This window comes from Gossypium hirsutum, chromosome A10, assembly GCF_007990345.1.
Source record: "Gossypium hirsutum isolate 1008001.06 chromosome A10, Gossypium_hirsutum_v2.1, whole genome shotgun sequence".
Taxonomy (NCBI): domain Eukaryota; kingdom Viridiplantae; phylum Streptophyta; class Magnoliopsida; order Malvales; family Malvaceae; genus Gossypium; species Gossypium hirsutum.
The window spans coordinates 91,741,497-91,813,585 of record NC_053433.1 but is presented as its reverse complement, the minus strand read 5'-3'; the positions used below and the strand labels follow the sequence as shown (position 1 = coordinate 91,813,585).

Genomic DNA, 72,089 nt, shown 5'->3' with positions numbered 1-72,089 from the left:
AGTTGCCAGGAAATGCAAAGTTAGGAGAAGGAAAACCTGAAAATCAGAATCATGCTTTAATATTTACTCGTGGAGAAGCTCTTCAAACCATTGATATGAATCAGGTAAGGCCATAAAGGCTTGTGATCATCCAAGTAGTAACGGTTTTTTGCAGTAGATCGAATGACATTTAGCGCCAATATTTTTCAGGACAATTACTTGGAAGAAGCATTCAAAATGCGTAATCTTTTGGAAGAATTTAATGAGGATCATGGAGTAAGACCACCTACAATTTTAGGAGTTCGAGAGCATATCTTTACGGGGAGGTCTGACTGAACATTAATATTTGCTTATTTGGTTATTTGCTTGGTCTTGTTTGTCATATCTGCTAACTACTTATGTGAACATCTGGGGGTTTAACTTTTATGCTTTGGTATCGCTATTATGCAGCGTCTCTTCTTTAGCTTGGTTCATGTCAAATCAAGAAACAAGCTTTGTCACCATTGGTCAAAGAGTTCTTGCAAGACCACTAAAGTATGTTTTCATCTTACTTTCTTCTTCCTATAATCGAATCAAGGCTATTATGTCATGACAAAAGCGCTATCAACAATTATTTATTTATTTTTTAAACTATATTGCCGAGAGAATACTTTATGATACGAATGGGAGTGCATTTTCATTTATAACAGGTAATAATTATACTCGATATATTGTTAGCATATAAGTGGTAGATACGACAACTTTAAAAATAAATTAAGCACCCTATCCCAACCTTCATCCCTTTGTCTGTAGTTTTACTTTATAGGACAGCAAGCCACGCCGAAACCACCGATATGAGCTATATTGAGTTTCTTACGGATTGTTTAATGCAAGTGATCTCGAAGTTGGTTCCAGTGTATGATTTGATATACTTAGAAAAAAAAATTATTGGTGGGTTTTAGGGTTCGTTTCCATTATGGTCATCCAGATGTGTTCGATAGAATCTTCCATATAACCCGTGGAGGCATCAGCAAGGGTTCTCGTGGCATCAACTTGAGTGAGGACATCTTTGCTGGTAATGATCTTAAATCAGTTAAACTACTGTGTCTTCAGTGAGTTTATATTTATATATGAATATACTATCTTTTCTTTTTATCTAATATTTATTGTACTTTTAACAGGTTTTAACTCAACTCTGAGACGAGGGAACATTACTCATCATGAATATATTCAGGTTGGGAAAGGTAGGGATGTTGGGTTAAACCAAATTTCACTTTTTGAAGCGAAAGTGGCTTGTGGTAACGGGGAGCAGACACTCAGCAGAGACATCTACAGATTAGGCCATCGATTTGACTTTTTTCGCATGCTGTCCTGCTACTTTACTACTGTTGGATTTTATTTCAGCTCAATGGTAATTCTTTATCCTTGCAAGATTCAACTCGTGATTAATCTAATTAAATAAAAGTAGAGTAGATTGTCTAGTCATTTAAATCATCATAACTTTGGAAGTGCCAGTCCATGAAAACATTAAACATATGGAGAGTCCCTGCAATGAGAGCTTAAGATTAATTAGAAAGTTAGTAATTGTTAGGTTTTTTTTTTTTTTGACTCTTTTATGTTACCTTTTCAGAGCTAATGTGAATCCCTTCCTGTTATTGTGCAGTTGGTTGTCTTTACAGTCTACTTTTTCTTGTATGGAAGACTTTATTTGTCATTAAGTGGTTTAGAGCAGGCAATACTTAAGTATGCTTCAGCTAAGGGAAATGATTCTCTTAAGGCAGCCATGGCTTCGCAGTCTATAGTTCAATTAGGCGTTTTAACAGTACTACCCATGGTCATGGAGATTGGATTGGAGAGAGGATTTAGAACTGCATTAGGTGACATCATAATCATGCAGCTTCAGTTGGCATCTGTGTTCTTCACTTTCTCCCTTGGAACAAGAGTCCATTACTTTGGGCGCACTATTTTGCATGGTGGGGCTAAATACAGAGCAACGGGGCGTGGTTTTGTGGTGCGGCATGAGAAATTCGCAGAGAACTACCGCTTGTACTCAAGAAGCCACTTTGTAAAAGGGCTGGAGCTAATGGTATTGCTTATATGTTACAAGATTTATGGTTCTGCAGCAAGTGGAGCCGTCTCTTATGCACTCCTCTCATTTTCAATGTGGTTCTTAGTTTTATCCTGGCTGTTTGCTCCTTTCCTTCTGAATCCATCGGGATTTGAATGGCAAAAGATAGTAGAAGATTGGGAAGATTGGTCAAAGTGGATTAGTTGCAGAGGTGGTATTGGAGTTCCCTCAGTTAAGAGCTGGGAATCTTGGTGGGAGGAAGAACAGGAGCACCTGCGCCACACCGGGTTTATGGGATGTCTTGTTGATATTATTCTTTCTATACGCTTCTTCATTTACCAGTATGGAATTGTGTATCATCTAAACATGACCACCAGTATCAGACAAGGTATTCGGCAGAGCATTGTGGTGAGTATTAGTATCAGTCCATCAGCTTCTAATCTAATATCTTAACTTTCTTTTAAGGTTAAAAGCCATTTTCAAATTTTAGTCTTGTACTAAATTCTCTTTGATTAATCTAACATACAATCATTTAGGAGAAAAAAGACCTCAAGATTTTTTACATCCTATTGCTTCCCTTAGGATGCATGCGTGACGGTAATGCTTATTAAGGATGAATCCCATGGTAGATAGCAAACAGAGTAGACTAATTGTCGTGTCATTTGGAAAAGATGAAAATATTTCTACAAGTTGAATTCTGTAACATTGTTACATAATTGAAAGATCTTGTGTTTAAGGGTTGCTAATCTGTAAATACCAAGAATGTTCATAAAGTTGCTTTTTTGTTCTTGGTTTTAGGTTTATTGTCTTTCCTGGCTGGTCATTGTTGCCGTGTTGATTATTTTAAAGGTGAGACTCGAAACCCCATAAAATCATTCCAAAACGAGAATCATCCCTTGGTTGGCTTTCTAAAAGAAACTGACGCCACTTTTTAAATTTGCAGATAGTGTCCATGGGTAGGATGAAGTTCAGTGCGGATTTCCAGCTAATGTTCAGACTTGTTAAGCTAGTCATGTTTGTGGGGAGTATAGTCACTATTGCAATGCTGTTTTATTTCCTTGATCTCACAATTGGAGATATCTTTCAGAGCATACTGGCCTTTGTGCCGACAGGGTGGGCTCTTCTGCAGGTACATGTTGGCGCTAATTATTTGTCATTTCTATACTCTTATCAATGGATGAACATTGGGTTTAATTTAGTTGTGTAAATGTTGATGAATGATCAGATATCACAAGCATGCCGGACAGTGGTGAAGGGAATAGGAATGTGGGGGTCAGTGAAGGCACTAGCAAGAGGGTACGAATACATGATGGGGGTGTTGCTGTTTGCACCAATAACTATATTAGCATGGTTCCCCTTCGTCTCAGAATTCCAGACCAGGCTGCTATTCAACCAAGCTTTCAGCCGAGGCCTTCAAATCCAACGAATTCTGGCTGGTAGCAAGATGCAAGCCTAAAAAAATACGATTGTTGTTTTATGAACTTCGGCTTTTACACGAATTTGATTTTGGAAAGAAGTAAGATTAGCTTTCAACAATATGATTCCTCTAACAAGATTACTTAACACCTCACTTGTAATATTAAATGCTTAAGTTTGGTTCAGAAAGTCAGAATGTTCGATTCTTGTGTTTAGTGCATGAATGTAAGATTGTTTACCAAATTGGTCTTTGAGCAGAAAGATAATATTCTTTTTCAAGCAATACAATACCAAACGAATGAGTACAGTTCTTTAAATCAAGTTATTCCCAATATAATTTTTTGATCAGGAAAAGCTATACCGTTGGCCACTTAAGCATTTGTTAAGGTGGAGTTTACATGTAGATGGATTATGGACTCAGATGCATCTGATTAATCTAGTTTCTTTGTTTATTGCTTTTATGGGGGTATAACATATTTACTATAAACATTTTGTTTGGTTGGGTGTAATAGGAATAAACATTTTGTTTGGTTGGGTGTAATAGGAATAGATTACAACCCAATTCAATGGGCCCACCACCAAACCAATGTTTTGTTGACTGTAATGCCTGTTACAGCCTCGTTCAATCCCTCCTCTATTCCCACTAAACACGCTGAATAGCATTCGGCACCCTACCCACAGAATAGCCATTCCTCACGTTTCAGTTTCAACTTTACCCTTCTCCCTTCCTCACGTCTGAAACCTCTTCTTTTGTTTTTTCGTTCTTTTTCCCATTTCCTTCCAGCCTCTTCACTAACTTTACCCTTCCTCACGTCTGAAGCTCCATCAACGCTTCACCCTTGACGCCTTCGCCCTCTCAGGTTAGGCCCATATTCCATTTTTTTTAATTATTATTTTGATCATCTTCCAACAGATCGGCTTCAGATGGGTGAGGTAGTCTCTACAATTCCAAGTAGGTTTGCCTTTGCTGGCTACTCTCTCAATTCTTCTTTATCATTCTTGTTTTGGGTCTTCATTTTTTTTTCTAAATGACTGACAGCTTCGATGCGCCATTTTTTTTTTGAACTCTTTTTTTGCAGCGATTGGGTAATATAGAGATTGTACAATACAACAACATCAAGTTTCAAGTATGGGATTTAGGTAAGTTAACGTTAATAAATCTGAAATAGCAGCTAATGTAGTTTATACAAATGGAGTTCAATTTAATTTATCGAATCATTGAATTTCATTTTTGATCCTATAGTTATCTGGTTGGCCTGCTTGCTTTGGCATAGTTACAGTTTGAATTGTATAAGATTATATCAGCAGAAACTTTTGTGGCTTGAATTTACAGAGAAATTGTTTCAGTTGTTGAGTTTAAACATGTAGCTCCGTTTTGCTTATCAGCTGTTAGATTCTATAAAGTTGTAACATTCATTTAACTCTTTGTTCCAGTTTAAATCAAATGTAGTTTTGTTTTTTGCAGGTGGTCAGACAAGCATCAGGTACTTGTTTTTAAGCTATGTGTTCTCAAGGAAACATCCCAATACTTTTGGTACAGATGAGATTTTCAATTGATTTGTTAAAGTAGCTTTAACTGTTTTGGTGTGTCTTCTAACTAATGGAGATCCAACCTCTAAGTTACTTTGCTTCCTCTATTTATTTAATTCTGATATGGGGATATCTTGTGGGTTTTTCTGGCTGCTCTTTAGCTGGACAATAAGGTGAGGTGAAAGAAGATTCATCATTTTTCATTTATTACTCAGGAAGGAGTTTTATTTTTCGTAATTTTTAATCGCCAATTTGCTTTCTTTGTGATGATTTTAGTCCTTTCATAGGGCAATTTGCTGCTTGTTGAACACGCCGATTGACTTCACCACCCTCCAACACTCGTCTTCCACTTTTCTTTTTAATCTGCATCTTTTACAGGCCATATTGGAGATGTTATTTCCCAAATACGCAAGCAATAATTTATGTTGTTGATTCAAGTGACACTGATAGAATTGGAATAGCCAAGGAAGAATTTCATGCCATTTTAGAGGTATTCTTATGTCTATACTGGCTAGTCGTGTTTGCATACAGAGATTGAGCAGGGGGTGACACAAGCAATTATTCGCTCTGCTATTGGCTTTAAGAGGGACCCATGGCCTAAGGTTTCGGACAATGCAAAGGACCTTGTAAAGAAAATGCTTAATCCTGATCCAGAGCAGCATCTTACAGTACAGAAAGTGCTTGGTAACCTTCTGTACATGTTGCATGCTTTATTTATGTTGATATATATTTTCTATGCATGAAAAATCATCCCAACTATTGTATGCAGAACATCCATGGCTACAAAATGCCAAGAAAGCACCCAACGTTTTGTTGGGTGAGACTGTGAAAGCTAGGCTCAAACAATTTTCTATAATGAACAAGCTGAAGAAGAGAGCTCTAAGGGTAATAATCCAATTTGCACCACCTTTGACTAGTTTTTATTGATTATATGTTGCATTATTAAATGTTTTCCAGGGCCCTGGTGCTGGAACTAGCTCTAACTTACCTCCTGTAGGTGCAATTGCTGATAGTCAGTCAGGCATGTTCTATTTTTCTTGCTCCTGATTTTGTCTGGTCATTTATTGCAATAGTTTATTTTTTTACTTGATTATTTCTTTTATTTATGTATATTCAGTCACATAGTATTTTTAGATAATGCCCCATGGTCTATCTGGAGCAACATGATGATATGGTAGATTTTCCACAGGTGAAGAGACCAGACCTTCTGGTTGGTCTTCAGCAGATCCTACACGCAGGAGGCATTCTGGCCTGATTGCAAATTCTAGAAGTTTAGCTAAACAAAAAGGTCCAGTAGTTAATGATCTTTCTGCTGCTAAAGATTCTATGGTGATAATTAGTATTATTTTGTATTTTGTATTTGGGCTATGACTATTTGACCAAAACTGTCATTATATTTTGTATTTGATCAGTAGCTAATGATCTTTCTACATGCATGTGAATTTGTTCATTATATTTTGTATTTGGGCTATGACTATTTGACCAAAACTGTCATGGCCTCCATGTTGCTGAATTTCAATTTCAGTTATTTTGGTTGGGATTTATCAGCAATAAATTATGTGAATATATCTTATGGAATTATTCATAATCTTTTTTCACTATTAAATACAAAGATAAACACACTCTATGCAATTCACGTTCTCCTACAATCTAGACAATTCACATTCTCTTACTCTTGCAACAATATGAATGCTAATCAAATGACACATAATTAAGGGAGGGCAGGAAAAATAATTGAAATATAAACGACACAAAAAACGGATAAAAACATAATAATAATTATGATTTTTTAATTTATATAATAATAAATGTATTAAAAATTTTATTAAATTATATATTATTTTATTAAGTTTTATTTAATAATAATTATGTTAAAAAATGGTTAAATTATTTATTATTTTTATTAAATTATTTTTAATAATAATTTTATTAAAATTTAATAACAATAACAATAATGATCTACCTAAACAATTCTACTAAGGGTATTCTGATCATTTTAGTTTTTTTCCTTATGTTATTACATCATTTTATTCAACCAAACATAAAAATACTATTACAGTTCTATTCTATTCCATTCAATCAAACAGTTGGATTGTTGATTACAGCTCTATTCTATTACAGCTCTATTCAATTGCATCCTTATTCCATTACAGTGAACCAAATGTATTGTAAAATTTTTGTAAAATTTTTTAAAGAAGTCCAAAAGAGGAGGTTGTTAGAACATTAACAATGTTGGTTCACTTTTAGAGCTATTATTGTAACATTACTCATAACACTGGGATTATCAATTTGTGACATTGTTCTAGAACTGACAATTTTGATTTGTATCTTTTATTATTTGTTATTTACTTCGAGATCATTCAGGAAACATTAAAATTTATTTGTAAAAAAAAATAAATCTAAATATGCTTTAGAGTATATGAATCGATTAAGAATGCTTGGTCTAAAATTCGATGAAGATATTCACTTTGTTTATAAGATACTGTTTGAGTTGATATGTGGAGGTTATTAAAGGATTTGAGTTTCATAAAATGTGATATGTATTTGAAGGACAATTACGTAGATATTTTGGAGGTATAGTATCTGGTTATACTCACGTATAAAAGGCTATGTCATCCTTCCTGTTCAACAATCGAGTGAAAGTGAAGCACAAATCAACTAACTAACATTTACTTTTCATATCTAATTCACTTATTTTAATTTATCAATTATCATTTAAATAATTCTTTAAAACATTTAATGATATTAATCCCATAACTTGACTTTAATATGATATTTTCATTCCAGCATATATAGTTTATTCACAGATTGTATAACTTATTTCAACACCTAATTTTAGTTCTTTATATTCTTACTTATCAACCTAATTTCATATCCTCTCTAAACTCAATTAATACTTTAATATTTATATATCAAGTTTCCTGCCATTTACAATCTTAATCATAATCAATTCGCTACTTATTTTTATATTACTTTCATATACATATTTTTCAACTTAATTATAAGTTCAATGTAAATATTTTTGTTTATCATTTAACACTTATTACGCTTGTTTAAATACATAAATTTAAATCTTATTCTTGTATCAATTATTCTGTACACATAAATTTTGAGTTAAAAACTGACTTGAAAATTTAGAGCCAAATTTTACTTATAATTTTGAAAAAAATTACAATCTCTTGAAGTTTCCCGAATACAAAAAAAAAATCTCATTTGAATCTTTTCTTCAGTTGAACTTCAACTCAAGAGTTGTCTGGACTAGGTCTTGGAAGGATACAATTTGTTTAAAGGGTCATCGAGACTAAATCTTGAAATTAGGTTTGGTATGATGCTTGCTTGAGAATTTTATTTTGTTGGATTTAATGATTTTTGAGACTTAATATTGAATCAACAATATTCGCTTTAAGGGTCGTCGAGACTTGATCTTGAAAAGGAGTTTTATCTTTTTTTTGTTGGTGCAACCGAACTAGAGAAAGCTTTGGTCAAAGGGGTGTTTAGATGTGATATTGGATGGAAGGATGATTCCACTTCAAGGGCCTTCTTGGCTTGATATTGAAAAACAAATTTAGCCTTATTCCTATCGGTTGAACAAGATTGAAGAGCAACTTTCTTCAGAATTGATGTGTTGCTCTTTAGAATTTGTACGAGTTCTTTAGAGATTTTTTAGGATTCTGGATAGAACTTCTAGTCTTTAAAATCTTTCCTTCAGAGAACTTTGGATTTCTAAACTTGTGAAGTTCTACTGAATAGCTTAGAGGTGATCCCCTTTTATGCACTTGAATGTAATAGAGTTTTTGTGGGATGTAAACTCATTATTTGAAGTGATTATTTAATATTTATGTCTTATTAATTTAATTAATTTAGATATAAAATAATCATTTAATATTATCACTTAATTAACTTAATTTAATTAATGATAATTTAAATTAATTAGGGAAAAATAATATTGACACAATATATTTGTAAACGAAGAAATTTTCAGACCAATTATAAAGCGCAATGTCGAAATTATTGTAGGTCAAAGCCAGAGATACAATGGGTAAAAATGATGACATCATATTTGTGTATAATTATTTTCTATAATTAATTTAAATAATTAAGAGATAAATTAATTAAGTGAAAAATAAATGTGGCCATGGGTCATCCGTCTTTGTGATGGATGACTTGATCACCATTTGATAGTGATTGACTTTTCATGAAGGAGGATGTAATGATTACCATGATATAAAATAGGATCATATTGGGAGAACAGATATTATCCCAAAGAGATCAATGATATCCTATGAGGGTAACACATTAATGACAAGGTTATTGGATGAGCACTAAGTAGTTACTTTCATAAAGGTATATCGTTGGGGAGAGCTTAGTCACGATACTATAGTGGAATGACTTCATGACTAAATGAGTTTATAATTAATAGGCGAAAAGCCAAAACTTAATTATAAATCATTTGAGCCTCAACTTCATATGTCCAATCAGTCCCTCCACTAGCTCTTTGAAACTAGAAATGAATTGTGTGTTTTCTCTTAATGGACGAAATGAATAGAAAAAGAAAAATGGGAAACATTCAGGAATGATTATGGTTTTCTCCAAAATGGAGAAATGGAATCATTTGTAAATGAATGTAGGTTTCTAAAAATGAAAATAAAAATAAAAATAAAAATGGAAACTTGCAATCCTATATAGGAACTTAAAAATTATGGAAGAATGAGTTTATGTTTTTGGACTGTTTTGAAGCTTGAAAATGAAAATAAATCATTCGGTCATAGCGAACATGTTGAGTTGTGACATATTGAACGAATTGTCTCGAAATTTTATCGAGGGTAAAATAATCAAAATTTTATCAGGGGTAAAATTGGGGTAAGAAAATTATTTAATATATAGATATTAAAGTTTATTTTGGGAAATAGAAAAACTAAATTGGGTTGGATCATATTACAGAGTACTTGGTCAAAGAGGCCCAAGAAGTACTCGTAATTGGACTCGATGTGAGAGAGACCCAAAACCCCTCATATAACATGAAGGGGGCGGCAACCCTAGTGGAAATACAAGGGTGAGTTGTTCACTCCTCTCCTACTCTAAGTAGGATACTGTTTTTCTATTTAAAATAAACATTTACAACTCTATAAGGGTTCTACCTTCTCTTCCTATAAATAGATGGCACTGATAGAGCTATTAAGACAACTTTTGAGAGATTTTTATTTTTCCAAAAAAATAAAGAGAGTTCATTCTCAACTTATAAACATATTTTTCATAATAACAATTTTATCGGTTTCTATTAAAGAAGAGAGAATTTTCGTTTTCACCCAAAAAAGAGAGAAAACTTTTTCTAGTTCTGTGTTTCAATTCAATTGGTTGGAGCCCACACTCAAAGTAGTTCCTGATACGAGAATAACAGAGAAGACCATTTGGTTGAAAGCAGGAAAACATCAAGGATCTGCTTATCCAAAAACACATGTACGAATTCGGTTAATGTTTATTGCTATAAATATTACAAACCGGATCGATTTTCAAAATTTTAATTGTCCGCTATACAAGAAAACCATTTTCAAACAAGTTTTTTCCAACACAACCAAATCACTCTAGAATCACAAATCCAAGTTTCTTATTCACAATCCTAAAAATTAGCTAGTTTTGCTGAAATAAATGTTTCAGCACTCAAATATTGTTTCTAATTCTCAAATAAGTTTCTAAGCATACTAAATATCATCTAATTACAGATCTAAACCATCAATTTCTCCTAAGTACACGAATTTAACTTTTCTGAAAAAATCAAGCCTATATGAACATTTAAAAGGGGAAAACGTCCAATTCATTAAAATTCATTAAAGATTTGTTAAATTAAAATCAAATTCCATTTATTTATATCAAAATAAGTTAAAATCACTGTAAAACAACATCTTAGCCTAGAAGTTAAAATCATTGTAAAACAACATCTTAGCCTAGTATTACGAGATCTACAATTTTTAAGCCAAAAATCAGTTTAAAATCATTAGATTTATTGAGATCTTGATTAAATCCGTTAAAACTTGGATTGAAATAACAACATACTTAGTTTAATCCTAAAAAAATCAGAATGTTACCTCAATTTGATAAAAACAACAAGTTGATGATCAAATTCGAGCAAAAACGTATGAAGAAAAATAGAGAAATTTAGGTAGAAAACTTGAATATTTTTTTAAATTGAAAGAGGAATTTGTGGTTGGAAAGCTTGAAAGTAAAAAAGGATGAATCATTTTTTAGAGAAAAACTTTAATTTGGTGTTTGGGAAAATTTTGAATAAAGAGAGAAATGAGAGGGAAAGGATGGTGGGGGGTGTTAAATAGGCAACCAATTTTTAAAAATTGGGCCATTACTCCTTTAACCACCTCTAGTTTCTTCCATTCTTCAAATAGGTCCTTATTTTCAATTAAAACTTAATTTTTAAATTATTTCCAAATCCGATCTCATTTTAAAAAATCTGTTTTAACCAAATTATTCTCGGATACCTAATTTTTAATTTCTTAAACTTAATTTTTAATTATAATTATTTTAATATTTTATCTTATTTATTCTTACTTATTTTGATTATTTATCTATTTCTAATTTCTGATTCACTAATCCTCGATTTATAACCCGATTTTTAGGATGTGACAATCTTCATAGAGACATATAGTAATAGTGGTCTCCATAGAGACATTTTGCTTGGTCAAGTTGAAAAGATACATGTTAGGTTAGCTGTCAGAGCTAAACCTTTAAAATAAGATTAGGTTACTAGTCTGAGCTAGACCTGTGTCACATGTATCTTTGAGTCCACAACAAATACTGGATCTTGGTAATCATCAGTAATCAATCCATAATAGTGTGCACAAGAACTTTACTAAGTTCATCTAGGCATTTTCAATATATATTTCTTTACAATTAAATACAAATCGCACATTTTTACCAAATCGCTAACAATCCAAATTTCAATAAAACATACACATATTCAAAATTTAAATCCATAACAATTTAAATAAAGTCATACCATATGAACTTACCTGGTTAAATCAGCAAACAAGCCAAATTTGTAAGGACTAATCAATAATTTTACATTTTTCTTGATTATCTTTGGTCTGGTTCAATTCTCGATCTATTTAAAGATCAAATAACTTGAAGCTTCAACTATAGTTTTCTAGGTTTTCCTTAGCTCATTTGGTGGATGAAAGAAAGGAAATAAAAGATGACAACTTTAAGTTGCCTTTTATACTTTGATTTATTTTTAATGAATAAAAATTAAATTAATTAATCTTAACTAAACTAATTTTAAGCATGATTAACACATTTGGTGGGTTCCAACTAATATACACCACCGTTAGTCGTTTACTAATGGTCCAATTGCTCAATTGACCCTTCGACTAATTAAAAATCTATAGCGATAAACTTTTACAATTTAGTCTTTATACCTTAATTAGCTATCCAATTGACAAAATTAAGGGACCAAAATTTGATTAACCTTTATACTAACCTCGTAAATATTATTCTGAAACCATCACTTTCCAACACTATTGAAAAACGCGTTGTTACACTTTATCTCCTTTTCCAAATAAGAACGGAATGAACTCATTGGTTCCTTTGGTTGGCATCTCCCCAACTATGGCCAGAAGGTGTACAGGCTCTATTACACCTTATTCATATCCGGTTTGAGCTCACTGTTATCAGCTATGTTTATGTTTACTCCTACTCCTATTTCTACTACTACATTAGTTAGATCAAAAACACATTTTTCCATCTTCAACTCATCATCATGGTCTTTAATTCCAATCTCTTATCGAATTTCATTGTTGGACGCAATATGGTCAACATGGGTCCTTGTCATCAGATTCAGGAACATCATGCATGACCTTTTCCGTTGAAGTATTTACTTCGGACTGTATTTAGGAAATTTTGATCACCCGATTTAGCATGTTTTTTATGAAGGAAAAACGACGATCCGAGGAAGATCTCTAGCTTTCCATCATATCTATCCACTTGGACATATTGTACTTTGAGTGCTCCTCATATCCGCTATGATCCTCACCCCAATCTAAATAGGAACATTGAGATTCTAGGTAATGCTAACGTTGTAGATCATAAATCGGATAACTATTATACCATCCTTGGTTGTAGCTCTCTCTCTCTCTCTCTCTCTCTCTCTCTCTCTCTCTCTCTCTCTCTCGATAGCATATCCATACAAATCATATGGAGGTTTATCTGAATATTCATGCCTCTCATATTCCTCGCCATAACTCCACTAGTTCATAGAGGCTCCTTCGACTAACTCGACTTTAATTGTTCAGGTGTTGCTCATAATACCATATGTACATGTCATTATCCATGATTAAGTTAAACTTTAAACAAGGTAAATACAAAAATTAATAAAAGAGAAAATTAAAACTAATTTTCTAAGAAAATTAGAACACTATCTGGCTCGCTTATATTTCAACTAGTATTGCTTTAGTTAACAACCAATTCAATAACAATTTTACATCAACGCAATCCCCGACAACAACTGGACCGCACCCCAAGGCTTAGTGATCTACAATTAAATATAGAATTACGTGCAGTGTCTACAAGTGTACAGGTCAAATTGTAATATAGTTTATAGTTACAACGAAACACTTTGGAAGTATTCCAATGATCGTACCTAAGGGATTACTAAGTTGGTGAAAACTATTACTAAATAAGTTATCCAAAATTAAGTACTAGTTCTTTTTTGAGTCGAGAATTAATAGTGCAAATTCAAGATTAAGGTTGCCATAAAACTAATTAAATTAAACTAAACCTAAGGTTAAAACTATCGAAACTTTCTATTTCTTGTTTAAACGACGTAAGCTACTTAGCCTAAAGTTGTTTGAATTACTAATTATGAATTAAGCCAGTATTTACCTTAGTTGAGTTATTTACATCCATTGACTAAAAATACCCTCTCGGTCTTATCCTCGCTAAGAGTTACTACCTAGGATACCCTCTCGGTCTTACACAAGTATACAAATATCCTTTCAGTCTCACCTCTAAAAGAAGTTTACTAAAGGCTTGCACAATAGAATACCATTTTAGTACCGTTTGTGTAACATCCCGAAATAGGGCCTAGTCGGAATAGTGATTTCGGGACCACAAATATGACATCAAAATATTTATTTCATGATTATTATGAGGCCTAGAATATGATTATATGCATGTGTTAAAATTTCATGAAGAAATTCTTTGAGTAAGGTGTTCAATTGGAAATTAGGGACTAAATTGAATAAATTACAAAACTTGATTTCTAAAAGCAGATTGCATGAAATTGCTTTAGATTATAAAATAGAAGGTCTTGGGGAGAAATTTTCCCAATTTCTAAATTTTTGGACCAAAATGGGCTTGCTTGATGAAATTTCAAAGAAAGGGCTTAAGGGCATTTTGGTCATTTGGCATTTAAGTGAAATAAAATGGGAAAAATGAACCAAAAATCAGCCATTCTCCTTCTCCATGCTGCCGAAGTTTCTAGGGGTTTCCATAGCTAGGGTTTTCAAGCTTTCCAAGCTCAATAGGAAGTGCTCCCAAGCCCCGTTTTTAATGTTCTTTGCATTTTTGAAATCCTGGTAGCTTGCTCTCTCCATTTCTACCATATTTCATGCTAGGATTCATGTTTAAAAATTTACCCATGCATGAGTTGCTTGTATTTTGATGGATTATGGAGGAATATGAAGGATGAATGTGTATTAAACATCTTTTCTTAGTTGGTTTTCATGAGAAACCCTTATAAGGACTATTTTGCAAAAGATGTAAATGTGTGGTAGAAATGAGAAAAATATGGAAAATGTGGGCTACCATAAGAAGAAAAAGTGTTCAGCTAGGCTTGGGTAAGATAAAAAGTGCATGTGTTTCATTATACGAGCCTAGGGACTAAAACGTAAAAATATGAAAGGTTAGGGGAAAAACGGTCATTTGGACCAAGGGTAGATATTAAACTTGAAATGTATAATTTGGGGTATTAATGAGTTAATTTTGCTGTTATAGACCCCGAGGAACAAATTTCGGAGGTCGATCGAAGTAAACGCAAGGTTTCGGAATAACCGAGAAACAACTCCAAAAAGAATACCAGGTAAGTTCGGATAACTTAAAGTAAACCCCTAATATGCATAATTGAATGATTTATGAATACATGATGATTGCATTTATTATTGGCATGAAATATCATGGAAATACATATTTGATGGTAACATTTGAAAAATGTCTTGGTTGAGGTTGACAAAGGGAATTTGATGGATAAACCCTCATTGATATGTGTAAAGAGATCCTGCATCTGTTACAGTAAGGATTTAGCCTGGACGGGTAATCCGTGATCTCAAGTATGAAAAGGATCTAGCCCGAACGGGTGTTCCTTGAATGATCAAGCTCCCGAAGAATATGTGTGTGCATTATGGATTTATCCCGGACGGGTAATCCGATTAGGGTCTGAATTTAGCCTGGACTGGTAATTCAGATTCGAACTCAGTAAGGGTGTTTGTTGCAATAAGGGATTTAACCTAGACTGGTAATCCCGACATCACTTTATGAGTTCATGATATGGGGGATTTAGCCTGGACTGGTAATTCTGCCATAAGATGTGAGGTTCGTGGAAGTGCATATATGTGAAATGATCATTTGTGAGAATTGACGGATAATGGGTATTCCATCAAGATTTCCTAGAAACTCAACGGGATTAATATGATGTATATCTATAAGATGATGAATGATAAGCTCATCTACATAAATTATATGATGCTTTGTTATGTCACTAACTCATTGATTGAGTGCACGTGATAAGGAGTCGTTTCATAATTGATGATTTCATGATTTAAATATTGATGTATGCTAATTACTCGGTAAGTTTACTTTCTGGTTATTCGAGCTTACTAAGCATGTAAATGCTTACCCCTCTCTTTTCCCCTGTCTCACAGAGCTCGAAGACTCGAAAAGATTGGAAGACGATTGGAGAGTCAACACACTATCAACTAGACAAGCTTTGGTATAAAGACTTTGTTTGTTTTGTTCAATGGCATGTATAGTATTTTTTAGTATTTTGTTATATGTGTCATTTGATTTGTCAAATGAAGGCATGTAAAAATATGTTTATTTTTTTGTATATGGCCACAAAAATTGGCTTAATTGAAGTAGGCTATGTCCTACGAATTTATGCTTGGTTTTAATTACAAGTGATGGGTCGTTACCAATTGGCAATGAGTTACATGAACGAGCCAATTTTGGATGAATTAAAGTGACATGGGAACCCATAAACACTAAATGAGAAATAACCTATCATGTATGAAACTAATGATATGAGGTTTCCATACATCTAGTTTAACCAAGATTATTTACAAGTGTATAATTGCGTTTTACTTTAAATTTGATAACCACTAAACACAAGTAGTAGAAAGGGGTGAGTAAAGGCTTGGAAAATAACCTATTAGAATCCACATGGTTAGACACACGGGCATGTGTCTAGGCTGTGTGTGACACACAATTCCCTCCCATAGGCGTGTGCTATGGCCGTGTATCCCCTGTACTTAAAATTTTAGCTCAAAGTTGTACACGGGTAGGCCACACGGCCGTACACCATGGCCGTGTTAAAAAGACAGTGTCGTCCACGGGCAGGCAGCATGGGTGTGTGCCATGACCGTGTTGATAAGTCAGTGTTGCCCACGGCTGAAGGGCATGGGCGTGCCCCAAGTCACACGGGCGTGTGTGTCCACACGGCCCACCTACACGGGCGTGTGACACTTTATGGTAAGGAAAATTTTCCTAAGGAGCCTAAGGTTTATCGAACGTACCCGAATTTGTCCCGCACTGCCTTTAGGTATGTTATAGGCCTCGAAGGCCTATATAAGGGACAAGTTGTTCATGGATGAAAAGCTTATAATTTGAGTAAAACTTGGTGACCCAATTTGGTGCGTTTCAAAATGTAAAGTCCTAGTAATGCTTCAAACCCTACCCTTGCGTCAGGTACGGGTGAGGGGTGTTACAGTTTGTCTAATTATTCTACCAGGGTTGTCAATCCTAGTGTACTAAGAACTTTAACAAATGTGAATAAATACCCAATTCAGATAAAGAAACACCTAGTTAAGTAATCAATTACTCAAACAACAATGCAAGATTTGAATAATAGATCAGATTTTATTCTCCTATTCATACAAACTTTCAATTTACTAAATTAACTAAAGTGATATAAATAAAGAGGATACAAAAGAGAATGCTCATTGATTAAATCGAGATAACAACAAGCGTCTGAAATATTCTCCACTTGCAACGTCTAAACTTCAGGATAAAGAGATTTTGATTAAAAAAACATAAAGAAAACCTAATCTAATGAAAAATTTGAAAATTGAATAATGGTTTATTCGTCCTCTTAATATGATTATTAAGTTAATTATATATGTGAGAATTCTAAGACTAAAATGCCTCTCCGCTTAATACAACAATTATGACTTTAAATTAGAAAAAGATCCTGAACTGCCCATGAAATTGCAGCTGCCACGTTCGGAAAATCGTCGTGACGTGGAATACCTTCCTCATCCCGACATGGAACCCATTTAAGTCCCTTCCTTGAGTCTATCTTCAATGTCCTGACTTTCATGGCCCAATGTCACAACATTCACACCATTTTCATTCCAGAAGTTATTCTTGCGTCTATTTTTTATGTTGCAACTTCCATACTTTGTGGTCGTAATATTGGCAAAAATTTCAGCTCGAAATTGCATCTTTGGCTCCCGATCTATCCTATATAATCACATAACCTTATTTAGATATCAAATACCATAAAACTACTAAAAAAATCATAAATTAACTACTTAAACTATAAAAACATAAAATATTACTGAATTGACTTAATTTTACTATTAAACATGCTAAAATTATGTGAAAAGGGATACAAATCGTGACATTGGCAAAATTTTGAGCCCGAAGTTGCATCTTTGGCTCTCGATATGTCCTACGTAACCACATAACCTTATTTAGATATCAAATGCCATAAAACTATTAAAAATCATAAGTTGACTACTTAAACTATAAAAAACATAAATTATTACTAAATTGACTTAATTTTACTATTAAACATGCTAAAATTATGTGAAAAGGGATACAAATTGCAACATTGGCAAAAATTTCAGCCTAAAGTTGCATTTTTGGCTCTTGATCTATCCTACCTAACCAGATAACCTTATTTAGATATCAAATACCACAAAACTACTAAAAACCATAAATTGACTACTTAAACTATAAAAACATAAATTATTACTGAATTGACTAAATTTTACTATTAAACATGATAAAATTATGTGAAAAGGGATACAAATAACATGATCTACTATGGCAGATCAGTAGGAAGATCAAAGGACATCATGTCTTTTTTTAAGATTACCTCAAGATTTGATTTATATATTTTTGAAAACTCCTATCCCCAATGTCCTAGACATTTTATGTTGGGGTATACTAGCAATGGTTGGTTTACTCTGGCCAGTGCTTATGCTTTTGTGGCTGGTTTAGATATCAAGATTCTTGAACCCAATGCTAACCTTTGGAACCTAATTTGGAAAGCCAAAATTCCTTCTAAGATAAAATTTTTCTTGTAAAAATGCGAGCATTGTGTTATTCCTATGTGTATGTGTCTCAGAAGTCGACACCTTGTTTTGATGATCATTACTGTAGTGTACCATAACTCCAAAAGAGATCTCTCATCTCTTTAGAGACCTCTCATGACCTCTAGGAGTCCTTGTATACCAAGGTTCATTGTAGACTGTGTCCATATCCTTCTTGGACAGAGTGGATTATTGCTAGCCTATCCTCTAAGAAGTGGACGTCTTTCCCTAGCCTTTCTTGGTTTGTAGTGTTTTCTTTTGCTCTTTCGGAAATTTGATTGCTTCAGAATGTTGTTATTTTTGGAAGCCATTATCCTAAGGAAACCTTTTGTAAGTAGATATTATCTGCAACCAGGGAATTTGTGCCTATTCATCATCAGTACGATGTTTTCCCTTCCCCTCATTCTTTGGGGTCTCTTAGAAACCACCTAGTAGGGACTTCTTTAAGCTTAATACCGATGGGTCATCTCTTAATAACCCGGGGAAGGAAGGAGTCGGTGCTTTCATTTGGGACCACCTAGGGAATTGGACGATTAAATCTTATAAACATATCTCTTGCGCTAGTAGCGTCCAAGCTTAATTGTGGGAATTAAGAGATAAACTCCACCTATTAAGATCACTTAATATCAATGACCTAAATATTGAAGTTGATGCCACCATTGTTATTTTTCTAATGGCTAATAATAATTCTACCAATCTAATTCTCACCCCTTTGGTTGATGAGTGCAAGATGCTCCAACAATCTTTAACTACTAGACCTTTGCTGCATGGTTTTCAAGAAGGGAACAAATGCATCGATGCACTTGCTGATTTAGGGAGTAATTTACAATGTAACTCTCCCTCGAATGGTGTCTTGTCTTTTACTCTTTATCGGTTGTAATAATCCTCCTAAGTGCTCGGAAACCTTACTGCTTATTGATAAGCATGGTTGTTTTATATATTGAGTTTAACTCTCTTAATATTTTATGAATCTTATTCCCTTTTTCAACTAAAAAAAAATTCTCTGGCCCATCTTCATCCCCCTTTCCATGACTCAAAATAAAAATCAAGCCACATTTAGCTTTTCTTTTTAATTTCATTAATTGTTTTATTTTTTAAAAAATTTACTAGTATTATTTATTGTTTTACGGTGAGCTTTTAATTTTATAAATAATTTATTTAATTAATAGTAGGAATTAATTATTATAAAGTAGTTTAAATTAAAATTTATTATATAATAATTTAAAATTGATTCAAAAGTTAATATGTTTAATTAAAAAATAAAATAAAAAAAGATTTTTTTTTAAAAAAGGATACAAATACTAAATCAATATGCAAGTAATTGTATAAATCAAATTATTATTATATAAAATAAAAATAAAAATAAATCTTATCTCTAATTGAATTTCAAAAATTATTTAAGTGCTTTTTTAATATTTGAGTATCTTACATAAATGATATTTTGTTAAAATTGAATTAATATAATAATTTAAATAAAATAAGATATAAATTAAGATAGATACAAAAGCAACTTAAGAAAACAATTAAAACTAAGGTAGTCAATTTCATTCTGGTACCACCTGTATTGGCCAGAATGCTTTGTTCGAGTAGTAAATTAGACAACAAATTTTAAATTCCGTTTCGATGCAAATTTTGATCGGTACCAATTATACTAGTGCATATTAGTTGATTTCATCCATTCCAACCAAATTATGGTGTACCAACCCATAAAAAAATTATTCATTTTGAATTTACTTAATTATGAATTGTTCTATGTATGGTATGGGATGACTTATAGTTCAATTTTTGCAATAAATTTTTTTGTTTACATTTTTATCCTTTTAATGATGGATTTTCGTTTTGAACCCCCTTTTTTAATAGTTTGTTTGGTTTTATTTATAGGCTTGGAATTTGAAGTAGTTCAAAAACAAAACAAACCCTAAAAACAAATAAACAAATCACAATCAGAAAAGCAAAATGAAACAAAATAGTAAGACCAGACTCAAGAATCTTCGTCCAAACCCTTCAGTTACCAGAGAAACCAAAAACGCCCAAATCCCTTCCTTGTTCAGACAATCGAAGAAGCAGACATGGGAGGGGGATTGAGGTTTGCTTTCAGACACAAATGTAGTAGAATCCTCAAGCCAGAGACAATAATATAGTCAAGAAGAGCTACGATGGTTGCTGGAAATGATGGTCGGAATCTGCTAACTCACTAACTCTCGACAGTGCATCTTTAACCCATATGTGGTTTTCCAAACTTCTCATCGCCATTGCATGCGCAGCTGAGTTTCCTCCTCTGGCAACAAACTCGAATCGACAAGCTAAGAAGTTCCTTGCTAGAACCCTCACATCCCAGGTAATCGATCTAATATTCGAGTAATCTTCCTTATTTGCTTGAAATTTCTGAATAACGGTCCTTAAATCACTTTCCAACACTACCTGCATGAAGCCCATTTCTTTTGCGAACTAGAGACCATGAAGAATTGCAGTCGCTTCAACCATCACAACCGACTTGACCAAGTCATGAATTCTAAAACCAGAACCTATTGTTTGGACTTCTTCATCTCTAATAATGAATCCTGAAACAACTTTCTATTTTGAAATTGAATACCCTGCATCCACATTTACCTTGACCCAACTTGGAGGTGGAGGGACCCAGTGAATCATGGCTCGAGGGTTGGGATGCTGTAGAGTTGATGAAAGATCCTGATACTCCTTTCTATAACCCCTGATGAAGATAACATCCTCTTCAATACTTTGCATACTCCTTTGATGTAGAAATTTTATTGAGAGAATACCAAATAGCCTATACTATAATAAAAATCTCTTCTTTCTTTTGTTGTTTGAAATTTCAAAGAGCCAGTTTAACCACACGGTAAAACTTTCATCTGCAACTTCATTTGGCAATTGAAAATTTAATTTTGACCACACTTGCTTTGCAAACAAGCAATCACGACTTATATGTAAGATTGATTCACTAAAATCACGACAATGTGGACAATGATTATCTGTCATTATTCTTCTAAAATGTAAACTCTGAAATGTAGGAATAAAATTTTGACAAAATTTCCACACCAAGATCCAGATTTTTTATGTAACACCCTTAATTTGTCTTCATTGTCGGATTAAAGTTATGGAGTATTACTATACAAAACAAAACCTTTTAACTTTAAAACAGAACAATAATACAATTTAACATTTATTAACCAAGACTCAAAGTAATCATAGCAAACATACACATTTGGACCTTAAATCGAGGCTTTGAGACCCTAAAAAACAATTTGAGAATAATTAGAGACCAATTTGAAACAAATCAAAAAGTTTGGGAAAAAGTTGAAAAAATTAAAAAACATGGTCACAGGGCCTTGTGGACATGCGAATTATGAGACGCATCCTAGCTCGTGTGTCTATCTTTATAACTCACTGACTTGGGTCACACGCTTGTGTCGCAATCCGTGTGCTAGACCGTGTGTGCATTCAAAGTTTGGTGATACGATCGTGTCGCCAGGTTATGTAACTCTCTATGATCGTGTGGTTCAACTTGTATCTAAAATTTAAATGACATACGGTCATGTGAGTAGTAGTGTGACAACACGTGTCTCAGGTCGTCTGCTCCTAATTTAGCCTTCAAAACAAGTCATCTCAAATCCTATACTTGCACATCAGGACACACCTTTCCCACATACTTTTATATGACCCAAACACACCCAAACATAATCAAAACATACCAATTTAAGCATCCTATATGTTCTAATTAACATGTCATTCAAAGGCACCACATTTCATATACTAAAACCATTCATGAATAAGATTACAATACCACATTTCAACCATACAACATGGATACAACATATCACTTTTTTTTCAATCTATACCATCACAACTTACCAATTTAGCTAGGCATAACGAACATGACTATATTCAAAAGTTTTAATCATATACAAGCCAAAGACAAAAGGCATTATGCATATCAAGGTTTAGCACAACTCAAAACATTACCATATTGCCAAATTAACAACAATTTTTATACATGTCAAAACACATATCCCACATACACCATTTAGTTAGTTCATTCTTAATTTGTACCGCTTAGCCATACTTCTTCATAAGACACATAAAAGAGACCAAATTCACCTATTAACACAAGCATATACCAACTAATTTCAAAAGATATACATACACAAGTAGGTTAAGCATAGGCTCGAAACATATCAAATTAACATACAACCCTATACTTGCCATTTATAACCATTTCAATATATTCATAGGTTACCAAAGTGGATCGATAGATAGTGTGATCGTGCTCTGACATTAATTTCAACTGTTCAAGCGTTTTGATGATCTACAAAACAAATAAAACAATTGTATAAGCAACTAGTGCTTATTGAGTTAGTATAAAGTAAAATTAAACTTACTGAATACATTAAATTAAGCAATCAAGCATAATTTAGCTTAGTAATAGTCCAAGTTTCCTTTTCTATACATAACACTTCACATGGTTAGTTGATGAAGCAACGCACATATAAATTCAACCAAAATATAGTACATAACATTTCAACATTTCCATTTCATAATTCATCATTCATACATGTATAATGAACCATCTTTTTCTTTTAATTACATATATCATTATAATCCAATTCATTATTCAAAATCATGGTTCATTTCATAAATTCATATACTCATTTAAGCTTTTTTTACACGTTGAACCAAATAAAATAATATCGGATATTCGGGAAATGCTCACACATAGTGTGCCTTTTCATGTAACTGTAATCGTATTATATAGTGCTCACACGAGCTGTGAAATGAGCCTGCTCACATGAGCTGTGGGTCAGGATGTTAGCTACTCAATGCTACTCACACGAGCTGTGGAGTATCTGCAATAAATGTAGGACCTCAACCATCGGTAGGACATTTAAGGCCAGCACTCGAAACAGTAAAATCTCTAATGACATGTCATTTGTATTCTAAGTATACACGAGGTTCAAATGAGACTTTTACATCTCCAAACCTTTGTTTCCATGAAGTTCACATTTTTCATACTTAAACTTTAATTCCCTTTCCAATATAATATATTATATAACCATTCATGGAATTTACATGTTCTTAAATTCATCAATGGTTCACTTCAATCATTTAATTCAATTAACCACGTAATACATAAATATCAATTCAAAATACACTTACCATAATTATTCAATAGCAATTAACAAATTTACAATTAATGAATTAATCAATATACAAACTTACTTCGATTAGGACGATTGCTAAAATGAAGTTGACAACTAGTTAGAAACTTTAGCTTTTTCTCGAGTTAAATCTAATTTTAGCATTTTATGATCTAAATAATAATTTTCATTAAATTACACCATCCAAATATCTTAAAATAATTAATTTATCTTATAATCCTTAACAATGAAAATTTACAAAATTACCTTCAAACTTTATCTTTTATACAATTTAGTCCATAAATTTGAACTTGCAATTTAACAAATTTTAATTAAAATTCAAGCTAGCCAATTTTTACCTAATCTTATATTGACCCATTTTTATTATCAATTTATAGTATTTTCCTTGAATTTTACCATTTTCATAAATAAGTATATAAATCTTAAAATCATCAAAAATTACTTAACAAAATATATCTATTTAACAACCAAGCTTAACAATCTAACATAAAACTTCAAAAACATATTAAACTTATTCATGGCATAATCTATAACAATTAGCAGTTTTACAATTTGACCCCTAGGTTAGCTAGATTAAACTAATACGAGCTCACACACAAATAATTAAAAATAGGACTCGAAAACATACCATGCATGAGATTTTTAATTTAGTTGAAAGTTCATCTTCAAAAATGGTTTTCTTTTGCTTCAAAATCGGTGGAAGAAGACAACTATGGAAGATGACAACATATCATTCTTTTGTTTATGTTATTTTATTATTTAATTATCAATTTACCCTTAGTATATTAACTAAAAACTAACATAACTTTGTCCATAAATGTCCATTACCTATATGCATGGTATATTTACCATTTCAGTCTCTTAACTTGCATTTCCAAAGCCATTTAACCCATTTATCTAATAGAAACTAACTTTTGCAACTTTTATGATTTAGTCCTTTTTACTTAATTAACTATTTAAACCTTAAAATTTCTTAATCAAATTTTAATATAGCACTAATATACAAGCTCAGTTTATAGAAATGAGGTCCCAATACCTCATTTTTTAAAATCACTTAACTCTATGGATAAAACAATTGAACCTAATTATTCTTTCAATTAACAAAAATCATTAAATCAAATGTCAATAATATTTTACTTGACTCATAAATATTAATTAATAATATTTTCAAACTTTTATGTTAGATTTGTGGCCCGAAAATCATCCTTTTTAACACTACTGAAAAATAGGTTATTACATTTGATGGGGACTTTAAACTCCAAATTTGTCTATATGAGTTTTGCTCTATTGCATATATATTAGAAGGCTCATTAAGGGTTTTATAACCACTCTTCAATGAGTATATTCCAGAATCCTCATTAAACCATACTAACTTATTAGATTGAGTAGTTAAAGGTATAAGAATACTCAATCAATTTTGCCTCTTCTTAAAAAAAAGTTGAAAAGATTTGTGACCTCAACTATTCGATTCAGGAAGGATTAGGTTACTAACCCAATCCAATTCTGCCACTCGGTTCATAATAATTTTTGTTTGGATTTTACTCGATAACCAGTAGTCCTGCCAAATCACATCTGAATGCCCTGAACCAATCCTCTAACGTAATCTTAAGCTCAACAAAGTTTTGGAACACTATATGCTTCTTTATATTAGTGATAGGCTTGATCCTAATGGAGCCTCCAAAAAGTTCAAGTTGTGGCAGTATTTTGCACGGATCAGTCTTGCTGTTAAAGAATCAGGATTCTCAAATAATCTTTATCATTTCTTTGCTAACAAAGCAATATTAAACTTTGATAAATCACGAACCTCGATTCCTTCTTCATCTTTTGAATAGCATAATGATTTCCAAGAGCACCAATGGACACCATTTTTCCCAACGTTTTTCTACCACCAAAATTGAGCAATTAAAGCTTCAAGTTCTTTACAAAAAGAACTAGGAAAAAGAAAACATGTCATAGCGTACATAGGAATTACCTATAGCACCACTTCGATAAGGACTTCTCTATCCTCAATAGTCAACATTTTCGAACTCTAGTTGTTCATCCTTTTAATCATTTTTTCCCTTTATCTCCTAAGATATTTTTTTGGGTTAATACTAGAATTCACCCCCAATATTCAACACACGTCTTCCTTGTTTTCTTGGTTCGCATTAGAATTGAAAAAAGTACTAGATTTATCAAAGTTTATTAACTGACCAAAACTGTTTGCATAAATTTTCGATCTGTCTTCGATCCGTCTTTTACTACCCTAGCCCTTTTTGTCATGGCCTCTCCAAAGATTAAGCTATCATCCACAAAAAGAAAATGAGTGATAAGCGGAGCATGTCTGTTAATGTGAACACCCTTAAGATTGCCATGTGTAAAATCCATTCTTAAAAGGGTCGAGAGTCCCTCATTACATATAAGGAACGAATATGGGTTGATTGGGTCTCCCTAACTAAGACTGCGAGATGGATAGAACAAATCACCAAATCTTCATTTAAAACTACAAAATAAGAAACTTATTCAACGCATTTCATAATTTTCTGAACCCATATTTAAGAAAAACCTATCTTTTTGAGCATGATATTAATAAAAGGCTACTCCCCTTTATTGTACACTTTACTTATGTCTAATTTCAAGGTGAATAACCCTTCTTTTCCCAATCTCTTCTTTTTCATGGAGTGCAAGTTTTCATAAACTGCTAGGATGTTGTTTGAGATGAGCCTTCCTCGAACAAATGCACTTTGAGCTTCACCGATACAACAGTGAAAAATTGATTGGAATTTGTTCACTAGCATCTTGACAATGATTTTGTACAGAATGTTGCATAGACTAATTGGCCTGAATTGAGTCATATATTTATGATTACTTAAAATGCCACATTTGGGTATTGTTCATGTCCATATTCAAATTAAGTAATAGGGGACAATGATCTAAGAATGAATGGGCTAGATGATGCAGTCTATAATTTGGTAATAAATTTCACCATTCAGCATTTGCAACACCTTGATCAATTCTTTCTTGGATGTTGTTTGCTTAAATCCTACCCTTCTTTCAAGTAAACCATTGCTCACAATTGTAACACTTTTAATCTATATCTGTTGTTGAATTAGGGTTACGGAGTATTACTAAAAAATTAAAAACATTTTTAGACCAGATTTTAATGACTCTAATGACTTCGTTAACATTTTATAAATAATATTTACGAGTCGATACAACGAAAATTTGTGGTCTCGAAATCACTGTTCCGTCACCACTGAAAATCGGGCTATTACAATTCTCACCCTTTAAAAAATTTCATCCTTGAAATTGTTACTTGAGTATATATTCGAATACTGTAGTTTTATTGATTCCTCAGTGTCTCAGATAGCTTCTTCTATACGATGACAATAACATAAGATTTTTACTAACGATACACATTTATTTTGAACTTCTTTGACTTCTCAAGCTAAAATTTTCACTGGTTCCTCATAATACGTCAAATCTGGCTACAACTCAATCTTACTATGAGTAATCATATGTTAAGGATCAGATTTGTACCGTCTTAGCATTAAAACGTGGAATACATTATGAATCTTCTCTAGTTTAGGAAGAAAAACTAATCTGAAAGCTACAAGGTTGGTTCTTTCAATAATCTCATACGGTCTGATAAATCTCAGACTCAATATCCCTTTTTTGCCAAAATGTAGTACTTTCTTCCATGGAGAAACTTTTAGAAATATTTGATCACCAAAATCAAATTTTATATCTTTTCTTTTCAAGTCTGCGTACGATTTTAGACGATTAGATGCAGCTTTCAAACAATCTCAAATAATTCAAACCTTGTCATTAGTTTCTTGAATCAAATTATTTCCCACCATTTTGGATTCGATCAATTTAGACAAATAAAATGGTGTTTTACATTTTATTCCGTATAGAGCTTCAAACGGTGCCACTTTTATACTGAACTGATAACTATTATATGTAAATTCAGTTAACGGTAAAAACTTTTCCAAACTACCTTCAAACTTTAGTATATAACATCATAAGATGTCTTCCAGAATTTGTATTACTAATTCTGGTTGTCCGTTTGTTTGAGGATGAAATGTTACACTAAAATTGAGTTTAGTGCCTAAAGCCTCATGAAGTTTCCTCCAAAATTCCTATGTAAACCTTAGATCACAATTAGAAATAATAGATATCGGAACCTTGAGCAATCTTGCAATCTTTAATACATATAATTTCGCTAATCTCTCAAGTGAGAATTCCGTTCTGACTGGAATAAAGTGTGTCAGACTTAGTAAATTTGTCAACAATCATCCATATCAAATCTTTCTTTTTTAGAGTTACAGGTAAACCAGATACGAAATCCATCGTGACTCACTCCCGCTTCTACTCAGGAATTATAACATGCTGTAGTAAACCTAACAGTACCTAATGCTCTACTTTTACCTCCTGACAATTTAAATATTTAGCTACGAACTTACAAATTTCACGTTTCATACCCGGTCACCAGTACATCTATTTTAGATCACAATACATCTTCATGCTACCAGGATGAATGTAATACATACTACTGTGAGCTTCAGACAAAAATATCACATTTCAAATTTAAATAATTCGAAATACAAATCCTATCATGATAACACAATGCACCATCGTTATCAATACTATATTCAACAGTCAAATTATTCTGAACCAATTTTTGTTTCATTATCAACTTCGGATCATCAATTTGTAACTTTCGAATTCGTTGTAGGAATAAAGGTTTAGTTCTTAACTCTGCCTATACAGAACCATCTCGATTCATAGCTAAATGAGCTTTGAACGCTTGAAGTGCAAACAATGACGAATTTCAACTATGTGCATTCGTAACTACATTAGCCTTTCTCAAATGAAAATCAATTATTAGATCATATTCTTTTAGTAACTCTAACCAATGTCGCTTTTTCAAATTTAGTTCTTTTTGAGTCATTAAATACTTTAGGCTTTTGTGATCCGTAAACATGTGACATTTCTCGCCATATAAATAATGTCTCTAAATCTTCAAATTGAATACAATCGCAACCAATTCAAGATCATAAGTAAGATAATTTCTTTCATGTGGTTTTAACTATTAAGAAGCATATGCTACTACTTTCCCTGCTTACATCAACACACAACCCAAACCGTTGAGAGATGCATCACTATAAATAACATATGCTACTCTAGACTTAGGTTGAGTCAACACTGGAGCTTCTGTCAACATGTTTTTTAGCTGATCAAAACTCTGTTGGCACTTATCAAACCAAACAAACTCGACATTTTTTATAGTAACCTGGTTATCGGTGAAGCAATGATTAATTTTTTTTAACAAAACAACGATAGTAAGCTATTAAACCCAGGAAACTTTGCACTTCAGAAACATTTTTTGGAGTTTTCCAATTCATTACAGTAGAAACTTTACTCGGATCGTCTTGAATCATGTTAATTGATACTATGTGACCCAAAGATCTAAACTCGCGAAGCTAAAATTCAGATTTATTGAACTTTGCGTATAACTATTTCTCTCAAAGTCTATAACACGATTCTCAAGTGTTGAGCATGCTTAGATTTTGTCTTGGAATAGATCAATATATCATCGATAAACACAACTACAAATCTATCCAAATGAGACTGAAAAACCTGATTCATTAAATCCATAAAAGTAGCAGGAGCATTTCTTAACCCAAATGACATCATCAGAAACTCATAGTGGCTATAACGAGTTTTGAAAGTAGTCTTTGGCACATCACAGTCTTTAACTCGCAACTAATAATACCTGAATCTAATATCTATCTTCGACAACACCGTTGTAATATCTCGAAAATTTTTACAGTAAGATATTATCCTTGATATAATAAAATAAGAAAATAAAGTGGCAAAAAGGAAAAATTTTGAGTTATGTCAACATTGAGAAGTATATTATGATTATTTCAAGAAAGGATTAAATTGTAGAAGTGAGAAAAGTTATGTTGCATAAGAGTAAGTACTCAAAATTTGAGGGGCTAAAGTGTAAATATAAAAAAGTTAAAGGATTAATAGTGCAAATGTTTTAAGGGTGGAATGATCTAGAAACTAAGGGAAATGGAGGAATTAGAATTAAATTGAATAGGAAAAGAATTATGAGGGATTAAATCGTAATTTTATTAAATTATGTGATGATTAAATGATGAAATTTTAAAAGACCATAAAGGGCAAAATGGTTAAATGGAAGAGAGAAATCTAGAAAGTAATGATGATGATGATATTTTATAATTATTAATTAGATAAATATTATTTTATTAATATTTTAATAAGATATTTTAATTATATATTTTATTATTATTTAATAAGTATAAAAGGAAAGAAAGATGAAGAATTTTCATCATCTTTTCCATGCAAACCAACGTGAGAAGAAGAGAAAAAGAAAGTTTTGCTTTCTTTACAATTTAGTCTTTTCACAAAAAATTCACTATTTTCACCTAGAAATCTAAAAAAATTTTATAGCCATTAAGAGAGAAAGATCACAAGGAGATTATGGAGAGCTAAAATATTAAGTTGGATTCAAGAAATAGAAGCTGGAGGAGAGAGAAAATTAAGTTAAAAATTGAAATCAATGGAACAAGATAAAAACATCACGATTTCAATTAATATTATTGAAAAAACATGGAATTGATGTTAATGAATAGTTTTCTTATATATGGGCTTATGTTCTTGATATGTTAGTGAAGAGAATAAGAGAAAGTAATAAGAAATAATGTAGAGAAAGAAAATAAGGGTGTTATAAATATGGTAAATAAACATATTGTACTAAAACAGTTTTGGACAGTAGCAGTACGCTAACTTTGAAAAATCACCATAAATTGTGAAAATCGAATTAGAGGATGAACAAAATATGAAATTAAAGCTTATTGAGTCTAGTTTCTTATAGATGAAACGGTATAAGCAATGGAATTGTGAATTGTGAGATATAATAAATTTAGTGAGATAATGTCAGAATGATTTCGGATTTATTTGTTCCAACTTTGTAAAATCATTAAAAATTAGAGAAAAATAATTAAGGGCTTAAATTTATATGTTTAAAATTTTTAATGAGTCAATTTTCAAAAGAAATAAGCGGGAACATCATCTGAATCTCGTACGATGAGATAATTAATTCTTAGTGAGGAAGGGTCGGAACTGTCAGACAACATAACATGAGTAACTTTAAAGAATAAATTGTACTTATTGGTTAAATTAAAAATTCAAAAAATTTTATGGTAAGAAGATATGTGAGTCTAGTTTCAGGAAAAATTAGCGAATTATAATTTGGAGTTCTGTATCTTAAGATAAAAATAATTCAGTGACTATGATACGAATAGATAGCTTTGAATATACATATAAGTCAATAGTGAAATTATAGATAATGTTACTTATAAACATGATATATATCAAGGATGTGGAATGAAGAGTAGGAGGAAAATATATATGAATATTCAACTAGCATGACTAATTTGCATGTTTTAGGCTTAGAGATTAAATTGAATAAAAGTAAAATTTTATGGATGATTTTGTAAAAATGTCAAAAGTGACCAAATTGCATGAAATAGATTATGTTATTATTTAAATTAGACAATTGAATGAAATTATTAATTTAGATCAAAATCGGGTGAAAACATGTTTTAGGGATTAAATTGAAAAGCGTTGAAATTCTGAAAAATTTTGTTATTTTATAGAATTCATGGGCTGTTATCAATATATATAAGAATTATTAGGCTCAAAACAAGGATTAAATTACAAAAATTTTATTTTTTGAGCAGAAAGATGAAATCGTCATTAACGAAAAGTTTAGGGGTAAAATTGTAATTTTTCCTACAACATTAATTAAACGTATCAGAATATGAAATAAATAAAATAATGATCAAATTTATTTATAAAGATCCGGGTGGCTCAAATATGAGACTTGAACGTGGAAAAGAAAAGTTTTCGGATTAGTGAAATTATAAACATGAATAAGCAACAAAATAGGTTCGTGCAACTTGAATTGAATTATTGAATGTTTGAATTGTATATTTATGTGGCATGAATGTGAATTGGATGTTTAATATATGTTCCAGGCTTCGAAGGCACAATAAAGGGACGTTATGATTATTTTTAGAATATGAATAATAAATAATTCAGAATTATCTAAAATTATTCAGTAAACTCTGGTAATACCTCGTACCTTATTCCGGCAACAGATACGGGTAGGAGGTGTTACAACCGTGACAGCTTTTAATTGATTAAATAAAACATCAATACGTGGCAATGGTACTTATTCTTTATTTTGACTTTATTCAACTTTTTGTAGTTTATACACAATCCTAAGGAGCTGTCTTTCTTTTTCACAAATAACACGGGTACACCCTAGGGAGATATGCTCGGTCGAATAAACTTTTGTCTAATAACTCTTGCAACTGTACCTTCAACTCTTTTAACTTAACTAGTGTCATATGATACGGTGATATCGATATCAGTATAGTTTGTGGAACCAAATCAATCACAAACTCAACTTCACGATCAGGAGGCAAACCCAGTAATTCTTCAGGAAACGCATCAATAAACTCATTAACAACTGGTAGCTGATCTAACTTCAATTCTGAATATCTAATATCAAGTATATATGCTAGAAATGCTTAATTTTTCCTTTATGTATGAATCTATGTGCAGATATAGTTAAAATAACTCTAGTGATTCTATTCGGTATGTCAGATTCAATTGAAATCATTTCTCTCATCTGGCAATTCAAATTAATCTGTTTCTGTTTACAATTTAACACAAAATCATATGACCTTAGTCATCCCATTCCCAAACTAATATCAAATTCATGAAATGATAATAACATCAAACAGGAAAGTCACAGTAAAATATTTACAGTAGATAGTTTTGACATACCAAAATAACCATTATACTTTAACCCATTGAATTATAACTTGAATATCAACTCAGTTAATTCGAGAAATAGGCCCTTATTCGATACCAACGTAGTGCAACATATGAGTAAGTTGATCTAATATTACTCAGTCTATGTACAATAAATAACGTTAAAGAAATAGAATATGCTAGGAATGTTATCAGGCACAGTAGTTCTAAATCTAGCAACTGTGTCTTCGGTCCCACAACATTTAATTCTAGTATTATTACTCTGACCAGAGCGTTTTCTTTTATGAGATATATAAATTGTTTAACATTAAAAAAAATCCCAATTAATCTCGTCTCTCAGTACCACCACTGTTAATGTAGACTACCAATTATAATCCCTGTCTATTTACCAAAGACATAACGAATCTGAAATAATCATCAAGGAAGCAAACCATATTTTCAAAATTCCTTGGGTGATTTCGAGCCAGTATCCAACTCTAGTTGGGTTTTCATCGGTTGACTTCTGAATTCTTCAACACTGTACCTTTTAATTTATGAAATAAGAACCGTTGAACTTTTTAAATCTGTTAAGCACCCAAAGATACCATAGGAAACATATCATGAGGGTAAAGGTTGTAAGGCCACTGAATTGGTTCGCACCAGTTTTGTAAACTACTAGCTCATTATATCAAATGACATTATGACTTCACTATCAAACATTTACAAAATTAGTAAACTATAACTTGCTTCCTATTTGGAATCTAGAATTTTACTATCAGGCATTTGCAAAATTGGTAATCTATAATTTACTTCTAGTTTAGAAGTCGAAATTTTACCATTTACCTTTTATCTCATCAAGATCAATATGATAAAAGTCTATTAACATTCATCATCTATAAGAAAAACAAGGGTTAGATCGGATCAATCAGTTTACACTATCACATGTTTATATGACATGTAATTCTAGACATTACACACGCTACGTTCAGTCCAAGAATCGACTAAATCTGGCTCTAATACAACTAAATGTAACACCCCTAACTCATTTCTATTGCTAGATTAGGGTTACAAAGTATTACTAAACAATCAGAAGTGTTTTTGGACCAAATTTTAATACAACTCTAATGACTTTGTAAAATTTAATAAATAATATAATGAGTTGACACGATAAAAATTTGTGATCCTGAAATCACTGTTCCGTCACCACTAAAAATCGAGCTATTTCAATCATAACCTAGATAAATTAGTGGACAGTTGAACAAAACATCTTGGAATTTGCGTATTTAACTCTTGCTTCGGATTAGCCCTCTTTTTTCTCCGAACAATAGTAAGGGGACACGTGGACAGTTGTTTAAAAATCGCAACAAATTCCATGAAGCCTCCCTAAGATTTTCCTTAAGTGCACCATAGAAACTAGTACACCTCAATGCCTTTTCTTCCAAATCTTCATCTATCATTATATTAATGTACTTTCTCGAAAACAAACGGATGGACACTTTACAGTTATTTCAGCCTATGGACAAACCTCCACTTCTCCCATTCGAATCAATATCAATCACATTTTGAAAACCACACGTTCTTCTTATCACATCCATATGAAAACTTTGTAGTTTTGTCTCAATAAAAAAAACCACAGAGGGATTTATATCTCTCAATGCATGCCAGAGACGATGAACTATTTGAGGCTTCCCCAAACCCTGAACATTCAAAATTATGAGCTTCATTGTGTCCAGTTTGCCAGTTTGACAAGGCCTGCCGATCTATTAAGAGTTGGAACTTGTGTTAGGTTACCAAGGGCTTCATTTGAATCAACTGTAGTAAACTCCTGAAGCATTTGACTAAATGCGGGGACTTTTTAACCCATTAACTTGTTTTATTAGGATATTTTTTTTTCAAAAACTGCTATTTCCTTATCAGAAGTGTTCATGCAATCGTTGTTAATTTGGCCCATCTCACCCACCTTTAATGGGGCTGGAATTGAAGGAACATTTTCTTTTCTTTTATTGATTGCGGAAAATTTGAAAGAATTCCTACATTTACTCATTGATTCTTAGGAACATGTTGTGATGTCTCAAGATTTCTCCCTTCCAATTTGTTTGTAGAGTTTCCATAATTTGAAATTCTATTAGCATCGTCCTCCACTAGCCACCTACTCCTCCATGCCGCATCTTTTATTGGTTGTGCGCATAGTGAAATATCCCATTGGAACTCATATTCTTGCCTCGGATGAAGAGCGATAATCGAACAAAAACTTTCACCATGACCTAGTTTGCTACATAAGAAAACATGAGTTTTTTATATTCAAAACGCACATAAACACATGCACCATTTGGGAGAGTGAGCTTTTTTTTTTAAAACTGTTTTCTTACATCAATTCACACCCTTAACCTCATTATCCTCTTATACCTCAATTGAATAGCCGATGCATCATTTTCCAAGAAAGCCCTAATAAAACTTCCCAACTACTTTGCAACTACCTTAGACATAAAACCATGTAGGAGATTATAGATAAGCATCTAAAAATCTACCTAATATAATTGGATAGTCATTGGGTCTTCCCCTTCATATAACCGATGCAACACTAGTAAATGGGAATTAAAATTCCAGGGCCATTCTTTTCAATTCGATCAACATCGACTTCAAAATATAGACGAAATAAGAATCTACCATCTCCTAGATCTAAAATGGAAACTCCCCTTATTGGATGCCAAACATTTTTCAACATTGTTCTCATTGCTTGAAAGTTAACTGCACTTGAAGTAAGGAACATTCCCACAAAACAATTTGCATAAGAAGTCTCTTGATCAGATGATTACACCCCCAGCTGAATGGTTTATTCCTCTTCATCTTCTATTGGTAATCTTGCTATAAATTCCTCCATTTTTTGTCAATGAGAAAGTAAACGTGGACAGATTTTTTCCGAGACAATAAATCTGGAAAAACAATAACAAAATGTGCTAACGAGAGCAAAAGAACATGTCAAAAGATAGAGGGAACTCATTTTGAACCTTCTTAAAGAATATTTTATATAATTGATGAATATTTTATATTCAAAATTTATTTAATTTTATTATTTGTAAATATTTTTATATAAATATATCAAAGATTCTTTTAAAATAATTATAAATTCAAAGCAATACACCAAAACAAATTAATATTGATACCTATAAGTACCTTAATTAAAACACTTCATGAAATGAAGAATAATATAAACCCTTTAATAATTTGATGGGTTTTACTCAGTTTATAAAAGAATGGGAATTGAAAAGAAATTAAGTTATGATTAGTTAATTTTATTTATAAATTAAAATATCTATTTAATTCTATAAATTAAGAAATTATTATTTAGTAAAATTTAATTTAAAATTAATTTTTACTATTGAATAAATAAATTAATTAAAAATTGTAACTTTTTTAATTTATTAATAATTTGTTTTATACAATTACTTGAAGATTGATTTATTATTTGTGTCCTGTTATTTCGATTTTTATTTTTATTTTTTGATGATACAGAATAACTTCTTAATGAATTTAAAGTTTGTATTTAATTATAAATTATTATCATAAATTAATTTTTAATATAAAAATTAAAATCTCTACATAATTGTAAATTATTATATAATAAAATTTAAATTAAATTAATTTTTTTATAATAATTAATTTCTGATATTAAATAAATAAATAAATTATAAAATTAAAAGGAAACCGTAAAAAAAATTCTTTTAATAAACATATATAAAAATAACAAACATGGGTACTGTAATAAAGCACTGTACATGTGCTTAACTCAGCAGCCAACACCTGTCTTTTCTTTTGCAAATGCTTTCAAATTTTTTCAAAAAAACATTTAAATCCTTGGTTTTCTTTTTTGCACTCATTTGGGTAATTAAAATTTCAAAATGCATGAAAAAGGTCCTCAAATCTTTTCAAAAAAATAATTAAGCCCAATTGAGTACTTCAACTTTCAAAATGCATTAAAACGACTCTTTAAACTTTTTCAAAAAAAGTAATTAAGCCCCTAATTTAAAAAATATATATAAAAAATTAAAATCAATAAAAGCTATAAATATTATTAAATTTTAATAAAAATTAGAAAAAAATAAGAAAAATATATAAAAATCGTAAAAATTATAAAATATATAGAAATATAAAAAATTATAAAATTTTATAAAGTTGTAAGAAATTTATACAAAATGTAAAGAAATATTAATTTTGTAAAGAAATTATAAAAATTATCGTACCAAAAGAAATATTTTATAATTTTTCTTTAACTTTTATTGATTTTTATTAATTTTTATTATTTTTTGTCACATGTCATGCTAAGTTACGACACATGATGACTTTAATTGAAAAATTAGAGCTCGTTAACTTTAACAATCAACAATTAAATTTAATTGTTAAAGGGGCTTTTTGATGCATTTTATAATTTTTTATGAATTGTATAATATTTTAATTTATTTTTTTATTTTTTACAATTTTTATAAAAAAATTTCTAATTTTTAATAAAATTTAATAATTTTTCTAAAATTTATTATTTTTATTTTTTATAATTGTTTTCTAATTTTTAATAAGAGTAGGGGCTTAATTGCATTTTTGAAAAAAATTGAGGGTTTTTTATGCATTTTAAAAATTTAAGTACCCAATTGAGTTAAAAAAAAGGATTTAATTGCTTTTTTTTGAAGAAGTTTGAGGGCCTTTTTTAATGCATTTTGAAAGTTTAAGTGCTTGTGTAGAAAAAAAGGAGGGCTTAATTATTTTTTTTGAAAAAGTTTGAGAGCTTTTTATACTTTTAATTTTATTTTATGGAAGGGCTTGCTGGGATGGCTGGGAATGAGAAAAGGAAAAGAGAAGGGAAGGAATGGAAAAAGAGAAAGGGAAGGAAAGAAAAAGGAAAATAATAAAATAAAAAATTGTGTTTTTTATTAATCTCAAAATTTTAAATTATTTTTCTACGTAATCTATCTTAAAAAAATCATTTATTAAAAAATTTATTTTATTTTAAAATAATATAATTAAATTGATTTAAAAATTTCTTCAATCTAATTATTAAAAAATATAATATAAAATAATTTAAATATTTAATTTAAAAAAATAACAGTGATGGTGAAATTAAATATTATAGCGCGAAAAAAAAATTAAACACATCACATTAAAAAAAAATACTAGATCAAAAATACCTTAGAAAGTTGAAATTTAATCTCCATTTACAAGACACTTTAAGATTTATAAATGGTAACGGTTTACTTACCATTTTTTTTATGATATAATGTATTTAAATAGTTAGTTTTAGATTAATTATATATGGATAGAGAATAATGAGTATTTATATCTTGCCTAAATATAATTTATTTATTTTCATATATTTAAAATTATTGCTTTAGGCGTTAATTTACATTTGAATCCTATCCAATCTTAAATAATTATAGTATATTTTAATTTTTGATAAAAAATAAAATAATTTTAGTTTAATAAAATTTATTTTTAATACAAATAAAATAAAAAAATTTGAAAATCCCCTGTGTATATAATTGTGGTTGGAGCCCTACTCATAGTGACTTGATTGAATTGGGAGAAGCTGTAGGTATTATTGCGGGGCAATCCATTGGAGAACCGAGAACGCAACAGACATTAAGAACTTTTCATACAGGCGGAGTATTTACAGGGGTACTGCAGAACATGTACGAGCCCTTTTTAATGGAAAAATCAAATTCAATGAGGATTTAATTCATCCTACACGCACACTTTACGGGCATATTGCTTTTTTATGTTATCTGGACTTGTATGTAATTATTGAGAGTGAAAATATTATACATAAAGTGACTATTCCACCAAATACTTTTCTTTTATGACATTAATGCCGAAAACAAAAACGTGTTCCTAACAAAAGCCGGCCTTTAAAAGGAAGCGCTAACCTATTTTCAGCGCATGCCGATGACAAGTGGCCTTTATAAAAATTGTCTTTGCTAGCCGGTGCTGGTGCATGGTTCTGTTGAATCAGTTTAGTGGGTTGTGCACTCTACCTCTGGTGGTCAATGCTAATGCTGCTGTCAGTATTTCCGCGCTGAAATTCGTAGTAATGCTTATGCTGCTTGTAAATGCGTGGATACTCCTCAAGTGCCTTTCGTTGCTGATGCTAAGGCGGTTCCTGCATTGGAGACTCCTCAAGTTTCAGTGTTTGCTGATACTAGGCTGTTCCTAAGTTGGAGGCTCCTCATGCTCCGGTATTTGCTGATCCTAAGGCTGTTCTTGCGTTGAAGGCTTCTCAACTTGTGCAGGTTCTTCAAGTACAAGAATCAATTGATAATATTCTGTCAATGTTTTGGAGATTATCACTGAAGAGGATGCTTTGTTTGCTCATGTCGTGACAGAGGTCAAATGACTTAATGATTCTTTCTTCAGGACTCGTCAAGTTTCTAATGATAATATTTTATTCATGTTAGCACCCTTCTCAGAAACCAATTTGAACAAAATGTTGTATTGGATCCCTTTGAATAAAGATATTATAAGATATATATTCAACTAGTCTGCATTTGGTCAATGTTCTTTGATGAGTTTGTTTTATCATTAGGAATTTAAGTTTTAGCAAGCAATGTTTTATAGCCTAAACTGATATAGGTTGATATAATGTTTGAATGGATGCATCAGTTGAATAATATATGCTTTGGATGAATGCATCATAATTCGCTTTGGCTGTTTGGAAATGTGTTTTTAAGGTTTAAAGATATTCTTGAATTCGGTTTTCTACTGCATTTTTTCAGCTGTTTTATTTTTTATTCTTTTATCTATAGTGGATAGAAAAATAAGACGGTAAGTACAAAGCATAAGCCTGGCTCGAATATACAAGATTTCAAAAATTTCTCTGGACCATGGATATCTACATATAACTAGCTAAAACTAATAAAAATAAAACAGGGCGGCTAGAAATATGCTGCAATTTCTAGAAATATATGCAGCACCGGCGTTAACATCAACCCGGTCACAACTCTCAAGGATCAACGTTGTTTTTTCCAATTTAGTTTCTTAGTAGACTGCTAGCTAAACAACTTATGCCGGCAAAATCAACTCTTAAAAGTTATTATGTACATATCTCTCTCTATATAGATATAATATTACAAAGCTAATTAACACCGGACTTCCCTCTTTCAGTCAACCCCAGAAGATGTCCATGTTTCAGCTCTTCCTTTTTCAACTTTCCGGAATTCTGCTCTTTTCACAGCAATTTTGCTGTAAGTATCTGTTGGCATATATAAGCTTGGATTACATAGTATTTGTTTCCTAGAACTAGCAGCATGTTCTAAATTCATTGTCTGATATGATTCAGATGGCAAAGTGATGATGGAGTACATTGGAGCAACAGGCGTACCCGTGAAACTGGAGGCTGTTCCAGTGGAAGAAGGCATTGATTTCCACTTCATACTTAGTTTCGCCATCGATGCCGATCCCTCCGGCAATACCCAGAACGGAAAATTCTCACCATATTGGGCAGACACATTAACCCCAGAATCAGTTGCAGCAATGAAGAAAAGCCACCCCAATGTGAAAGCCTTGGCCAGTCTTTCAGGGTGGAGCTTAGGGGACAAAGTCCTCCGGTGGTACACCCCTGACGACACCCAACAATGGATATCCAATGCCTTCTCATCATTGTCATCGATGGCCCAACAGTACCATCTCGATGGCATCGACATCGACTATGAAAACTTCCCAAGACACAACTCAAGTTTTGCTTATTGCATAGGTGAACTCATCACTCTCTTGAAGAACCAAAGTGTCATTTCTGTAGCCACCATTGCTCCTTACCATAAAACAACAGCACCCTACATTGAACTATTTGAGAATTACGGAGGTGTGATCGACTTCGTCAACTATCAGTTCTACACTGATAAGGTTAGGAAACCCAAATCTTACGTGGAAGCTTTCAAGATTCGAGCCGGACAATTCGATAAGGAAAAGCTATTGCCTAGCTATGAAGTTAATGGAAGGGGGATTCAAGGTGATGCATTTTTTGACGCCTTAAGTCTTTTGGAAGACGATGGATTTGGTGTTAATGGAGTTATGATATTCTCTGCTGATGCTTCTTCCTCCAATGACTATTACTATGAGAGGAAATCTCAAGATTTCTTGCTGAATTCCACGGTATCTGTGTGAAATTTTATTTGTTCTGCAATTACTATTAGTTATTTACGATGTATTTGGTCATTGGTTAGTTGTAATGAAAATAAATTTATTTATTTGTAATATTTATAAATAAATATTTTTAATATATCTTTTTTGTTATCAACTAAAATAAAATAAAAACCTAAAAACCACATTAATTTTTTTTGAAGTGTTGGGATAACTATTTGATTTAAAATTTTAGGGTAAACTACTAAAATAGTTATTTTTGTTTACCTCAAGTTACATTTTAGTCACTTATGTTTGAAATGTTACGTTTTAGTCACTTGCTGATGGTCATTAAACTAACTATAAATACGATTAAGGCAAACACACCTATCAAACAATAGTATAGTTATGGTGAGTAGGGAATATCGTATCCACGAGGACTAAAAGTACTAGTAATTACCGTCTTTCTATTATTTAGCCGACAAATTGGGGTGATTGTTTTTAATCTAAATTTACTAATCTAATTTAACTAAAAAGGCAACAGAGAATGAAATAGGAAAATAATCGAAGATAACAAATGAGAAAGACAATAGTTAGGAAAGAATTCACCTAAACTTCACCTAGTATTATGAATCTGAATTAAACAATTTATTCACTTGCGTTTTGATTCGTAGAAATTCTTAAATTATGTTAATATCTCTTTCGAGAGTAAGAATAACTGACTCTAGGTTGATTAATTGAAATATCTTTCTAATTAAAACCTCTATCATCGCATTAACTCGATCTATGGATTCTCCTATTAGATTTGACTCTAATTCGGTAGATTTATGTCGTCCTATTTCTAGGATTGCATGCAACTCCACTCAATTATTCTAGATCTACTCTTAAATAGAGACTTTGCTTCACTAAAATAAGCACATTAAACATGAATTAATATCCAGGAAATATTAAAATAAGAAATAAGCATACATAATTGAGAACAAGAATCAAGTATTTATCATGTAAATCAGAAATCAAATAATAAGATTCATCATAGGTTTCATCCTCCCTAAGTATCTAGGGAATTTAGTTCATAATTCTGAATAGAAACATCTCAAAGTTAGGATAACTACAAGACATAAAGAAACTCAATAAAACTTCGAAAGAAATTCAATGGAGATCTTCGATCTTGAGGGAGATCTGCTTCCAAGTTGATTCTGATGGCATTCTTCGAGTGTTTTCTTCGATCTTCTCTGATTGCCCTTTATGTCTTCTTTTAATTGGTATTTATAGACTTTAGAATGCTCAGAAAGCCTAAAAATTGGACTTCTCTGTTTATTTGGGCAGTAGGGTGTGAAATAGATGCCCAGGCCATGTAGATCCTGAAAACAGTTCTATTTGTCCGATTTTGGCTCGTTTTTGCTCCTTTCGCTCCAAATTACTCTTCTAAGTATAGAAACATGAATTTAAAGGATTAGGAGCATCAAATTCACTAATTTTTATAATTAATCATCCAAAAATGCATTAAGAATAGGATTAAAATATGTTACTTTTATAGCTTATCACTTACGTTATCGTGTTATAACATTTTAGTCATTGAGCCATTAATTGCTGTAAACAGTATAATAGTAAGCTGACGTTGCATGTTAAATCATCATTTTAAACAGAAATTTTAGGTTAAATTGTACAATTGGTCCCTATATATTTTTCATTTTGAACAATTTAATTTTTTCTTTTATGTTTTTTAACTTTTTTTTTCCATTCTCTTTTGTTTCATTCTCTATTTCCCTCCCTTCTCCATTTCCTTTAACATAGTTTTTCTATGTTTTCCATTTGTTAAAACTAGTCCTTATACTTTTATTTTGGTATTGGGTATTTCCTATACATTCCATTTAATCTTCCTTTTGATTAGTTTTTAATATGTTTTCAACTTAGGGTAACAATTTTGTATTGATCGTCAATGAAAACCCAAAATATAGATTTTTTTAATCTTTTTTTGCTTATTATAGACAATTGTGAATTGAGGTTTATGATATTTTACGGTTATTGTTGAAGCTATCCAAAGGATCCAAGAATGGATTATTGTGATACTTTTATAAAATTGCTTGGACCTGATATTTCAATGAAAATTCTCATGATACTTGTTAACCCTTCTAACCTCATTAGGGTTAGCTTGGTTTCTAGTTCTTAGCACCAATTTGGTAAGCAGATCAATGTCTTTGGTAGAATTTAGCTTGGTGTTCTATTATATATCGAAGAAAAATTAATATTGATTAATTCAATAGAATTGATTTTATTCATCTTGTAGTGATCAAGAATGGTCTATGGGTTTACACATGGAGTATGTAATCAAAGATATTTGGCTTTAACAAATAAAGAAATAAAAAGAAAAAATTAAATTGTTCAAAACAATAAAAGTAAAGGGACTAATTTTAACAAATGGAAAACAAAGAAAAACTATGGTAAAACAAATGGAGAAGGGAGGAAAACAGAGGGAGAGATAAAAGAGAATGGAAAATAAAGAAAAAAAATAAAGTTAAAAGAACATAAAGAAAAGAATTAAATTGCTCAAAACGAAAAAAAAGGACCAATAGTATAATTTAACATATACTTTTCGTTTGCAATGATGATTTAACATGTCATGTCAGCTTACCATTACACTGTTAACGACAATTAATGGCTCAGTGGCTAAAATGCTACAATACAATAACATAAGTGATTAAAGCGTAACATTTCAAATATAAATGATTAAAATATAACCTGAAGCAAACAAAAATGACGATTTTAGTAGTTTACCCAAAATTTTATAAATATAAAAAATTTAACCTACTACTTCATTGCTGCCCATTATCATATATGTTCTCCACAATACCCCATTCTTCTTTCTATAATCATTATTTTAAAACATTAAATTTATATATATTTTTATAATCCTCTATTAAAACACTTAAAAAGAAGGGCAATTTTCTTATTAGAGTAACTTTCCAATATATTTATTTGAAGATAGATAATTATTTTTAAAGAAATTAATTTTTATGATATTATATTTCTTTAATATATTGAATTAAAAACAATTCATAATATACTAACAAAAACTCATTGCTGAAGTTTAATAAAATAAGCATTTTATTTTAAAAAAAGTTATATATTTATTTTGTTTCATTATATTACAATTTATTTATACATATAAATATAAAACATTACTCTATTTTAAATTAAATATTAGCCTATTTTTAATTTAATAAAAAATAAACATTTAATAAAAGGCATTAATGATGAATTAATAAAATCAGATAATTAATTGATTTATATAGTGTTACTTATAAGGATATATATATTATAATGATGAATAAAAGGCATTGAAAAAAATTAGTTAATGTAATAAAATTAATTAATTATCTAAAAAAACAAAATTAATTGATTAAGGAATTTTACTTTAATTTAAAATTTTAATGTTAATGTAATTAATATTTTCTTTTAATAAGAAAATAATATTAAATAATTATCATTAAAAAGTTAAATAATTAATAAAGTTTTTTATGTTAATGATAATGAAAGTAATTAATATTTTATTTTAGTAGACAAATAAGATAAATAATTATTGTTCAAAAATTAAATAATTAATAAATAATTTTAATGTTAATGATAATAAAAATAATTAAGATTTTCTTGTATAGGAAAATAAGATTAAATAATTAAATTTAAAAATTATTAAAGGTATATATTGTTGATAATTTATCTTTTTAGAATTAGTAGTTTTATGTATACTATACGTAGAGATAGGTTTTTATTTGTATATAGATCCCTTGTTGTACGCATGCCTCTCGATTTTGACATTCCACACAATGTAGGTTACTGATTCCATTTAGTTTTATGTTTTATTTCATTTATTTTTATTTTTATTTGTATTTTTGTTGTTATTTGTTTTTTATTTTAATTTTCAGACTTATATGTTTTATTTTATTATGTTTTATGTTATCTCTTTATCTTATTTTATTTTTGTCTATCTTTTTATTAGTGTGCTCAAAACAATGTGCTTAATTTAGGATCTCTTACATTTCCGAATTTCACTATTCCGGAGAAATCATTCAAATTCAGGATAGTTTCAGTTCTCTTCCTCACTTATGATATTTTGCTTATTGTGTTTATATTTGTCTGTACATTGAGGGCAATGCACATCTTAAGTGTGGAAAGGATTTTATATGTTTATGTGATATAGTCCCTGGATTATTTTTTGTGTTTAAGTAATTTTCTCAAACCTAACATTGAAGTTAAATTTTTTTTTGATTTGAAGTTTTTTATTGATTTTGTTTGAGATTAATTTGTGAATTCCTATGCATTGTGTGATTTATACTTTAAGGCACGAGATAGTCAAGCATGATAAGTTTTTTTTTAAATTATTATTTTAGGTTGTCTCCCTGAACTTAAGCATTAGCCTAAAATTTTAAATTTACAAGTTTAACATTAAAACCATATTTTTTGTGAGCTTGAGCCTATAAAGTATACATTTTCACTACAGCAAAATTGACTTTTAGCGGCTTTTTTAGGCCTTTAGCGGCGCTTTTAAGCGCCACTAAAACTATTTGCTACGTTTTTACAAGCGCCGCAAAAAACGCTGCTATAGATGGCGTCCCCAAATTTTGCGGCGTTTATTTGAAAAAACGCCGCTAAAGGTCATGGCCTTTAGCGGCACTTTTCCCACAAACGCCACTAAAGGTCATGGCCTTTAAAAAAATATATTAAAAAGATCATGAAAAATATAAAAAATAAAAATAAAAATTCATTATCAAAATATTGAGAAGAATAATGTCTATGATTTAAATATAAATTTTTTTTATTAAAATTCATTATCAAATTAAAATAAAAATAAAAATATAAAATCAAAACTAAAATAAATAATAAAAATTAGATTAAATATAAATATAGAATCAAAATAATAAAGCACCAAACTTGTATACTGCCCACCATTATAAGTCACTAAAAGCAAGAAAAACAAAATGACTTAATTCATGGAATTCACGAATGTTAACATCAGACATGAATTTAAAACTTTGCCTTAATTCGAAAGATGTTCAAAACCAGAATCCACAATAGATTGAAGTAGCTCCGGTTTCAGCAGAAAGTTTCTGAATCCCGAACTGTGAATTCCAACATACCCCCTACACCACATAAAAAAGAACATTGCTTTACACTAAAATTAGCAGATTATATTAGAACATTGTTTACCTTAAAAATATGTATAAATTAAAATCAACTAAGGCTAAAATACCTGAGGAAGTGCTTTGACACAGCTGCAATAAGTATAAAGCACTGATGCCATCTCCTTCCCATCCTGGATAAGTATGTTTTGCCATGCCATCAAATACAAGATCAGAGACTAAAACAAAACACTAAAAAGTTTATCAAAATTTTGCAATTAACTTTAGACTCTAACTAGCTTGGGCAAAAAATAAGTATTTATGCATATAAGCAAAAAGGAGAAAAAATAAAATAAATTGACATACAAGCTGATTGAGAGCTTTTGTGTCCTCTGTAAGAGCAGAAATGATAAGCAGAAGTAATCATAATGTGGTTCATATTTCTGTCCAACTTCATAGTGGAGAACTTGAAGAACTTCTCCATGCTCTGTAGATTATGAAATTAGCCAACTCATCAGAAAGAAAAGAAAAACAAAATATACCCTCAGTGAACAAAATATAGAAAAAGGAGAAATTCAGCAACCTGATTACAAAGTGGTTCTAAATTGCAAACTCTCCACTGTGATTCGCCTTTTGACCTTAACTTTGTTAACTCGACCAAGATTTTCAATATTGCAATGTAACTCAAACATGATAAGCTATAAAATACAAGTAATATTTTATTAATATAACTAAATTATAATATTAAAATTAAAATACTAAATAACATTTTAATTTGAAAACAGAACTAAATCTATTAAAATTCTGAAAAATAAGAATTATATTATATATAACAATATTTATGTACGCGTAAATAAAAAATACTCAATGCCAAAAGTTCCAACTTCCTAATCTGGATCTCCTGCACGTTCAAATAAAAATATATATGTCAACCAAGAATTTCTGAAGATGCTAAATTCAAAAATAATGCCAATGTAATAAAGGATTATGGTATTATTGGATAGCTTTAGCATTGACAATGACTACATTTCTAAAATAGGATGGTTTCTCAATCATTTAGGTTGTCCTTGACAGCAAGTTTAGAGAGTTAAGAGGAAATAATTGACTGAGGGTGGATGAAAAGATGGCATTAAGCTAACCTTGTTAGTGTTTGAGTGGTAAGAACATAAAGTGGAGGATCAACAACGCTCTCATCAGCATGCTGCAAGAAGAGCAACAAAAATGAGAGGTTTCGGTGAAAAAATTAACCATCTATAACCAAGTTTTAATAATCATTAGTGTTCAACACAAATGAAACTGGCAAGTCAAAGTTTTGAAGCAGAGGTGAAAGCATATAATGGTCAATCTATATTTGTCAAAAAAAACCCCAAAAAGGATTTCAAGCACTAAGTAAGACCATTTTCACCAATAAAAAGCAACGTTTTACCCTAAAAGACTAGCATTGAATCATGGTATCTGAAAAAACTTAAAAGAAATAGAAATGATTGTAAAGAAGCAGTGAATAAGAACATTACATACTATGAATTTATATTCAATGTATAAGTTTTTTGCGAATAATATGTAAAAATAACAAACAGACCATTACACATGTGACAATAACACATTAAATCTTAAAAATAACAGAACTTAAAGACTAAAATTTTCAAATTCCAAAAGTATAAAAATTAAAAATAACTAAATTAAAGTAGAGACTAAATTAACAAATATAGTGTCTGATAATATAATTTGAAAATCAACTTATTTGATATTAATTTAAGATATGATATGACATATCCAATGGAACCATTTTAGCTTAACTCCATATTGCATTTAATTTTTAGCACAAAAGTTCAAGTTAAACTACAATGATCTAATTATTTTAGGGAAAAAAGAAAAAGCGCTGTACGGGGACATGTACTACATACTTTAGGGAATTAATATCTAGTGTAACTTTTTAAGTCACTGGAATTATTATTAAAAAGGTTAATTAAAAATACTACTTTCTTATTTAATTTTTGTGTCAATTATCTTTTTTAGTATTTAAAAGAAAAACATTCCTCGTATCCAAACATGTAGAAACCAAACTAGTGTTTTCACAGTTAAAAACCAACTACAAACCTCATGAGTTTAGTGGAGGCTGTCACACTTGTGCCTCGATCTCTACACCATCAATCAACCAAAGGAGACCCATAATTATTAAGACATGACGTTTTAAAATAGTTTCTTTCTTTTATCAGCCTAAACTCAAGAGTTTGGCTGAGGAATAAAAAACACCAAAGCTGCCAACAAATTGACTACACATTCACACTCGAGTACACTCAAATACAGTTATTGGCCCAAATACTGAAAAGATAAAGAGATTTTACCTCTTTTGCAGATTTATTGGGTGAAGAGGGTTGAACTTTGTAGCATTGCATGATATCAAAAGATTCAGGTGGAGAATCCTGTAAAAATTTCAATAATCATGGCTATTCAGCATCCTGGAGAAGTAAAAACACAGATGGTCCACAACCCTTGTAAATGATTTTTTTTCTTTGGTTAGTGGTGAGTTTAGAGCTTCAATATCCACCCAAAAGGGAGAGAAAATGGTAAAATTGTATCATGATCTACAGAAAGTGAATCTCTTCATTCAATGGAATCTAGAAAACATGATAAATTTTCCAGGAAAATTTTGACAATCTCAGCATTTTCAATTCATAAAAAGTCATGATTTCTCTCTAAAATTCAGAGGGTCCTATAGTATTTGTTTAAGAACCCCATGTGTTAAGCAGAAAATCCAGCTACTATTTTCTTCCTCTTCCCTTCTTTGCTGGTTGGGCTTCGAGCTGTTCTTTCCCTGTAGTTTCTGACATGTCCACTGCATCACAATGAAAAATGATAATTATTAGAAATTCTACATACAAAACCAAACATAAATAAACGAAAATGTTGGAAAATATTGTTCATAAATGAACTCATTGGACCACGGACAAGCTTTGGAATCTTTTCCAATTAAGTTCTTGAAGGTTTTTCGTTCTATGTCAACAAAGTAACATGTATTTAGTTGCTTTTTTTTTGCCTACAAATTCGAGAAAGATTAGTCATTTTTAAACGAAGTAATGAAGAACAATACCACGAGCCATCAAGGTAAAGAATATATTGTTCAATTTCTCCATCTTCTTGGCCTCCTGTGCTTGATCTGTCTTGAACTTAAGGCACTAATAGCAAATAAAATAGTTTATAATGAGAAACCCCATAGCATTTCCCATGAAAGAAGTAGGGTAACATCAAATCCAAAAGTCATAAATCCAGTACTTTACAATTGATCAAGCTCTTTCCCTCAAACAAACAATAAAAATTACTAAAACTGAATGCCAAAAACACAATAGAATGTGAAATAATGAAAAACCACGAAAAAAGTACATGCACGCTAGGAACGAGTCTCATATTTTCACAACAAAACAGATTATACTGATTTTTAGAAGAGATCCCTCAACTGCTTTGGGTCATTCATCCAATACAGATGCTATTATAGGTCTATAACTTATAGATTCAAACTTGAGATATTCAAGCAACACGGAAGATAAAGTTTGTAAGTTAAAGAAATCAGATACCATGATTTTGCAGGCAGACAACAGGGAAAGGGGGAGGCAGTCGCAGGTGCAGGTTTTGGAGTGGACCTAGAAGATGCTGATTTTGCTGCAATGTTGGAGAGCATCGACTGACACTTCTCCTGCTGCTGTTTAAATCTACCTAACTTCTCTTGTAATGCCATCACTCAAGACCTTAACCTTCACAACTCTCAAATCCCAGAGACAAAAAAGAAAGAAAAATCTCAAATCGACCAGATTTCCTAGAACTCCCATTTCTACTACTACCTTTGAAGAAATGAAAAGGAAGAATAAGTGTGATTGGTGTAGGTGTATTGACTTGTGTTGCTAGAAATGGGAAATTTGGGGGCAAATTTTGAGAGTTATTTAGGGGATTTAGAGTGCGACGGAGATGAGAAGAAGAGGGAGTAATGAGCGGGTAAAAAAAATTGGGGATTTTGACTTTCCCACTAAAAACGCAATTATAGTTAAACTTTTTACGGCTTTTTTTTTAAAAACGCCATTATAGCTCAATTTTTTTGTGACATTTTACCTAAAAATGCCGCTATTGTTTAATTTTAAGTTTTTTTTTTATATTTTTAACCTATTTTTTCTATTTTTTCTTTCGAAATTTTTGTGCCAAGATTATTATTTTTTTAATTTTTTTTAATTTTGAATATTAAACTTTTTAATTGAAATATGGACTAAAATATTAAATATTAAATATTAAATATTAAATTTTTAAGTTTTTTATTTTTTATTTTTTATTTTTTATTTTTTATTTTTTTTGAAGATTTTTATAATTTTTAAATTAACATATAAAATACAAAAGAAAACTTTAAGAGAAATAAAATGGAATCGATGAATTAAAAAAATACAAAATGACACAGCAATACAAGCATTATTCTTTTAAGTATGGTCCGCATTAGTTGTTTAGATTTTTATATAATGGCATACTGGTTATTACATCAAATTTTATTAATTTTGTTACATAAAAATTCAATGAGTGTGCCATATTCTAGTATGATTATTTTGCTTTACAAATTCAAAACATCCATTGTTTCGAATCGAGTTTTAAATAAAATTAATTGTAATTTTATAATTTATATCAATTTGAGTGCAATAATTGTTTGTCTATATAAATTAAATATTAAAAATATTTTTAGTTGAATCATATAAATGAAAAGAAAATTTTATAATTATAGTTATTTTTTTATTAAGTTGCTGTTATGGGTTAATCAAGTATATTAATTCAGTTGTGAAATTATTAATTTACCCTCTCACATATAAATTAAGTTATAAGAATGTATTTTTATATTTATATATATATAATAAAAATTCGAAAAACAATTAACTTTATGATTATAACCAAAATAACAATTAATTTTTATATAAACTTTTAATAAATATATGAGTCAAATAATATCTTTTCGCATAGGAGTGTTAAATCTTAAAAAAGAAAAAGTAATTCTCTTAACATACTTTAACAAATTGAATATTAAACCACTTAATCTGTAAAAGCTAAAAATATGAGATAAGTATTTGTACTTTTCGTAAAATTAAAATTTAGTCATTATATTTCTATTCTTAAGAATTTAATTCCTCTATGTTTCAAATTTCTGAATTTAAGTTTAATTGTTAAAATTACTTTTTTATTATTAAATTTGTTAGGGATTTAGGATGTCGAATTTGGGAATGGGTGATAATACTTTAGGGATTTAGGATGAGGAAGAAGGGGGAAATAGAACTGGGGAAAAAGGGGGAAAATGTTAAGTGTATCAGGTGTGGGTAAAAAATAAGACAGCTAAACGACGAAGTTTTGAACAAAATAATTTAACATTAGCAGCGTTTATAACCTAGCGCCACTAAAAATGCACTAATTGTGGCGTTTAGGGTTTTAGGGGTTATAGTTTAGTGTTTAGGGCTTGTTAGGGTTTAGGGGTTTACTATTTTAGGGGTTATAGATTAATGTTTTATGTTTTTTTTGGGGTTTAGGATTTTAGGAGTTATATGACTTTTAGTGGCGTTTTACTAAAAGCGCGGCTAATGCTCTGGTTTTTAGCGGCGTTTTACCAAAAGCGCCGCGAATGCTCTATTTTTTAGCGGCGTTTTACCAAAAGCGCCGCGCCACTAATGCTCTGTTTTTAGCAGCGTTTTAACAAAAAACGCCGCTATTGCTCAGTTTTTAGCGGCATTTCCGCTATTGCTCTGGGTTTTACAATTTTGCGGCGTTTTATCAACGCCGTTAAAGGCCTATTTCCTTGTAGTGTTTATTTCATGCTCATTTTATTTTTGGTTGAGTATGTCAACTTGATTTGTTATTTTAAAACTTGCTTTGGTTAAACATGTCGAGACCACATTATTGATTTGATATATTGAGATGATAAAGACAACTAGGATTTAACTCGCTTGAATTAACCCTTAGTAAACCCCGTTGATCCTAACACATTTTTTTTACTTAACAACCGTTCGTGTTAGCCCGAAAAGCCACATTAATGTTGTAAATCACCCTTTTTATTGACTCCCTTTTTATCGAGATTCGATTTGGTTAGTTGTCCAACTATATTTTATCTTTTGCATTGTTGAATTTTACTTTATTCTCAAAAAAAGAAAAAAGAAAAAAAAAGAGATTGAAAAATAATAATAAATGAAAATAATAATTAAAAAGAAAAAAAATTGCTTGAATCGTGAGTCTCATCGTTTGTATAAAAGCTTGCATTTGCCTTTTATTTCTTATTGATGTAAATTCTTTTAATTCAATAACTGATTTTTTTCTAATTTGGTAACTTATTAACTTGACTTTCGATTGTAACCAACTTTTCTAACCATTTCCGCATCCTTAACGTAAGCCCCGTTACAATCTTGTAAAGACCTCTTGCTTGGTGTGACATCTCGTTATATAGTGGTGGGGATTTGATTTTCAAGCAATCCTATGATAATAACATTTCTTTTTCGACTGTTGAGTGCACTACATGGACCTCAAACACTTTCAGTGCTTTGAGTGAATCTAATGAGAGTGTTCATTCTTGTTGAGTTTGAATTTCAGCTAATTAATGAGATAAGGGAGATGCCTATATTTTTATGTTTTAAAAATATCTGCTTGGATTGCTTGTGTTCTTTAATGTGATTTTAGTTTGAATTTCCAATGCATGATTATCTATAAATTATACTAAGATATTATCGGTGAAAACGATAAATTGAGGAAAGTTAAATTGAATGTGGGTTGAGAATTTGTTTGAGGACAAGTAAACACTTAAGTGCAGGGATATTTGATAAGTGCTAAAAGTAACATGTTTTAACCTCATTCTTAATACATTTTTGGATGATTATCTAATGCTAATTATGAATTTTATACTTCTAATCCTCTAAATTCATGTTTTAATGCTTGATAGAGCACTTGAGAGAAAAAGAAAAATAAGTGAAAACCGAAGTGTCGAAGCAAGCTGTAGGATCCATACGTGCTGAACAATTCTACACGACCAGACCACACGGCCGTGTGACCCACATGGACGTGTGGTAGGCCGTGTCAATTTCATGGAATTACGCTTCGAATTGCGAAAAAATCACGATTTTTAGGTTTTTCGGGCATTCTAAGACGTATATTTGACAAAAATAATAAGATATGAGTGAATTGTCATAGAATACTCGATAAAATAACTCAAAAAACACCATTAAAGTCGACTCTGAAGTAGATTTTTGTCAAAATTGAAGATTCTATGTTGATTTCTTAAGAAATTATCTTGAGTTTCTTTATTTCTTTCAGTTATACTATGTCTTGGATGTTTTTATTTTCAAGCATGAACTAATTTTCTAAATACCTAGGGGAGATGAACCCTATAATGGATTCTGTCGTTTGATTTTTATTTTAAGTAATAAATACTTAGTTTCTTGTTCTCAATTATATGTGCTTAATTCTTGGTTTAATATTTCTAAATTATCGATCCATGTTTGATGTGCTTAAATCGGTGGTTGAATAGACCATGTTTAAGAGTAGATCTTGCATAATTGAGTGAAGTTGCATGTAATCCTAGAAATAGGTTGACATAAATCTACCGAAATAGAGTCAAATCTAATAAGGGAATCCATTGCATGATTTAATGCGATAATAGGAGTTTTAATTAGAAAGAAATTTCAATTAATCAATCTAGAGTTAGTTGCTCTTACGCTTGAGAGAGATATTAACATAATTTAGTGATTTTAATGGATCAATGTGCTAAGTAAAGAAATTGCGTAATTTAAATTGATAGTGATAGATGAAATCTAGGTGAATTAGTGATAGATGAAATCTAGGTGAATTCTTTCTTGGGTATTATTTTGCTTATTGGTTGTTAATCGATTATTTTCCTAATATATTCTTTGTAATGTTAGTTAGTTAATTAATTTAGTTAATTTTAGTTTTAATCAATCGCTGTAATTATTCGGTTAAATAATAGAAAGACAGTAATTACTAGTACTTTTAGTCTTCAAGGGAACGATATCTTTGCTCATTGTAGCTGTACTATTAATTGATAGGTGTACTTGCCTTAGTCAAATTTTTAGTTAACTCCTTGGACATCAAGTTTTTTGAATGATAGATGGTGTGATGGAGGGGACGGTGGCCGGTTGGGAGGGATAAAGGAGGAAATAGTCAATGAGGCTAGGAGTGAACGACGATGAAAAAAATGGGGGACCTTGGAAGTGCATGGCGGTGACAGGGTTATACGACATTTGGAAGCAGGAAATGAGGGCGTACAACTATCGAAAAGGGCTTAGAGGTGTTTGGGGGTAAGTAATCGGAGAAAAGAGAGGATGGTGGCAACGTCAAGAGGAATCAGCAGTTGGGGTGCTTGAATGGCAGTAGGAGGATAAAGGGAATAAGACAAAAGAAAGAAAAAACAAAAACCCTAGATTTAAAAAAGGGTACATGACCACGTGCCAGGTCATGTAGGCCACACGGCCATGTGTCTAATGCAATAAATTTCTTTTTTTTAAAATGACTCTAGTGTTCACATGGTCTATGACATGGCCTAGCATCATTAGTTGGTAAAACTTGAGCTTTAACCCATCTCGGCACATATTCCACCGCTACCAGTATGTATTTATTACCATAAGAACTAGGAAACGATCCTATAAAACCAATACCCCAAATGTCAAAAATTTCAAAAGAAACAATGTAAGTTTGAGGCATTTCATCATGTTTGGAAATATTACTTGTCCTCTAGCATTTGTCACAAGGAGAAACATATTTGTTAGCATATTTGAACAATATGGGACAATAAAACCTAATTCAAAGACTTTATGTAGTTTTCTAACCCCACTGTAATGTCCTTTTGTCGGTCTCGAGTGACAATGCTTCAAAATTTTATTCCCTTCTGATACTGGAACATATCATCGAATCATTTGATCTCCACACACATTAAAAAGAAATGAATCCTCCAAAAAATAGTTTCTCACATCAGCAAAGAATTACTTTTTTTAATGATGAGTAAAACCTTTTGGTAGAATGCTAACAACCAAATATTTGCAATATCTGCAAACCAAGGGACTTCCAGAATCAATTACTGCATAGAGTCGCTCTTCAGGAAACAAGTCATTTATCGCATCTTCATCAAGCTTCTCAAGATGTGGATTTTCGAGCCTTGGGAGGTGGTCTGTTGCAAGATTTTTAGCTCATTTCTTGTCTCTAATCTCCAAATCAAATTTCTACAACAATAAAATCCACCTGATAAGTCTAGGTTTTGCATCCGATTTAATAAGAAGGTAGCGAAGAGCAGAGTGGTTAGTATACACAATACCTTTAGGCAATATTAAATAAGGTCTAAATTTAAAAATGCAAAAATCACAGCTAGCAATTCTTTTTTTATAGTTATATAATTCTCTTGTGCGTCTATCAAAGTATTGCTAGCATAATAGATTGACTGAAAGTGCTTGCCTCTTCGTTGTTTAGGAATTGTACCTACTGCAAAATCACTCGCATAATATATTAGTTTAAAGGGTAAATTCCAATCAGGTGCAACCATAATTGAAACATTGATTAATTTTTCCTTAATAACATTAAATACATGATAAATCATAAACATAACATGTTTTAATCCCATGTTTAGCATGTTTTTGGATGATTTATTATCTAATTTAGTGAATTTTATGCTCTTAATCCTTTAATTTCATGTTTAATACTTAGGAGAGAACAGAGGAACAAAAGAAGCAGAAAACGGGTCAAAAATAGACAAAACGGGCTGATTTAAGTATCCATACGACCAAGACCATTTCCACATGGGCTGAGCACACGCCCGTGTGAGCCACATGGGCTAGCCACACGCCCATGTGGCAACCTATGTCGATATCGCTCCCTGTTTCCCAAACACGCAGAAAAAGCCAATTTTTAGGGTTTTTGAGCATTCTAAAGTCTATGTAAACACACTATAAGAAAGGTGACACACAGAGTAGAAAATAGAAATTACTCGAAGAACGTCAAGGGGTTCAACTCGGAAGCAGGATCTCCTTCAAGACTGAAGATCTCCCTCGAAGTTTTTGGGTTTCTTTATGTTTTTTTGTTTTCCTATTTTTGAGATGTTTTTCCCCAAGAATATGAATTGAATTCCCTAGATACCTAAGGAAGATGAAACCTATGACGGATCTTATTATTTAATTTCCTGAATTATATGATAAATACTTGTTCTTGTTCTTAATTCTTGCTTTAATGTTTTCAGGATATTAATTCAAGTTTGATGTGCTTGTTTAGTGGAGTAAAAGTCCCTGTTTAAGAGTAGATCTCGCATAATTAAGTGGAGTTGCATGCAACCCTAGAAATAGGGTGACATAAATCTACCAGATTAGAGTTAAATCTAATAAGGGAATCCATAGATCGAGTTAATGCGACAATAGGGGTTTTAATTAGAAAGAGATTTTAATTAATCAACCTAGAGTTAGTTGTTCTTAGTCTCGAAAGAGATATTAACATAATTTAGGGATTTCTAAGGATCAAGACAAGTGAATAAATCGCTTAATTCAGAATCAGAATAATAAGTGAAGTCTAGGTGGATTCTTCCTTGGGTATTATCTTTATCATTGGTTTATTCGATTATTTCCTTCACTCTTTGTCGCGTTCATTAGTTAATTAGTTTAGTTAATTTTAAATTAAAACCAATCTCTTTTATTTTAGGCTAAATAATAGAAAGATAGTTAATACTAGTACTTTTAGTCCTTGTGGATACGATATTCTAGACTCACCATAGCTATACTACCATTCGATAGGTGCGCTTGCCTTAGTCCTGATCGTAGTCTAGTTTTGTGATTCATAAAATGATCATCAATACCTCTAAACATTCCTGATTGAAATTAAACAATAGATCTTTTTCTAGAAGATTAGTTAAAGGCTCCACTATTTTGGAAAAATCTTTAATAAATCTCCTATAAAACCCATCATGTCCTAGGAAACTTCTGATAGCCTTAACTGAATTAGAGAGAGGTAGTTTCTCGATGGTTTTGATTTTTTCTCTATCAACCTCAATCCCTTTACTAGAAATTTTGTGACCCAAAACAATCCCTTCTTGAACCATGAAGTGATACTTTTTTCAATTAAGCAAAAGGTTCATTTCCTCACATCTCATTAAAAATCGTTTCAAAATTTTAAGGCATATATGGAAAGAATTATCGAATACCGAGAAATCGTCCATAAATACCTCCATAATGTCTTCTTCAAATTCATCAAAGATGGTTAACATGCAAAGTTGCAAAGGCATTACATAATCCAAAAGGTATTCTTCAGTAGGAAAATGTACCACATGGACATGTAAATGTCATTTTTTCTTGATCTTTGGGAGTTATTAGAATTTAAAAATAGCCAGAAAGTCTATCCAGAAAGCAGTAGTACATGTGACCAAACAACCTTTCCAACATTTGATCCACGAATGGCAGAGGAAAATGGTCTTTTCTTGTAGCATCGTTCAGCTTCCTGTAGTCAATGTAGACTCTCCACCCAGTGACTATTCTTGTTAGAATTAACTTGTTTTTCTCATTAGCCACAACAATCATGCCTCATTTTTTAGGAAAAACCTACACATGACTCAACCAAGTACTATCAGATATAGGGTAATTAACTCAAACATCTAGAAGTTTAATTACCTCAGACTTTACAACTTCTTTCATGTTGGGATTTAACCTCATTGAGCTTGCACACATGACTTATACTCGTCTTCCATTAAGATCTTGTGGGTGCAAAAAGAAGGACTAATCCCTCTAATATCAGAAATCTTCCAGGCTATAACTCTTTTGTGTTCCTTCAGCACTTGCAGTAACTCATCCTTCTCATGCGGCTTTAAGTTTGAAGCAATAATCACTGGCAATGTAGAATTGTTTATAAGGAATGCATACTCTAAATGATTCAGTAATTGCTTCAGCTCCAGTTTGGGAGGTTCTTCAATTGAAGGTTTCAACTTCAGTTTTTTACTTATCTTAATAGTCTCAAACTCTTTCTTTCTCAGTGAAACTCATTAGCATCCAGATTAATTCTCATTTCTTTTGTCACATAATTATCTCCATTGACCTCATCACCTCAAACAATACACGGTTCCAACGTATCCCTATGAACAATTTCTTGCAATAAATCTTGAATTGCATGATCAATAGAATCGATAAAATAACAGGAATCATCTTACTCACTAGAAACTCACATGACATCATGTATTTGAAAAACAATTTCCTCATCACCTATCCTAAGCACAAGTTTACCATTACCCACGTCAGTAATAACTCTAACAGTGGCTAAAAAGGGTCAACTTAAAATCAAAGGCACCTCAATATCCTTATCCATGTCAAGTATAACAAAACCAACAAGGACTATGAATTTATCTACTTTCACAAGTACATCTTCAATAAAGCCCTTAGGATATTTAACGATCTGTCAGCTAATTGAATACTGGGTTCTGGTTCTCCGAGCCAAGTTGCTTGAACAATTTATAAGGCATTAAATTTATACTAGCATCTAGATCAGCCAATGTTTTTTTAAATGTTAGACTATCAATAAAAAAAGGGATAGTAAAACTTTCTGGATCTTTCAGCTTAGTAGGTAGTTTGTTTTACAGCATGGCTGAGCACTCCTCATTTAGTTCCACAGTGGATAACTCTTTTAACCTCCTTTTATTTGTTAACAGCTCCTTTAAAAATTTTGCATATTTGGGGATCTACAAAAGAGCTTCTAAAAAGATAAGTTAATATGTAATTGTTTAAAAATCTCAAGAAATTTAGCAAATTGTTCGTCCATACAGTCTTTCTTCAAATTTGTTGGATATGGAGTTGGTGGTTTGTATTCCTTGAGCACCGATGTTTGAATATTTTCATTTTCTGCCACCCCATCATCTTTCTCATTAGTTTTTTTTGTTTCAGTGTAACATCCCTTACCTGTATTCGACGCTGAAATAGGGTACAAGGCATTACCAGACTCACATCATAACCAATCATACAATTCTAAGTCATAAATTTGCGTCTAAATTAAATCCATTCGCACGAACTTATAAAGTCCCTATACGAGCCTACGAGGCCCAAAACATGCTTTGGGAATGGTTCAGAATTAAACCGAGAACTTTAGAATTTTTTATAATACTTAAAATTTTTTTCACTAAACATAGGTCACACGCCCGTGTGGACATAGGACACGCCTGTGTGGGTAGGTCGTGTGGTCACACACGCCCGTGTCTCGACCTAGTGTAACCCTCTGACTTGTAAGCTATGAACAAATTGAGATCACACGGGCAAGTCACATGCCCGTGTGCTAGGCCATGTGGAAAATTAATTTTCATAAAATAGGATTCGAGGCCGTGCCGTCCACACGGCTGAGACACATGCTCGTGTACTCAATTCTGAGCATTCTATTTTCCAAAATTAAGGTGCAGGGGACACATGGCCAAGACACACAGCCAAGACACATGCCCATGAGGCAGATCGCGTGTCACACAATGTCTAGACACACACCCGTGTGTCTACCCTGTGGAAAAAATAAAGGCTATTTGCCAAGCCATTTGCCACCGTTATTGACATATACACTTACACCAAATCAAAGGCACAAAACATGGCATACTTAGGCAACCAAACATCCACAATCATGGCTAAATCATATCATTCATTACCAACACTTAAACATATTTACTATAGCATATCTTACCAAATCAATTCATACCAAACCCACATCCACAAGTGTCAACATGAATACTTTCATCATGCACAATTCTACTTGGATTTCCTAGTACACTAAAGGACCAATCTCATCCCTTTCACCACAAATCATTTAACCATAATAAACATATAGCAACCCATTATAAAACACGTAAACAAAAAGGCATTAGCACACATACATATATAATTGGGCTTACAACCATTTTAGCCAAAATAAGCCAATTACATGGCTAAATACCAAATCACCTTAAACAAACATAAGCCAATTTGTTTGGCCAAATCAAATGACACATATAACAAAATGACCAAGTCCCTAAATATGCCATATTCCAAAATACTAAGATTATCAATACCCAAAATGAAAGTTCGATAGTGTAATTTGAATCTCCGATGATCTCCTATCCGAGCTAGCTTGGCGACACTATAAAAACATGGAAAATAAAAAGAGTAAGCTATATAGCTTAGTAAGCTCGTATGTAAGAAATAAGTTAACCTTACCCCACATATTACATTCAAATAATATAATATGATTAAATGTAAATTTACCATAATCTCATGATCATAACTTATTCCATCACAAATCTTACCTCATTTTCATCATTTCAAGCATTTAATAAACATGAGCTTTGCGTACATACTTGAACCATCTCGAAATGAACTTACACATATTATCATCTTTGACATACCCGTGAACCACTCGAATGACAATGTCGGTGTAACACCCCAATCCCGTATCCGTCGCCGGAATAGGTAAAGGGGCATTACCGGACTTGAAACTCATATCAGAACAGTAAATTTTTTTTTATTTTTTTATTTTTTTGAACATTCCTTTAGATAAGTACTAAAGATAGTCAGGGATATAATTTAAACTTCTATAAGTACACATTCAAAAGATGCCATTTTCGCATGGCTTATATACATTAACCAAAATATTCTTCGGCCACTAGTCTATTCTATACATGCCATAAAATAATTCAAAACATAACAGTAACAAGCAGTGGATAGTGATAGTGTGACTAGTTGCTGACGATCCCCGAACCTGTAGCTTCCAAATGAGATCTAAAAAATAGAGGAAACAAAGTAGACGGAGTAAGCATTACAATGCTTAGTAAGTTTTAAGCAGTGTCAACAGATAACAATCAAATTATAACATAGTTGTTCGTATTTTTATTTCACTCTTCCTTCGGCATACCATCCATTTACCGAATATGCACATCTCATCATATATAATTGGCAGATAAACTTTCACATAAAAGTGAGCTCATGTGACATAGATATATTGTATAATTTCACATAACCCCTCACACTGATCCGATGTCACATAATCATAGGAATAGTCTCATAGATTGCTCACGTATGCATCACATAACTACCTTATGATTTAGTTCAAATCAAGCTCACATATAAACTTGGAGTACATACCTGTTTAACCTTTCGCATTGAATATATTTATAAGCAATTCTTATTGCGAAGTCTTATAGCTTTAAACTCTACTCGGATTATCGACGAGACCTTTAGCTCAGATGAAATCTCCACATGAAGTCAGCGGGTCTTAACCCAGACATAGTCACCACATCTGGTCATCTTGTAACAGCCCTAAAATGACCCTAGTCGGAAAGCGGTTTCGGGACCGCTAAACCGAGTCACCAAATTATTTGAATGGGATATTTATTGTCTAAAATATGTGATTATGAAGGTGTGAAAGTTTTAGGCTTCGATTTAGTAAATTGCATGTGAATTTAGTCAAAAGGACTTATGGGTGACATTTTTGAAATGTGATAGGCTAATCTACAAGGACCTAATAGTGCATGTAATCAAAAGGGAGGACTTGCATGTCAATTTTCCCCCCCTAATATGTAGTGGCCGGCCATGAGCATGGGTGGACAAGATGTTATGGCTAAAAACATGTCATAGACATGTTGTGTTGGTGCATCATGGGAGGAAACAATAAAATAAAGTTAGTAATAAAATAAATGGAGTTGCATGTCAAATATTCATTTTCTAAGGTTAGTGGCCGGCCATGCTTTGAATGGAATTATTGTTTTTTTTGTATTTTAATTGTAAAATAAAGCTTAGTGGAATGTTATTATAATGGTGAATTAAATAATAAAAGAATTTGGTGAAAAGAACAAGGTAGCTCTTTTGTGTTCTTTTTAGCCAAAAATCAAATAAGAGAGGGGAGAAAAGTCTAAAACCATTCGGCACTTTGATATTCTTCAGGAGGTGAGTTTCTTGATTAAAATTTGATGGAAATTTGATGTTTTTGGGATGGATGTTAAGCTAGTTAGGCAACCAAAGGTTCAATATTTTTTTGTTATGTGGTTATATGTGCATTTCGGCCATGGTCTTTGCTTGAATTTGAGATTTGTAATGTGATTTTCCTAAATTGTCTATGAATTTTTGGTTGTTGATTTCATGGTAATGGTATATTGAATCCATGATTTGAATCCATGAAAATTTAGTAAGGTTGCATTTGGCAACTTGCTTGGAATTATGAAATGATGTCCAAAATTTGTAATTCATGCTTAAATATTGAAATAGAGCTTACAATTAATAGAACCATGTAATAATTGAGGATTTTATGTGTTAAATTTTGGATGTTGGAGTTTTAGCTTTGAAATAGTTGTTAGATGAGTTATAAAGTACTAAAAAATGGAAAGAGAAAGAGCTTAAAGCATGGTTAGTATTCGGCCATGATGAGAAGTAAGAAAATTATGTTTGTGGTTATAAAAGATTTTGGGCATTCGGCTACTCGAGGAAAGATGAGAGACATGCTTATATGCTTATATGCGTATTACCGAACAAGATTGTGAATAATGATACTAATAAAATAGTTTGTAAGTTATTAATAAGGGTTTTTGACATAGATACTTGTAAATAAGACAAATGCTACATATTTGGAACCCTTACATTGTATTTCGGCTTTAGTTAATTATTTTAGAAATTGAAGCTAAATGTTATAAGGAATAAGTGTATTTCTTGCTAACCGAATTATAATATAATCGAATGTGGTTTTACACAATAGTGATGTGATAAGTTTAAATTTGGTTCATTAGCTCAAGAACTCAAGGAAACAAAGTCAGATCGTGGAAGAAGGGAAATTGGTCGAATAGTCGGAATTGACGTACATTAGCGATCGAGGTAAGTTTTAAGTATTAAAGCCTATAATGTGATTGAGTATGATATGTTAAGCACATATTAAAAGAATCATAACTCTATTGTAAATTTTTATGCATATAGCCTAATGGCTATTATGAAGTATAGGTAAGTTATTGATATGATATGTTGCCAAATGGATATGATATTATGAAGTGCTAAAAGGATATGTCAGAAGAGTAAATTTGTGATAAACCTGCTTAGGACAGCAGCAGTAACATGAATTTAGAAAATCACCATAAATTGTTGGAGTTGAATTAGAGGCTGAATAAATTATGAAATTAAATCTTAATGAGTCTAGTTTCTTATAAAAGAAACCGTGTAAGAAAATTAATTTCTGATAATGAGATATTTAAAGTTGTGTTAGACAGTGCAGAATGACACTGTAATCCTCTGTTCTGTTTTTAGAAAATCATTATAAATGGTACAAAAATGGTTATAAGATAAAATTTATATGCTTAGACTCCTTAATGAGTCTAGTTTCAAATGAAATCAAATACAACACATTTTAAATTCTGTAAAATGAGAAATTTAATTCGTAGTGAAGAGTGGTCAGATTAGTCAAACAGTGAAACAGGGGAAACTTTAAGAAAAATCTGGTATTGATTGGCCAAACCTAAAATTCTGGAAATTTTATGGATGGAAGATATACGAGTCTATATTCAGGAAAAATTAACGGCAAGTGATTTTGAGTTTTGTAGCTCCGGTTATAAATAATTTAGTGACCATTGCTCAGGAAAACAGCTCGTAGTGAATATGTGATTTTGTTGTAAACATGGATAAAACTTGTTTTAGTTGCTCATAAGCTAGTGATTAAACCCATACTTGAATTCTAAATCGTGATATTGTAAGCTTATGAGTATTCTAATATGAAATGATAGTATGGCGTAAAATTGAATTATTCATTGGAATGTGAAAGTGTATATATGTGATAAGGCCGAATGGCCAATGTGATGAATGTGAAAGTGTATATATATGTGATAAGGCCTAATGGCCGATGTGATGAATGTGAAAGTGTATATATATATGTGATAAGGCCTAATGGCCGATGTGATGAATGTAAAAGTGTATATATATATGTGATAAGGCCTAATGGCCGATGTGATGAATGTGAAAGTGTATATATATGTGATAAGGCCTAATGGCCGATGTGATGAATGTGAAAGTGTATATATGTGATAAGGCCTAATAGCCGATGTGATGAATGTGAAAGTGTATATATGTGATAAGGCCTAATAGCCGATGTGATGAATGTGAAAGTGTATATATGTGATAAGGCCTAATGGCCGATGTGATGAATGTGAAAGTGTATATATGTGACAGGGCCGAGTGGCCAACGTGATGGATGTGAAAGTGTATAAATGTGATAAGTCCCGAAGGGCATTTGTGTCAGTACTATATCCGGGTTAAAACCCCGCAGGCTTTATGCGAGAATATTATCACTGATTAATGTCCGTAAGCTTCGTGCTCGTACTATATCCGAGCTCTAAAGACCCGATGACTACGTGTGGAGATTTTGTCCGGGTAAGACCCGATAACTTCGTGTGGAGATTTCGTCTGAGCTAAAGGTCTTACCGATAATCCGAGTAGAGGTTAAAGCTATAAGACTTCGTAATAAAAATTGCTTATAAATATATTCAATGCGAAAGGTTAAATAGGTATGTACTCCAAGTTTATATGTGAGCTTGATTTGCATTAAATCATAAGGTAGTTATGTGAAGCATACGAGAGCAATCTATGAGACTATTCCTATGATTATGTGACATCGGATCAGTGTGAGAGGTTATGTGAAATCATACGATATATCTATGTCACATGAGCTCACTTTTATGTGAAAGTTTATCTGCCTATTGTATATGATGAGATGTGCATATTCGGTAAAGGGATGGTATGCCCGAAGGAAGAGTGAAATAAAAATACGAACAACTATGTTATAATTTGATTGTTATCTGCTGACACTGCTTAAAACTTACTAAGCATTGTAATGCTTACTCCATTTACTCTGTTTCCTCTGTTTTATAGATCTCATTTGGAAGCTACAGGCTCGGGGATCATCAGCAACTAGTCACACTATCACTATCCATTGTTTGGTACTGCTACGTTTTGGATTATCTTATGGCATGTATAGAATAGACTAGTGGCGGAAGAATATTTTTGGTTAATGTATATAAGCCATGCGAAAATGACATCTTTTGAATGTTTACTTAGAGAAGTTTAAATTTTATCCCTGGCTGTGCTTAGTACTTATTTAAATGAATGATCTTTATTTCAAGAAAAAGTTCAAAATTTTACTGTTCTGACATGAGTTACAAGTCCGGTAATGCCCCTTACCTATTCCGGCGACGATTACGGGATAGGGGTGTTACACATCTGGTCTTTAATCCCGGGTTTACATCATAGAGTTTCATGCATATTTATTCACATGTTACAACATTCACATCGACTATCATATTTGTAATTCATTTACCTTATCAAATATCTAATAAAACACACCTTCCGCTGTCTGTCATTTGGCCACAATATATATATACACATCTCATACATATCTCACATTAGCCATTTGGCTTTACCACGTCTCCATCTCATACACGTTTCGCATTAGCCATTCGGCTTCGCCACATATATACTCTTCCACGTTCATCACATTGGCCATTCTACCTTATCACATATATGCATGTTCGCATTCATCACATTGGCCATTCGGCCTTATCACATATATGCATGTTCACATTCATCACATTGGCCATTCGGCCTTATCACATATATGCATGTTCACATTCATCACATTGGCCATTCAGCCTTATCTCAAATATACACATTCACATTCATCTCATAAAATCCTAAATCAAAATATAAATTTTCATGTATACACTTTGTCTTGGCTGAATCTACATCTATCATTTTCCAATGAATAATTCAATTTCATGCCATACTATCATTTCATATTCGAATACTTATAAACTTACAATTTCACAAATTTTAATATCAAAGATCCATCTAACACTCATATATCATTTTACAATATCACAATTTAGAATTCACGTATGGGTTTAATCAATAGCTTATGAGCAACTAAAACAAGTTTTATCCATGTTTACAACATAACCACAAATTCTCTACAAGCTGTTTTTCCTGAGCAATAGTCGTTAAATTATTTGTAACTAGGGCTAAGAAATTCCAAATTATGTGCCGTTAATTTTCCATGAAAATAGACTCGTATATCCTCTATCCACAAAATTTTCAGAATTTTTGGTTTGGCCAATCAATGCCAGATTTTTCTTAAAGTTCCCCTATTTTACTGCTTGACTACTCCGACTACTCTTCACTAAGAATTTAATTTCTCATTGTACCGAATTCAAAATATGTTTTCGTTTATTTTGTTTGAAACTAGACTCATTAAAGAGTATAAGCATATAATTTTATCTTATAATCATTTTTGTACGATTTATGATGATTTTCCAAATACTGAACAGGGGATTTCGGAGCCATTCTGACTCTGTCTCACACAACCTTGAAAATCTCATTATCGTCAACCCCTTTGCTTACACGATTTCTTTTATACGAAACTAGACGTATCAAGCTTTAATTACATAATTTATTCAGCCTTTAACTCAACTCCCACAATTTATGGTAATTTTTCCAAAACACGCTACTGCTGCTGTCCCTAGCAGATTTATACAATTTACTCTGTAAAGTTCTCATTCACATATTTAAAATATAATATCGTATATGCCGTCATTTAGAAAAGTCATTGACCTTAACGTATATACATAATTCATATTCATCCCGTTTTAAAACTTAAAACTTACAAAGGAATCAAACTCAATTACTTAAGAACTTACATCGGAAGTTGTCGAACGATTACAGATCGACTATTCGGTTAGGTAGCATTTTCTCTTATCCGAATTAGACTCCCTAAGCTCTTGAGCTTGAATAAACAAATTTAATCTATTACAAACCAATTATACAAACTCATGGCCGAATACACATTTCTCCTACTTCCATTCTAAATAAAATTTTATCAAGCTTCCATCTTCATTTAACTATGTACCATTTAGAACTACCAATACTTTACAACCTTTAACAAATTATAATCAATTGCCGAATGCATCTTTGACAATTTAAACCACACAACTCAAATTCTTACAATTTAAACTTAGAAATTTCTATTCATGTAAATTTTAGCAACACGGAGTCCATTAAACACTCCAAAATTCCATTTGAACAACAATCGTTCAACCTTCTAGCATAATTTCAATCTAGACAGCAAGCATTATTTAACATTCAGACTATTTTATTAGACCATCCGAATAGCTTAATTAACACCAATTTATAGCCCCTTGAACAATGAATTAAACCCATTCGATTAGCAACAAAAACTAATATTTAACAACTATTTTTTTCTTTTATTTCCAACATGCAGCAGACCAATTCCTCCACATATTACAGCACATTCAAATCAGCATTTACATGCTGGAACAATTTGTTTTCAAGCTGCAGTTTCCAGCAGTCATTTATGCATTTAATTGTCAAATTGTTACGTCACTACTAACAACTGAAACTTAGTAAGAATAACATAATATTTTAGCTATTAAACTCAATTTATCAACCCCTATAACCATAACTTACTTGCATGCAAACATTGGAATTTAAACATAAGAATTTACAAAGTTTCCTTTGAAAAACTCACTCACAAGCACATTCAATATGTCCTATTTTGGACAGCACAAGGCAGCAAAAATTATATCCCGCAAGAACACACTTAATAGTATTAAAATTTATTAGCTCATCACAACAAAAATCCATTCTTTTTAATCCTGTAATAACTCAATTAATTGGTCCCTAAACTGGACAGCATAATGCAACAAATGGGCCTGTCCATACAACCCCCCAATCGGCATGAAAATAGAACCATTAATTTGTTCAAATTTTGGACAGCATAACGAAGGCACAAAATTGGACAGTAGTAATTTTTTTTACAACTAATCAAAGAGCTTTTCTTTTCTACAACCCATATTCATGCCTTCCAACCACAATCCATCATCTTTTTTCTTTACAACAAAGTTAAAGATAGAGGAGAGCTTAGAAAACTTACCAACTTAGGATACAACTCTTAAACAAGCTAAATCCTTAGTTTCCTTCAACATGCAAACTGTCTCCATTTTTCTTTTCTTTTTTCCTTATGGTTTCGGCAAAAGGAGAAAACAAAGAGAAAAGTTTCTTTGTTTTTATCACTATTCTTTTCTTATTTAATTCATGTTTTCAAATTATAAACTATTAAATATTATTTACTAAATATAATATACACATAATGCCAAAATCATAACATCATTACCATCCACTAATGTTAAAAGTGGGCCATTTGACATGCAAGTCCACAACTTTAGTAATTCAACATTTTAATCACTTGGACATTTGCCTATCATATTTTTAAAGCTTCTCAAATATGTCCTTTTTAGCTAATTTCACATCCAAATGACAAAATTAAAACATGAAATTTTTACACATACTTATTCACAAATAATAAGCATAGAATATAACAATTAATTATTTTTGTGACTCGATTTTGTGGTCCCGAAACCACTTTTTGACTAGGGTCAGATTAGGGGTGTCACAGTCGGATACTTGGGAAATTTGTACACTAAGTGCCACATATGTAGCCAAAGCTACCTAAGTCTCATATCACATAGTTGCTCGCTCTCGAGCTATCAACGGGCCTGCTCACACAAGCTGTCAGTCAAGACGTAGCTACACGGTGCTGCTCACACAAGCTGTCAAGTATTCGCAACATATGCCGGTATACTCAGCCATCGGTAAGACGTACAAGACCAGCACCTGGATCACAGAATCACATAAGACATAATGACCCTAGTGACATGTCACTTGTATCCTACCCTATTCCTAAGGTTCAACGGGATTTCTCGCTTGTCGATTCATCTTCGGACTCATTCATAAGATTAAGCTCATTCACGTTTATCAAACCTACAATTCATGCAATATTAAAGCAATAAAATACAATCATATTAAAGCTTATTTTTAACATATGAACTTACCTCGGTACAAAATGACTAATAGTTCGATTTAGTCTACAACTTTGTTCTTTCTCCAGTCTAGGTTAGAACCTCGTCTTTCTTGATCTATAATATCAAATTTAACTTATTAAATTATCACACTATTCAATTTAATCCCAAAAACACCTTATGGAAAAATTACATTTTTGCCCTTAACTTTGCAACTTTTTACATTTTAGTCCCTAGGCTCGTAAAATGATTTTCATTTAATTTCTTCACTACCCAAGCCTAGCCAAATATTAATAGTACTCATAATAGCCCATATTTTTTTATTTATTCACCTTTTTACACACATTTTATAACTTTTACAAATAGGTCCCTATTTGACATTTTCATCAAAAATTACTTGGTAAATGTTGTTTACCTAACATTAAACATACATTTTCTACCATTAGACATCAGAATACACAAATATTCAATATGGGTAAAATTTTAAACTTTAATTTTATTTCAAATTAGTCCTTGAAATAGCTAAATCAAGTTACAACATTCACAAAAACGTAAAAATCATTAAAAATGGGACAAAGACAGACTTACAATCGAGCTTGGAAGTTGGCCAAACCCTAGCTATGTCTTCTCCTTGTGAATTTTGGCCATGGGGGATCAAATTAGAAAATATGACATCTTTTTATTAGTTAATTTTGTCTTTATTTACCAAATGACCAAAATGACCTTAATGCCAAACTTTGAAATTTCACCTAACCATGTCCATTTTTGTCCAACTTAAAGTATAATGGTTTAATTACCATTTAAGGACCTTCAATTTAAAATTTCATAACAATTAGACACCTCTAGTTTCTAGAACACATATTTTGCACCTATTGCAATTTAGTCCTATTAGTCAAATTGGACACTCTATCGATAAAATTTCTTAACGAAATTTTCACACAATCATTCAATCATACTGTAAACCTTAAAGAAATAATAAAATAAATATTTCTACTTTGGATTTATGGTTCTGAAACCACTGTTTTGATTTGACCCAAAACGGGCTGTTACATTCACCTTTTTTTCTAGTTCAAATAACACTTTCCCACTTTTCAATGTAACTGCTTTTACATGCTCTTTTGGGTTAGGTTTAGTGTTACTAGGTAAACTACCTTATTGTCTCTTCGAAACCAGTTTAGCAAGCTATCCAATCTAATTTTCAAGTCCTTAAATTGATGCTTGTTGATTTTTTAAAGCTGTCTTAGTTTCTGAAATCTAGTTTCAGACACCAAAATAAATGTAGCTAACATGTTTTCAAGGTTCAATTTCTTTTATTATTGATAAGGTTGCTAAAAACTCGAAGGGCATTGTGACCTTTGATTTTCTTGACCACCTCAAGAAAAAATTGGACGATACCTCTATCCTGGATTATAGTTATTGCTATAGGGGTTATTTTGAGGTTTAAAATTATTAGTTATAAAGTAGACTTGCTCATGCTCCATGTTAGACTTGAAGTGTAAACATTTCGGATTTATCATCCCCGCTCTAGCCGCATCACATTGCATTACCAAATTTAGTTGGCTAGCGAAAGTCAAACCATCAATTTTCTTACCAAGAGCTTCGACTTAACTCGCCAACATAGAGACTGCATCAATATAAAAAACTCTGGCTACCTGGGCAAGTTTTACTCTCGTGACTTGCCACTGATAATTATTTAGTGCCATCTCATCAATAAACTATTGGGCTGCCTCATGTGTTTTGTTATTCAATGTACTGTCAATTGTTGCATCAATCATATGTCTAGTCAAGGGATTCAAACCATTGTAAAAAGTTTGAACTTGGAGCCACAAAGGTAGTCCATGATGAGGACATCTTCTCACAGACCCTTAAATCTCTCTCATGTATCGTAAAGCGTCTCAATGTCAAATTAAGCAAAAGAAGAGATGCCATTCCTCAACTTAATAATTTTAACCTGTAGAAAATATTTCAACAAAAACTTTTCAATCATCTAAGCCAAGTCGTGATGGAACCTTATGGAAGTGAAGTCAACAACTGTTTTGCCTTGTTCCTCAAAGAGAATGGGAAGAATCGTAAGCTTATGACATCATTAGTAACACCATTGATCTTAAATGTGTCGTAGATCTCTAGAAAGTTAGCTAAATGAGGATTCAGATCTTTATCTTGTAACCCGTCAAACTAAACATATTGTTGCATCATCTGAATTGTGTTCAGCTTAATCTCAAAATTGTTTGCAACAATAGTCAGTCTAACAATACTCGATTTAGCCCTAATCAGAGTGGGCTTAGTACAGTCATACATAGTCTGAGAAGTAGGACATGCAAGAGGTTGCGGATTAACATGATTATTATCCATCTCCACAATAATGTCCTTTTGCTCTTGTTTGTCTATTAAAATTTGTTGAGATTTCCTCACTTCTCTAACTTCTCTCCAATTTATACGAGCAGTCTTTTCAATCTCATTATAAAAAAACTAATGGTTCGAATGAGTTGCCTCTAGTCATAAACCAAGGGAACTAGTAGGAATCGAACAAAATAACAATTAAAATGTAACAATTAAATAAAAAACAAAAATATTAAAATAAAAATAAAAATGGCTAATTTAACAGAAATAAAGTTTTCCTAATATTTTAGTCCCCAGCAACGACGTCAAAAACTTAATGCGTCGTGAAACTAACTAAAAGGCAAGTGCACCAATCAATTAATAGTATAGCTACGATGAGCAAATATATTGTTCCCACGAAGACTAAAAGTAGTAGTAATTACCGTCTTTCTATTATTTAATACTAAAATTAACCTAATTAATTAACTAACAAACACGACAAAGAATAAATCAGGAAAATAATCGATTAATAACCAAGAAGCAAAACAAAACCCAGGAAAGATTCACCTCGATTTCATCTGTCACTATCAATCCAAATTACACAATTTCTTTACTTAGCACATTGATCCATAAAAATCCCTAAATTATACTAATATCTCTTTCGAGCATAAGAACAACTGACTCTAAGTCGATTAATTGATTTTTTTTCTAATTAAAATCCCTATTTTCACATTAACTCGTGCTCTGGATTCCCCTATTGGATTTGACTCTAATCCGGTAGATTTATCTTGTCCTATTTCTAGGATTGCATGCAATTTCACTCAATTACGCAAGATCTACTCTTAAACATGATCTATTCAACAACTTATTTAAGCACATCAAACATGGATTGATAATTTAGAAATATTAAACTAAGAATTAAGCACACATAATTGAGAATAAGAAACTAAATATTTATTGCTTAAAATAAAAATCAAAACGTCAGAATCCATCATAGGATTCATCTCCCCTAGATATTTAGAAAATTCTTGAAAATAAAAATATTGAAGACACAGTATAATCGAAAGAAATAAAGAAACTCATGATAACTTCTTAAGAAAT

General features: G+C 31.6%; 3 protein-coding genes and 2 long non-coding RNA genes across 15 annotated transcripts in view; 4 read left to right on the top strand and 1 right to left on the bottom strand.

The window, feature by feature from the left end:
• LOC107896745 (callose synthase 5) overlaps positions 1–3,666 on the top strand; it is a 15,998-nt gene extending 12,332 nt beyond the window's left edge. For all 3 annotated transcript variants that reach the window (XM_041079018.1, XM_041079017.1, XM_041079016.1), the window contains exons 35-43: positions 1–104; positions 190–305; positions 430–513; positions 921–1,033; positions 1,140–1,369; positions 1,622–2,434; positions 2,825–2,875; positions 2,970–3,155; positions 3,252–3,666. The exon at positions 1–104 is cut by the window's left edge and continues 16 nt beyond it. In XM_041079018.1, the coding sequence (XP_040934952.1) occupies positions 1–104; positions 190–305; positions 430–513; positions 921–1,033; positions 1,140–1,369; positions 1,622–2,434; positions 2,825–2,875; positions 2,970–3,155; positions 3,252–3,482 (1,928 nt within the window). In that variant the 3' untranslated portion in view covers positions 3,483–3,666. The remainder of the gene's footprint in view (positions 105–189; positions 306–429; positions 514–920; positions 1,034–1,139; positions 1,370–1,621; positions 2,435–2,824; positions 2,876–2,969; positions 3,156–3,251) is intronic.
• A 278-nt stretch (positions 3,667–3,944) lies between these two features.
• LOC107896744 (calcium-dependent protein kinase 32) lies at positions 3,945–6,408 on the top strand. 5 transcript variants are annotated; one of them, XM_041079011.1, is made up of 7 exons: positions 4,025–4,394; positions 4,522–4,582; positions 4,908–5,145; positions 5,249–5,656; positions 5,742–5,857; positions 5,930–5,993; positions 6,162–6,408. In XM_041079011.1, the coding sequence occupies exons 4-7, from the start codon at positions 5,608–5,610 to the stop codon at positions 6,341–6,343; spliced, it is 411 nt and encodes a 136-aa protein (XP_040934945.1). In that variant the 5' UTR covers positions 4,025–4,394; positions 4,522–4,582; positions 4,908–5,145; positions 5,249–5,607; the 3' UTR covers positions 6,344–6,408. The 5 variants fall into 5 exon arrangements, with proteins under 5 accessions (XP_040934949.1, XP_040934945.1, XP_040934946.1 ...); XM_041079012.1 differs by having other exon boundaries at positions 4,908–5,462; positions 5,557–5,656; XM_041079014.1 differs by having other exon boundaries at positions 4,061–4,302; positions 4,908–5,462; positions 5,557–5,656.
• Positions 6,409–20,432: 14,024 nt separating this feature from the next.
• On the top strand, positions 20,433–21,398 carry LOC107895988 (uncharacterized). Its single transcript, XR_001683541.2, has 2 exons — positions 20,433–20,905; positions 20,999–21,398. It is a non-coding gene; the product is annotated as an uncharacterized lncRNA (long non-coding RNA).
• A 17,161-nt stretch (positions 21,399–38,559) lies between these two features.
• On the top strand, positions 38,560–40,724 carry LOC107895541 (chitinase 2). Its single transcript, XM_016820806.1, has 4 exons — positions 38,560–38,670; positions 38,768–38,854; positions 39,796–39,805; positions 39,901–40,724. The coding sequence occupies exons 1-4, from the start codon at positions 38,560–38,562 to the stop codon at positions 40,722–40,724; spliced, it is 1,032 nt and encodes a 343-aa protein (XP_016676295.1).
• Positions 40,725–45,545: 4,821 nt separating this feature from the next.
• Positions 45,546–49,825, bottom strand: LOC107896746 (uncharacterized). Of its 5 annotated transcripts, none has more exons than XR_005903454.1 (9): positions 49,369–49,825; positions 48,888–48,972; positions 48,142–48,632; positions 46,936–46,997; positions 46,644–46,697; positions 46,380–46,494; positions 46,163–46,283; positions 45,928–45,990; positions 45,546–45,849 (listed from the first exon to the last, which is right to left on the bottom strand). It is a non-coding gene; the product is annotated as an uncharacterized lncRNA (long non-coding RNA). The 5 variants fall into 5 exon arrangements; XR_001683876.2 differs by having other exon boundaries at positions 45,546–45,817; XR_001683878.2 differs by having other exon boundaries at positions 45,546–45,817; positions 46,661–46,697.
• Positions 49,826–72,089: the final 22,264 nt, after the last annotated feature.

Bases quoted from the DNA above. Each gene is read 5' to 3' on its own strand.
- LOC107895541 (XM_016820806.1), top strand. From the start codon at position 38,560: ATGGTTCTGTTGAATCAGTTTAGTGGGTTGTGCACTCTACCTCTGGTG. The intron at 38,671-38,767 runs GTAAATGCGTGG...TGCTGATACTAG, and splicing joins TAGTAATGCTTATGCTGCTT to GCTGTTCCTAAGTTGGAGGC.
- LOC107896744 (XM_041079011.1), top strand. From the start codon at position 5,608: ATGCTTAATCCTGATCCAGAGCAGCATCTTACAGTACAGAAAGTGCTT. The intron at 5,657-5,741 runs GTAACCTTCTGT...TATTGTATGCAG, and splicing joins TACAGTACAGAAAGTGCTTG to AACATCCATGGCTACAAAAT. The intron at 5,858-5,929 runs GTAATAATCCAA...AATGTTTTCCAG, and splicing joins TGAAGAAGAGAGCTCTAAGG to GGCCCTGGTGCTGGAACTAG.